This window comes from Sorghum bicolor, chromosome 9, assembly GCF_000003195.3.
Source record: "Sorghum bicolor cultivar BTx623 chromosome 9, Sorghum_bicolor_NCBIv3, whole genome shotgun sequence".
NCBI classification, from domain to species: domain Eukaryota; kingdom Viridiplantae; phylum Streptophyta; class Magnoliopsida; order Poales; family Poaceae; genus Sorghum; species Sorghum bicolor.
The window spans coordinates 49,273,558-49,344,055 of NC_012878.2; the positions used below are offsets into that span (position 1 = coordinate 49,273,558).

At 48.5% G+C, this 70,498-nt stretch overlaps 4 protein-coding genes and 1 long non-coding RNA gene across 11 annotated transcripts in view; 3 read left to right on the top strand and 2 right to left on the bottom strand.

The window, feature by feature from the left end:
* LOC8076954 (protein NRT1/ PTR FAMILY 3.1) lies at positions 6,131-11,655 on the top strand. The gene is made up of 3 exons (XM_002439755.2): positions 6,131-6,661; positions 6,872-7,706; positions 10,432-11,655. The coding sequence occupies exons 1-3, from the start codon at positions 6,565-6,567 to the stop codon at positions 11,339-11,341; spliced, it is 1,842 nt and encodes a 613-aa protein (XP_002439800.1). The 5' UTR covers positions 6,131-6,564; the 3' UTR covers positions 11,342-11,655.
* On the bottom strand, positions 14,351-14,953 carry LOC110430468. The gene has a single exon (XM_021448166.1). The coding sequence runs from the start codon at positions 14,951-14,953 to the stop codon at positions 14,351-14,353; it is 603 nt and encodes a 200-aa protein (XP_021303841.1).
* LOC8085131 (protein NRT1/ PTR FAMILY 3.1) lies at positions 20,697-23,844 on the bottom strand. Its single transcript, XM_002441048.2, has 3 exons — positions 23,619-23,844; positions 22,339-23,143; positions 20,697-21,877 (listed from the first exon to the last, which is right to left on the bottom strand). The coding sequence occupies exons 1-3, from the start codon at positions 23,713-23,715 to the stop codon at positions 20,956-20,958; spliced, it is 1,824 nt and encodes a 607-aa protein (XP_002441093.1). The 5' UTR covers positions 23,716-23,844; the 3' UTR covers positions 20,697-20,955.
* Positions 34,800-40,034, top strand: LOC110430607. Of its 7 annotated transcripts, XR_002447977.1 has the most exons (12): positions 34,801-34,884; positions 35,351-35,505; positions 35,890-35,952; positions 36,431-36,539; positions 37,046-37,127; positions 37,523-37,578; positions 38,265-38,321; positions 38,409-38,715; positions 38,945-39,020; positions 39,110-39,175; positions 39,734-39,779; positions 39,890-40,034. It is a non-coding gene; the product is annotated as an uncharacterized LOC110430607 (long non-coding RNA). The 7 variants fall into 7 exon arrangements; XR_002447978.1 differs by lacking the exon at positions 37,523-37,578 and having other exon boundaries at positions 39,645-39,779; XR_002447979.1 differs by lacking the exon at positions 37,523-37,578 and having other exon boundaries at positions 39,645-39,779; positions 39,894-40,034.
* LOC8085132 (protein NRT1/ PTR FAMILY 3.1) overlaps positions 68,268-70,498 on the top strand; it is a 2,480-nt gene continuing 249 nt past the window's right edge. Inside the window, exons 1-3 of the mRNA XM_002439756.2 lie at positions 68,268-68,440; positions 68,609-69,416; positions 69,566-70,498. The exon at positions 69,566-70,498 is cut by the window's right edge and continues 249 nt beyond it. Coding sequence (XP_002439801.1) covers positions 68,356-68,440; positions 68,609-69,416; positions 69,566-70,478 — 1,806 coding nt within the window. The 5' untranslated portion in view covers positions 68,268-68,355 and the 3' untranslated portion in view covers positions 70,479-70,498. The remainder of the gene's footprint in view (positions 68,441-68,608; positions 69,417-69,565) is intronic.

Here is a 70,498-nt window from a genome sequence, read left to right on the forward strand (position 1 = left end):
GGAAATATGTCAACAAAAAGTTTGTGATGTGTTACACAAAATTGTGGTGTGCACTGGATTGCTATCATCATCGCCCAAGATAGTGGCAGAAGGTGATATATCTCGACTCCAATAGAGGCAGGAAGTCTGATTTGACTCCTATCAAATCTTTAATAGATGTGTGTGTATTGTCTGGGCTACTATTGATCCATGTATTTCTTTCTTAATTATATTAGTGAAATTCAAAAAAAATATAACTCATGTATGTGTAGGGCTTTTGCCAAATGCCAACTCAAGCCGAAGAAAGGATAGAGAAAATTGAAGTTGACCCATGCATTCAAAGTTCCAGTAAGTAGTGTTTCACTTTGAGTTGTGAAGTTGTTTTTTCAATTCAATTATTAACCATGCATTTCTATGTTTGTTGTACGAGCAGCAAGGTCTGGACCATAGATGTGGGTTCTTCGCAGGCCACCATTTGATGCTAGCGATGGCACAGACCAATCTCTGACTGATTCTAAGGTACAACTGTATATATATATATATGTATGTATTAGTGTTCAACTGTTATGATCTATTTAGAATTCCTTGATCCCCTCTTGTTGTGATATATACTACTACTGTAATGGAATTGAGTGCTTGAGCTAGGTCATGGAATGACAATGGCACTTGTTGGAGCTTTACCTAGCTGCTATACATACTAGCTTAGTGTCATCAATTTAACAAGTGATGTGGTGCACTGATGATTCTTTTTTTCACTGATGATGCTTTTTGCCTATACACACTATCAGTAGTCTCCCATGCACCTCAGGCATTGATCTTTATCCATACACAATTTTTATGTTTACTGGCAATTACATGATTTTGAAGTACAGTTCACTCCAATCAACTTTGCAGACATTAGAGAGAAGCTCGCCTCCTTTATTATGTCATAAATAATCAAAGAAAAGGCGAGTTTCATGCCGATACACAACCATGATCAAGTGTCAGGTATATATGTTCATTCAATCTGTCGTATAGCTAGTTGCTGGTGCGCCCAATTTGTGAACTGTGTTTGGAGTTCATAAACAATTAGAGCTGTTAAATGCATGTGAATAACCTGATGATGAACTATGTGTGAGATATAATAAGAGATGAGATACAATATGTGAACTATGTGTGATGAACAATATGTGTACTGTGTGATGAACAAATTCAGTTTTGAGATGAATAGTTGTGATCTTGTATATATGTCATTTCTGTGAGATCAGCGTATATATATTTGTGATTTGAGTATATCTGTGCAGTGTGGGCTGCTCTATGGGCTATAGACGTGTTTAGGCTATAGACGTGTCTCTAGTATTTTTCTTCACACAAACACGTTTGTAGCCTAGACCTGTCTATGGTAAGAAAAATACTACAAACACGTATAGAGTATACGAGTCTGTATTATGCAACTTACTAGAGACGTGTTTTACAAACAATGTTTGTATTAGTATAATTATTATAGACATGCTTATAAATGACGTCTATAGTAGTATCCTTACTACATACACTTGTACCGTACACGTGTCTGACCTATGGTCTTCACATAGATGCACCTTAATCTTATCACGTACGCGTGTTCGTAACAGACGCGTGTAGATACTCACCGGTCTTTATTAAGGACTTATCATATACGTAGTATTATTAACATACATCTATAGTGTCCGCTTATTACAGACACATTTTTTAAGCGTCTGTAATAAACCTTATTACAGACGTGTTACAACAAACGCGTTATAATCTACATGAACGCCTGCGTATGACATGTTTTTTAACATAGTGCCTCTTTGCTAATTCATTTTACGCTGAGAGAGAAAACAAAACTTCATGGTAACTATTGCTATAGAGACACAGACATAGTGACGCTCAAACATGTCACACCCATATTTTAAGAACAAAATAGGATGCATGAAAGACTCATATGTGTCCCAGAAACAGACGCACACATAAATAGACAAATCTCAAATGTACCATTGCAATGTTTATTACATAGCGGAACGATAATAAATCACATAGTCTTATACAATAATGATAATAAGATTAAACAACGCTCTCGACGGAAGCACCACACAGGGACACTGTTGACTGGTTGACTCCAAGCCTAGCACTCATAACGGTAGTCCTCATTCCAAACATCATCACTTGCATAACCTGGGGTGTTGGAAAATTACAAGAGTGAGCACATATCGTACCCAACAAGTATAACTAGGGGTTCATGAGACTCAATAAGCTGACACTGGTTTGACTGCATTTAGCTTTTAATAGTGGATAGCAGGTTCATAATTAGATAGCAAATATCAAGGTAGCATAAATAATCTAATAATCACATGATCAGATGTAAGCATAATTAACTCATAGCATAAACGATAATCAAATGAACATAATAACATAACAAGATCATCATCTTCATGTAGATGTCCCCAAGGCCGCTCCTGACCGTGAGCTCGGCTAGTATACTGGTTTTAACACTCTGCAGAGGTTGTACATCTTTACCCATGAGTCATGATTTGCCCTTTCGCCCGAGGCCCGTCGACCTCTTAACCCACTACCAAGGAAGGTCGGCAGGGATCATTATGAAGCTTTTTAAAAGTTCGTCTAACATGTTAGGGCCGTAAGGTTTCCCGGTCGCGCAGATATAGATGCCCCCCTTCCAAATGGCACAATGACGCGCAGCATATACACATAAGGACAGAGGCTCGCACTATACCCAAAACGGTTAGGCCCCTCTAGCGCCCTTTCGGGTGACCTCTAACACGCTAGAAAAGGTCTTCATACTGAGCTAAAGCCAGAGCCATTATAGCCCTTATGGTTGCACTGTTATCCCAGGTGATCACGTACAGACAAGATCTCATATAGTTATTTGTCATTGTTTTATGTTCATTGCACAACTACTAATTATCTTACGAGATCATGGATTATATCAAGCACTAGCACAACTATACCAAATGTATATCAAGTAGGTAGCAAGGAATACAGGTAACAATCATCTATGATTTTGCTAAGGTCGACAAGGTGGAAGCATGCATATGATATATATGTGTATTTATAAGTGAATAGGTAACAAGGATGATCTCAAGTTATACTTGCCTTGATCAAAGCTCTCCTGATCCAGCTGCTGGTCTTCAAATGATTGACCTTGATCACCAACGTGTCGCTCACCGTCTATACCCGATCATCAATCAACAACACGCATTCCAATGGACAATCATACACAAAGCAAACAAGCTATAATTAGAATAATACACAAAACAGTGGTAAAATAAATATAAAAGTTTATCAAAATATTCTATGCAGCGCTACGATCACACAAACGTAAAGTTCACGAAATTCAGAATTAAAACGTAGAAGTTATGAATTTTCAAAGATTTCTTATAGATAAGTAATTAATTAAATAGTATCACGAAATTAAAAAGTTTCAAAACATTGAATTAATACTTCTAACATGTAGAGTTCGCAAATACGAATCTAACGAAATTTGAATGGACAAAAACAGAGTTAAAACGAATATTTTATGAGCAAAACAGTTTCAGTGGCAACCTTGTAAATCTTGAAAACGTATTTTTGAAACAACCCGACGTGAAATACGCTTTCAAAACAAGGATACGGATTCTGCCGAAACCGCCAAGGACCGCGAGGCAAATTGCGAAAACTTCCAAGGACTCTTTAAGAAGAATTCCAGGCAAAGAGGTATCTTTGTTTCTCGGCCCTTGATCTCAAATCCGACGGTCCAAATCCAGCAGGGGGGCGCAGGCGGCCGGCCGGCCGGCTCACCGCTCCGGCGCGGTGATGCGCCATGGCCCATGGGCGCCGCCGCGAGGCTCGCCGGCCTCCTCGGTTCTCTCGCTCCCGTGCACCAAAACTCAAGCCGAGCGCATGGGGGGATGGAAAAGCGTACGACGAACTCACCTGGGGGCTCCGTTCGGCCAGGGAAGGAGCAGGGAGCTCGCACCGAGATGGGGAACGGAACCGGCCTCGTGAAGATCTCATTTATGGCGGCTAGGGCACGTTTTCGTGATTTAGATGCAAAAACACGATGCGGGGCATCACGGGGTGCTTTATAGGGGTTTGTTTCGCGCAAAAGGCAAGAAATCGCGCTGTTCCCGGGATTGAATCGGTATCGTTGAGTTTGGTTCGACCACGACGGAGGTAGGAGATGGGCGTTGTTCCACGGCCCCACGCGTCATAGGAAGAAGGCCGAGACCCGGCTGTCAGCGAGCCCAACAGAGGAAGGGAGGGACGCGCCAGCTAGCCGGCTGCTAGGCCGTTCTGCGCGTCGGGTTGGGCCGCGCCTCGAGCCGGAGTGAGGAGGAGGAGGGGGTGTTGACTGGGCCGCGCAAACTGAGCCGCAGGGGGGGAAGCGTTGGGCGTGGGGAAGAGGGCTGAGGAAAGGCCAGTGGAGCTGGGCCTCGGCCGAAAGCCACGAGGTAAGCCTTCCCCTTTTTTCCTTTTCTGTTTTCTTTTCAAAAAAAACTTTTTCTAAATAAAATTTTGTGTGCAAATAAATTCTAACCAAGAGCAACAAGCATAACATAAGATATGCTCCAGCATGAATGCACAATTAAGTTCCTATTCCTATATTGAATTTTAATATCCACTGAAATTTATTTATTCACTAAATTAAATACTCACAAAAATACTTAATTAAATCAAATTAATTCCTATTAATTGAAATCAAATTTTTGGGTGTTACAAAACAACAACTTCCTTTGTTTAGCGGTTCAAAAAACGTTCAGACATATGTGGAAATATAAGCGCTACTCAAGTGCTTACTGCTTTTTTGATATATACGAGCAACTAAACTTATCGTTCTTTCCTTATTTCTTTGAAGAATTTATCTAGTAACTATTTGGCACAACCGCGTCATGATTGACAGGATCATTTACAGAGAAGACAAGCGGAAACTATAATTGAGCAACAGAGTGAGACGAGATCGGTTTAATTTACGTTCAAAGATCCTTTCATAGTAATGTTTAATTTCCAGCATGGCTTGCGAATAGGATTGTCACAGCCGAAAGCATCTTGTTATTTTACATAAGACCGAAGAGTCAGAACGATATTTTTAATTTAATATGTACAATTGTTTACGGTGGCTAGATAACCCTGGGTCAAGACGAACATCTTTTCATGCAAATAAAAAAAACCAAACCTTACCTCCCACCCTTACACAACAGCACTGTAGAAACACACAACCCCCTCCCCAGGTCGTTGTGGCCAGTGAGTTCCGAACTCTGACCACCCGAAGGAGGTACTCCCTCCATCCCAAATTGTAAGTCATTCCAAGAATATTGGAGAGTCAAACTTTTCAAAGTTTGACCAAATTTATATGATAAAATAATTATTATTATGATACCAACTAAATATCATTAGATTCTTCCTTAATTATATTTTCATAGTATACTCACTTTACGTTACAAATCTTAGTATTTTACTCTATAATTTTGGTCAAACGTGAAAATACTTTGACTCTCCAAGATTCTTGGAATGACTTACAATTTGGGATGGAGGGAGTACTAAGTCTGCACTAAACCACCGGTCGTTCTCTTGTTTTATAAACTAGCAATATTTTTTTCTCCTAAAAAAATTAGCGAACAATACTTTTAGTTATGCCTTTTACAAACGATATATATATATATATATATATATATATATATATATGAAATTAACAAGTACTTATTAGTGCCCTCAAGGCTCTCAAGCTCTGTCGTGTGATATTTCAATGATGTAAGTTGAAGGCTTTGGTGCGACCCGTGCATAACCAATCATCTATGATTGAAGTTACTGTTCCGGAGCTTTCCTGCTCGTCCTTCCTGGTTTGATTGTTGGCTGTCTGGCGTTATTTGCAGTCGACATAACCACAGTCAGTGCGCAGAGATGGTACCACCAGGACCAGAGAGTGGATTTTCCGCTCACCCTTGTAGTTGCAAGCTGACTTATCTTAGCCGCGTTAGCTGTTGTGTGCTTTTTTCCGGTTCACGCAGGACACAGCCTAGCACAAGTTCCAAGCAGCAGAGCTAGCACCAATGGAGTCCAGCTCCAGCACCGCCACTCCATCAGCCTTGAGCCTTCCTCCCCGTGAGTCCGTGATACGGCCCCCCACTCCCGCCGCACATGAAGACGACAAACGTACCTGCCGCGCGTCCCCATCCGTCCTAGAACAATTCACTCAATTTTCTCGTCAATGTTCATGTCGCGCGCGGGTACATTAGGGTTCGGCGCCGGTGCGTCGTCAGCCTCTGTACCCTCTTCCGGCATTCACTGCAACGACGGATTCTGAATTCTTAGGGAGCTGCGCTATCGGGTGGGGTTTTGCTCGGTGTCACGGCTGTAAACACCTAACGCTCATAATTTTGTGTGTGTGTGTGTGTGGAGGTTGCATGATGCATTATTACTACACACATCTCTGTCAGGTACTCAGGTCCTCGTGCGTATATATATGAATGTGTGGTTCCATACTTGCATCCTCGCCATAGCTGAGTCTCACTGTCGCATGCCCTGCTCTGCTTTGAGCACCACACGCATCAATCACTGGCCACAACAAGGAGCGTGAGCTCCCTGCATCCAGCCATGGCAACCACGACGACGACGGTAGGTAGTAAGAATGGAGAAGGAGAGCAGAAGAGGAGGGAGAAGGGAGGCTTCAAGACCATGCCATTCATACTTGGTGAGTAGCTAGTAGCTTCGGCCAACGACACAATACATGCGCCAGCATATTTGCGGCCAAGAGAGGATTTTGAACAAGCACTGAGCGAGAAATCTACTAGACGATGCATGCATGCAACGAGAGTGATGCCGGCCGGCGAAGTCCTTGCCTTGTTTGGCAGTTTGATGTCCGTCCGTCTAATGGCTAATTCCTTCTCCGATTCCGATGCAGGAAACGACATCTGCGACAAGTTCGCCTCGACCGGCTTCGGCGCCAACTTTATCACCTACCTGACGGACCAGCTGCACATGCCGATGGTGGAGGCGTCCATCCTCCTGACCAACTTCGGCGGCACGTCCAGCCTCACGCCCATCCTTGGCGCGCTCGCCGCCGACTCCTTCGCGGGCCGCTTCTGGACCATCATCGTCGGCTCCGTCTTCTACCAGCTCGGCATGCTCGGCCTCCTCGTGTCCGCGCTCCTCCCTTCGCTGCGCCCCTCGCCGTGCTCCGCTCCTCCCAGCGGCGCCGGATGCCAGCGCGCCTCCGGGTTGCAGCTCACCGTGCTCTACCTCTCCCTTCTGTGCAAGTCCGTCGGCACCGGCGGGCTCCGGCCCTGCGTCGTGATGTTCGGCACCGACCAGTTCGACCATGAGCCCGGCCCCGGGGCGGAGCAGCAGCAGCAGGTGGTCACCGCCGAGGCAGCCGAGGCGGTGGCGGAGCGGAAGCGTCGCTACTTCAACCTCTACTTCTTCGCCATGGGAGTAGCGTCGCTGCTGGCGCTGACGGTGGTGGTGTACATCCAGGACAACGTGGGGTGGGGGTGGGGGTTCGGGATCCCGGCCATCGCCATGTTCGTCTCCATCGTGGTGTTCCTGATCGGGTACCCGCTGTACGTCCGGCTCAAGCCCGGGGGCAGCCCGTTCACGCGGCTCGCGCAGGTGGCCGCCGCCGCGTTCAAGAAGCGCAACGCCGTCGTACCGGAGGACACCGGCATGCTGTACCAGGACAAGGAGCTCGACGTCCTCATCTCCACCAATGGCAGGCTGCTGCACACCAACCAGCTCACGTAAGTCCGTCTAGCTCGGTGTAGCTAATTTTTTGTCGTGCTCTGTATAATTTTGACGTGTTCGATCTGTACGCGCACCTACAACCCGTCCGTAAGATCGATAGCGTCCACCATTCCGTCCTTCCCCAGCCCCAAATCCACTTATACGGTCGTTCAGCACATTCATTCCGAGCGAACGATCTAACAACAAACGATAAGGCTTAACCCCCTCCCGTGCGTTGAAGTCATTGATGATGTCAGGTTGAAAAAAGCAAAACATTTATTTCAAAATGTTATAACTTCTGAATAGTATATCTATTTTTATTTTCGTCTTCATCACTGTGTTCTATGTGACGAGACGAACAAAACTAGACCCCACTTACATATGTTTCGAAAAATTTTATTTTATTAGTAATTTATCTATATCATAGAATAATATATAATTTATAGGCTATAACTTATAAGAATAACTTATAACATATAACTTAGCATATTTCTACTAATTTGTATATTTAAGTTTTGAATATAACTTATACACCTAACTTTACATCTAAACCATTCATTAAGTTATATAACTTATAAGTTTTAAATATAACTTATATGTCTAACTTTACATAAGTTGTGTTTTATAATTTTTGTATTTCTAAATTTTGGTTTATTCATTTGTCTGTTAATGACTTTTGTGTTTGTAGTTTTGGCACAAGTTAGTTAATTCGTTTCTTTGTGTTTAATAACTTTTATACATAAAAGGTGTTTTATAGCTCTTAAGATTTTAAGTTTTTCGCATAAGTTATAATTTATAACTTTCATGGCATAAGTTATATGATGTAAGTTAATATACATAAATTGGTAGCAGGAAAAATAAATCTTTGAAACATGTGCAAGTGGGATCTAGTTTTGTTCGTCTCGTCGCATAGAACACATCAGTGCAGACGAAATTAAAAAAAGATACACCGTTCAGAAGTTATAGTATTTTGAAATAAATATTTCTCTTTTTTAATGACGTCGAATATAGAGGCGCTGTGGGGAAGAAGCGTTGTGCATGCACAGTGAGCTTTGCTGACCGGTTACCAAAAAGAGAAATGAGTGAGATTTTTTTTCTAAATAAGGTATGTCTGAAATTAACCGTTTGTTTTGTTATGAGTGAACGTTCGTAATTTAGTGGGTCCGTTCCCCAGCTAATCTCTCCGTTGATATCCCCAGATACTGATATCGTTGGCTAACTCTGACTCTAGCTTTCTCCGCAAATAATTGTAGCATCGCAGTTTGGCACTACGGCGCGGGGTCATTTCTGATGCAGAAGGAAAATTAACTGAGGGTGAGACGAAGACGAGCCAATTTGGCTCTTTTGGGCCAGCGAGGAAAAGCTCGCTTGTGCAGGGACAAAGGTAGCAGTGTTTCTCATTCGGCAATGTGAAGTAAGGTTCCGTAGAAAACCAAACGCACCCAGAAGCAGTGGCGGATATAAGTCTAGGGCCAATATGGCCATGGCTCTAGGCGTGGGGAAAATACTAGAGTATTTTCTTTGTTTTTTCCAGTTAAATATATATACTAGTATTACTTTAATCCATTAGCATATGATCCAATGTTGATGCTTAATGATATTGGCTCTAGTCGTGAAAGTTCTCCAGCTCCGTCACTGCCCAGAAGTTATAGCCAAAGCTACAACCAAACAAATAGACCCAAAGAGAAGCCAAAGGACTGTTTGGTGGTAGCCCTCTTTCCACTACGTTCCACGTGAGATGCTGAAGAGTGCTACTAGACACGTCCGCTCCAGCTAGGGTAGGGAGTCCAAAAACTCATTCCCCCATGTCGTGCTCCTGGTTCGGAACTTCGGATTTCTCCATCCCTTCTCCGCCACAATTCCAAACCACCTTCACGCTCTTCTTCGTTGCTCCTTCTGCCCCTCTCCGTCACCTTGTTTGGTGGCTCCCTGCTGCCCTTACAGATCTTGGAGCTTTCTTAGAACGCAGTTTTTTTCTCTTAAAGGCATATGCTTCCACTCTCATCTTTCTTCTGCACGGTGGATGTTGGCCGCACTAGCTCTTCTCCTTGTCTAACTCATGAACTTCATAGAAATTTTGGTGTTTTTTCAATCAATCAGTTTAATTTTACAGGAGAAATGTAGGATTCAGAAAAAAAATCCCTCATTCACAAATAGAAAATTAAGCTGATTCATTCATAAAATTTTTATATGATTCTTTTGAGGTAAGGTGATGTTATTTGTGTTCATATATAATTTAGCCGCTATATCCTGCTACAGTCTAATTTAACTCCGCTATTTAGACATAAATTGCTAAACACCTTAGCATGTTATTTAAAACATTTGTTTGAGCAGCCGTGAAAATCCACAATCCTGGCGTTGTTTTCACAGCCTACAGTTAAACATTCTAAAGCAAACGTATGCACTAATTTAGCATTTAACTATGGTTCACGAGTCTTTATGCTCTACTAGGGGTCCCTCGCTGTTGCTCACTGCTCTTTTTTTTCAATCTGCCACACTCCAAAATTCCACTTTCCACTACCATGGTAACATTGAGATGAGACAGCGCGTTGATTTCAGATAAGGATGGGCGGATACTCGTGTTTTTTTTCTAGTGTAATTAAATGAACTATATAAAAAAAATGAGAAAAGAAACTATCTATTTTAGTTTATTAAATTACACTAGAAAAGAACTATGGATATTTATTTGGAGGACCATCTCCATCCTTAATTTCAGATTTGTCTTTTCCTCTGTGAATTAAGGTTCTTGGACCGGGCAGCGATAGTGACGCCGGGCGACATCTCCGCTTCCGGGCAGCTGGACCTGTGGCGTCTGTCGACGGTGCACCGCGTGGAGGAGCTCAAGTGCATCGTCCGCTTGCTGCCCATCTGGTCAGCCGGGATCATGCTGGCCACCGTTGAAGCGCACGGTCCCTTCACCATCCTGCAGGCGCGCACCATGGACCGGCACATCACCCAGCACTTCGAGATACCAGCGGCGACCATGTCGATCTTCGGGACTATGGCCTTCCTCGTCAGCTTGGCGCTCTACGACCGCGCGTTCGTGCCCCTGGCGCGCCGCGTCACGGGCCTGCAGTCCGGGATCACCTACTTCCAGCGCATGGGCATCGGGCTCGCCATCCACATCCTCGGCGTCGCCACGGCCGCGCTCGTAGAGACCAGGCGCCGCCACGCCGCGGCCGACCACGGGCTCCTGGACAAGCCTACCGCCGTCGTCCCGCTCAGCGTGTTCTGGCTGGTGCCGCAGTTCGCCGTAAACGGCGTCGCCGGCGCCTTCTCGTCGGTGGCGCAACTGGAGTTCCTGTACGACCAGGCGCCCGAGAGCATGCGCAGTACTGCCGCCGCGCTCTTCTGGCTCTCCAGCTCCATCGGGCACTACCTGAGCACGGTGCTCGTCACGGTGGTGCAGCGCACCACGCGCGCCCACGGCAACGACTGGCTCCAGGACAACATCAACCGTGGCAGGATCGACAACTACTACTGGCTCGTCACCTGCCTCATGGTGCTCAACCTTGGCTACTACCTCATCTGCTTCCAATTCTACACCACCATGAAGCCATTGGAAATGGCAGACGAAAAGGACGACCATGACGCAGAGTGTGAGCTCTGCGCACTCCAGAAAAATGGAACCGGTGCAGGAGGTGCGGTGTAAGGTTGATTTGCGGGTAATTAATTAGGGTGGGCGTTAGTCGTTATTTGTTAATATATTGATTAGATACTGCACTACAAGGTTAACGCCACTCTCTGCATTGCAACAACACAAAATTGGTTGCGACAGGGGATAATATACCACAAATATTTTAGCACGGAGATTACTACACATTTCCTTGCAATAGTTAGGGTTATTGTCAACATTTTTAATTTTGACTGCAACAGGGGACAATGTGGCCACAAATATTTTAGTACGGCGATTACCATACATTTCGTTGGAAGTTATCGCCACCATTTTATAAACTGGTTGCAAGTACATGATAATATCCTCACCATTTCGTTGTTCACTTAGAACCAATTATGTCCAGCTCACTGGTAGGCCTGTCTGTCTTAAAGGGGAGGGCAGCTGGTGCAATGACCAGGGGCCCATGCCGCGGAGGGGGCCATGAGTATATGTATGTATATAATATTTATTATATATACTAGATATCTGAATAGAAACTTAAATAACAATACACTTAGCACAAGTCTAAAAATAAGGAATAATTAGCTTGTCATCGCTTCCTATTCTAATATTTGGCTATTCCCGGTTGATCATTTTGCCTCCCAATTACTCAACCTAATTTTCAAACACGGTGACGCCGCTTCGTGAGGCAAGACATTTGTGAAGCTATGGCACGCCGACGCCACTCGTTCGCACGTGATGAGGGATGGGCCCAACCTGCCCACCACCATATTGCAAATTAACTCTTATTATTGGTACTATATACTTTAGTCGTTTTTTTTTCGCGAGCGGGTTGAACCCGTATTTCATTAAGAGGTGAAGAAATAAGGTACAAGGACCCAAAGTAGGCGGCGAGGGGCTACCAAACTAAGGTCGACGAACCCCTAAACTATTGTCAAAACCTGAAAAGACGATTACATGGAGCCCAAATGGCGCGACCAAAGTTCATTGAGCTCAGCGAACAGCCGAAACCCCCCCAGCGCCCAGTCCTCGCTCTCCCTCAACAAGCTCTTGACAACACCATCGACGTTTGCCGACGCCCTGCCAAACACGCGCGCGTTCCTCTCTTTCCAGAGACACCAGGCAATCAAGAGCAGCAATGAATCGAAAAACTTCCTTTCTCTGTTGTCAATGCGCATTCTCTGTTGAACCCACCACGAAGCAACATCATCTCCATCGCTGATTGCCGGTATGAGCGTATCAAGCTGCAGCGGATGCAGCAGCGCATACCAGACCTGCCGCGCGAAGTAGCAACCTAGGAGGAGCTGAGGCATCGTTTCAGCCTCCTGAGCACAGAATGCGCATTCGTCGCCATCCTGAAGTCCATGGCGCTTGCGCCTATCAGCTGTCCATAAACGTTCCTGCAATGCCAACCAAAAAAAGAATTTGACACGAGGGGGCACACGGATCGACCAGAGCTCCTTGGCACCTAGCATCGATGTCGAGCCGTGGAAGAATGCCCTGTATGTAGAGGATACAGAGTACCTCCTATCAGCTGACCACTTCCAGAAGAATCTGTCGGACTGAAGTGGCTGCAGCTGTACAACGGCGAGCAAGTCCCAAACACGGAAATATTCACAGAGGACCTGTGTGGTGGGCGCACCAGTGATGTCCGCGGCCCAACGATGATCCTGCAGCGCTTCCCGCACTTTGCGCTTACGGCCAGCCATCGAAGTCGCTGCGAAGAGCGTCGGTGCAAAGTGATGTAGAGGCCCAACAGGCAGCCAATTGTCTGTCCAAAGCATTGCGTCTGCCCCATCACCAATGACAACAGAAAGACTTGCGACATGCATATCCCGCACAACGCGTTCCGCACGCGACGGCAGCGTTACCCAGCAACGTTGCGGCTCTGCTCTGGACAACCACTCCCAACGAAGTCTTAGGGCGTACCCAAACAACCTGAGGTCCAGAATGCCTAGACCACCCAGAGCCGGTGGCCTGCAGACTTTCGGCCAAGCCACCTTGCACTTACCACCGGACACTAAATCTGCCCCCGCCCAGAGGAACGCCCTGCGACGTTTGTCAATCTGACTGATGGCCCATTGGGACAGGCAGCACGCTAAGCTGATGTGCACCGGGATAGCTGAGAGGGTATCCAGGTGAGTAGAACTCTCCCAGCGCTTGTGAGTAAGCCAGCCTTCCAAGTTGGTATGCACGCCGCGACGGCATCGATCAGTGGTTGTTCCATGGCGCGACTAATCTTTCTGAGAGACAGTGGGATTCCCAGGTACATACAAGGGAACGGTTGCACAGTGCACTGGAACACCTCGAGGACGGCGGCCATGTCGTGATCACTGCATCTGATAGGTGTGACGACACATTTTTCGTAGTTGGTAAGAAGTCCTGAGGCCCCAGCGAAGAGGTTTAAGGTCTCGCTGAGGCAACGAAAGTCATCAGCGACTGGGGCGACGAGAACAACAAGGTCGTCAGCATATAAAGATGATCTGTGTGTGAACACTGTCCCCGGCAGCGGTGTTAACGCCGCGCATCTGTCAGCTTCGCGTAACAATGAATTGAGCACTTCCATGACAATAACAAACAACATAGGCGACAGAGGGTCACCCTGTCTGATACCACGGGCATGAACAATTCGTCGACCCGGCCGTCCATTCATCAGTATCTTGGTGCTCGCCGTTGACAGAAGGATCGAAACCCAGTTCGTCCATCTCCTGGGGAAGCCGATGTGGCTGAGTACCTCGAGTAGAAATGGCCAAGCAACAGAATCGAACGCCTTTGCAATGTCAATTTTGACAAGCACCGACGGGTGACGCTTCGAATGGAGCCAACGACAGGCCAGTTGCACAGAGCGAAAATTGTCGTGGATGGACCGGCCTCTGATGAATGCACTTTGGTTCTGCTGAATCATTTCATGGAGTCTAGGCGCCAGCCTTCGTGCTAAACACTTAGCGAACAGCTTGCTGACACTGTGTATTAAACTGATTGGGCGATAATCCTTTGGCCGCGAAGGTGCAGGTGTCTTGCGCAATAAAACCATCAGAGCGTCATTCAGGTGGTGGAAGCTCCGCGCATCCAAGGACCAGAGGGCGTTGAATGCAGCGACAAGGTTGTGCCTGATGATTCCCCAAGCCACTCGGTAGAACCTTCCATGAATCCGTCCGGACCTGGAGCGCGGTCAGGCGGCATGTCATTCACCGCTGCCCATACCTCAGCTTCAGTGAAGCACGCGTCAATACCCTCAAGATCAAGCTGAGGCAGCAAGCCATCAAGCTCAATCGCATGCTGGCGTTGAAACGGCATTCCAAAAATGCCATTGTAGTAGTCATAGAATAGGTTGGCCTTTTCATCATTCGCCGAGAAACAGACGCCATCATGCTGCAGCGTGGGGATGAGGTTTTTTCTGTTCCTGTGACACGCCTGAAGGTGGAAGAATCTTGTATTGGCATCCCCTTCTTCCAGGTAACGAATTCTTGATCGTTGCCGAGCAATTGTGCGCGCCAAGGACGCTAAGCCTAGAGAACGCAACTTGAGTTCTTTCCTGAACATAGATTCTTCGTCTGAAAGTTGTCTGTGCTCCTGTGCTGCGTCAAGCTGGGAGATGAGCTCTCTGGCCATGAAAAGTTGCGACCGCACACTGCCCACGTTCCTCATGCTCTAGCTCTGAAGCGCCCTGGCCGTCCTACGCAGCTTGATGTCGATGATCCTGCACGCATCAACAGCTGGCACAGCGCCATCCCAAGCTTTCTTCACAGTTTCTTCGAACCCATCCAGCCGCGTCCAGAAATCCTCGAAACGGAAACGCGGCTTGGCCCACTGTGCGCAGCGAAGTTGCAACAACAGCGGCGCATGGTCTGAGCAATCCGTCGACAGACAGCGTAAGTGGTGGCTTGGGAACCTGTCAAGCCATTCGACAGACACGAATGCTCGGTCAATACGTTCCAGGGTCGGTCGACGTCGTTCATTGCTCCAGGTGTAAAGCCTACCGTTGAGGTACAGCTCCTGGAGCTGGGTGTCATCGAGAGCACGACGGAAGCGACGCATGGAACTGCGATTTAGGCGATCATTACTTTTGTCCGCCGCCTGGTAGATGAGATTAAAATCTCCACAGACAAGCAGCGGTCCCTGGTATGAACTCTTTACCGCGCGCAATTCATTCATGAAGGCATCCTGCAGGTGGTGATCGACTGGGCCATAGACAGCCGTAAGCAGCCACGGCGCATCCTGGCCGTCGGCCAGCGCGATAGAAACACCAAGTGTCCCTGCACCAGCCAAGAATTATCCCCCAAGATGCCCCAGAGGCCGGCAAACACACATAATCAAACATGGTTCCCATTAGTTCAGCAGCCATAGAGGCTGAGAGTACATTGATCTTGGTCTCAACAAGACACAAGAGAGACACGCGCTCTTGCAGCAAGAACTCGCGAACGACAGCACGTCTGGCTCGCATGTTGAGCCCACGCACATTCCAAACAAGGATGTTATGACCTAACATGACCACAATGTTGCGACGAGGTAGATGGGAAGCCTAGACAGCCTCCACGACACGTAGCGCCCGCTGCTTCCTCCCGGGGAAGAGGATATCCATGGCCTCACGCCTGGACGGCGTCAGCGGCTCGGCGAAGGCAGACTGGAATTCCTGGAAGGAGGCTTCATCAGTGTGGACCGTGTCAACAACTAAGCCGAGGCGGCGCATCATGACCTTCCTGGCTTGTGCATCAGGTTTGTTCTCTCTGAATTTGCTCTTCGCCGCAAGGCGAGCGCTCCTCTTTGGGATCCAATCGTCCCCATCAGTAGAGGTGGCCTGCTTTGTGGAACGCAGACACGGCGTGGAGAGGATGGCCTGCTCAAGCGGCTTATTGTACTTGGCGATGAAGGAGTTGACAGAGGTGCGAGCCTTGGGGCTGTCAGTATTGATAACGGCCGGCTCGACTACATCGTCTGCGGCACCCTCCCATGTGGGCTGCACATCATCCACCTGTGGCAGCAAATGGCACGTAGGCGTCTCACGGCCACCCGCCATAAGGCAGTCGTCGATGCATTGCGAGAAGGCCGACGGCCCAGCGCAGCTGGCGGTCAGGATACTGGGCATGAATAGGAACGACGGCCCATTAAGCGGATCGATGGCCCAGCACTCAGGCTGGCCTGCGACCATATTGAAGTCCTCATCGAGTGCTCTCTTGACCATACCCCAGCAGCGGCTTCCAGGGGCGTGATCTTTCACCGGGATCTTGTCGAATGTCCTGGCCTGCTCAGAGCAGGTGATGTCAGCCCCTTTCGGCGGAGGGCTCAGAGCGGCCTCGACAAGCATCGGGTCAGCCCCCAACGAAGCGACAAGAGAGCGGGGGCGCCCTAGCCAAGGCTCATGGTCAACTACAACAGCCATCCCAGCAACACCACGTGTCACAACCTCCGCGGAAATCCTGGCGCCAGAGATCTATTAAAAAAATTAGATTACTTTACTGTCTTGCTGGCTGGCTGGCTGGTGGAGGACGCAACCCTCGCGCAGCCACCAGCTGTTCCCAGCCTCACATCGCCACGCCACAAAGTGTGGCCGCCACGGATATGCATGCAGGTGTTTGGTTTATGACAAAGCGTTGGTAGCCACACGTTTCACAGTTCATTTTCTCGCCAAAAGTTAGGCGGTCGTTTTGCTCGCCGCAGCTTAGGCAGAGCCGCCACAGCGGTGTGGCAAAGTGTGGACGCCAACCAAACATCCCCTACTAAGCCTCCAACAAGGAAACCACGGCCGCCAAGCTGATGGTGATCACGAGCAGGCCGGCACCGATGACCACACCTCAGAAGCCCCCCATATCCGTAGACTGGGAAGTCCTATGCGAATGCAAATGAAGTGAAAATGTAAAAAAGTGGCGATGAGCACATATGCATCTGCAGTAGAGGGCTCTCCCCCCTGTTGCTACGGTTGCCACCACCACTGCCACCCGGCCCTTCGCCGGTCCTTCAGGCCTGGCAGCTTGAGCTCCCTTCCTCGCTGTTTCCAGGTCTGTTCCGATGAGTCCATGGCTCCTCACAGTATAAAGTTTGGTTCATTGTCATTCAACGTGAGGAGCAGCAACATGGTTAAAGGTGACATGCATGCAAAACATGGAGTGTAAAAAGTAACTAAAAATAGGAAAGATGCTTTTGGATTGATTGGTTCTCTTATACCTTGATTAATTGTACCATCATCCAAAAATTTATGATTGAATTACGAGTGATGCAACGTAGTTATTCCATCACATATGATGGTTTTGTTTCCTCTTGACAGCGACCTTCTCTCTTTCTGCATATGGTTAGTACAGGGGCGAAGCTACATATTAAATAGGATGTACAAATTTCATTATATATATGAACTCTCCACGGAAGATGTCTATGCACCCACAAGCTAAGTACACCCTCTCTAATTTACTTTAGCTTCGCCACTGGGTTAGTATGTATATACCTTTCTATGAAATTGTAGAGTGGACGTGTTGGTTGTTCATGAATGATCGGGCACCCTGCGTTCATGATGATTTTTTTCTTGTGAAAATGTGCCAAAAGGTCAAACGGCTGGTGTTGCCCTATTTATTACACATTTAACATGAAAAGGGTAATCCCATAAAAGCTAGTAGTAAACTAGGTTAGCAGATATCAAGACCAATGTCAAAATTCTTACGTCAATTGTGTCCCCGACAACGGTGTGCTAACACAAACAGATTAATCCGCAAACTCATGAATATTATTATAGCTTTCACCCAGGAGTATTCTAGGATATCGTATTTATCCTTAGGTAAGCAATAGTTAAAGAATTTGATAGTTGTCCATCATGTATCCACTAACTAGTATACCAACTAGGCTAAAATAGAGGTAAGTGATAAAATAGATATTTTATATAAATGACACACACAAAGGAGAACTCCATAGTAAGATAAAAGAGCAGACATGCTAAGCTGGCAGGACAACGAAAGAGTTCCAGGTTCCTAAATATTTCTCCATTACAGTGGTTCTATTCTAGAGCAGACCAAAGGGATTAACTAAGCAAATGTTAGACATAGTGATCACACCTTAACACTTCAAAACAACAGTACCTTTCCGATCCTCGAAAAAGACTCATTGCCTCATCATACACAGGTGCACTCTCATGCACTATACTACAACGAATCTATACCATCTCTAAAATGGTTGCTATAAGCCGTTATAGCGACAGATCATCGGTCGCTATAACGTTATAGCAACTAATTTATAAGTCGTTGTAAGTGGCGTCGTAATAAGTATAGCGACTGATGGTTTGTTGTAAAGGGCTAAATAAATGTAGCGACTGATGTTCCGTGGATACGAGTAAAAATAGCGACCGATCATCTGTTACAAATTTATAGCAACCAATTGTTGGACGATATTATTACGTTTTAGCGACCATTCTCTGACGCTACAGATTGGTTGTGGTGCAGTGATCACTCATCTCAGTCACCTTTTGCAAGAGTTTTTTGAAAGTGCTCAACATACTTTTCCTCTCAGTACCAACCATCACATGATTCAGTGCCATCCCACTAAAATTACAACACCAAATCAAAAACCTAAATCAAAATCATCACAAAAAATATATGGCTACAAAACATGAGAAAACATATTTTGCATTGTGATCCGGACAGATGTACAAGATGTGCCCTTGGTTGGGACTCTTCTTCCTCACCCTGTACTCAAACACAGTCTTCTCTCCACACTTGCCACACGCAATGAGAGGGAGGTCCAGCCTCAGTAGATTACAGAGCCATGCAAGGCTGAGGACCCAAAAGTAGTCGCCATCTGCGACTCTCTACACTCATTTTTCTCAACTACTATAAATTTCTCATTTTGTGAACCATGAAATTGAATGAGCTATGTACTAAAGAAACCTTAAATATCTCTATTTCTAAACCATGAAATGAGGCAATGAAAGATGCATACTATTAGTTTTGATGAGCTACTATAAGATTCCTTCATCTACATATGCAAACTATCAACTGATTTTGAGCTCAAATGGCATATAAATAAAAAATATCCACCATTATTCTCAATCTAGAAAACCACAAATTTCTTTATTTCTAGGCCATTAAGTGAAGCAATGAAAGGTGCATACTAGTTTTGATAAACTATTATAAGCTTCCTTCATCCTCATATTCAAATTATCAAGTGATTTTGAGCTCAAATAGTATATAAATAAAAAAATTCACCATCATTTCCAATCTAAAAAACCACAAATTTCTCTATTTCTAGACAATGAAATGAGCCAAGCTAGTGATAAAACATGAGAAGATGAAGTTGCTAACCTTTAGAACTGAAGAATGGATGGAAGAATGAAGTTTTCACCAATCTCACAAGCATGAACTCCTTCCACGAGCAAGAATAGAGAACAAGCAGAGAGCATAAAATGGCTCAAGTTGGGAGAGAAAGAAGGAGAAAGTATATAGCCCGAGACATGTAATTATGGTTTGTGGTGTAACCCCTGACTGAAGGTGGAATTTTAGTGCCGATTGGAGCCACCAGCCGGGATTAAAGGTTTAGTCATGCCTAGTAGCTCCAACCAAAACTAGAGGGTGACCTTTAGTCTTGGTTAGGTCCCCTCCTGCAAAAGTTATGGTTGTATCCATTGGGCAGAGGACTTAAGTCCTGATTGGTGGCTCCAACCGGGACTAATCCTTGGGACCCAAAAATGACCAGAACTAAACCTCAAACCGAAAGTTTGTTCTCTACTAGTGTATCTTGCTTTCGATTGATCGTCTTCACCATTGACTAGTGTTATTTAGACTTCAAAACCTTCAGCAACAGGTCTGCAGATCACGCTCATCATAAGGGCACACTTTTTCTCTCTTCGCTTGAGCTTACCAACCAAAATCAGCCGACATGAAATGCAACAAATCAGCATCGGCATCAGTAAAAAAACAGCGAGCCGAACAATATCTTATTTATCAGAATTATATCTCACTTTAGATCTAATAATTCGGATACACATCAACTCATGTTTTTTATCAGAACTATATCTCGCTTTAGATCTAATAATTCAATCTTGCGTATGCAATTACGTGAATCATCCTGCTAATATATAATCTCATATACCCTCAAAAAAAAAATCTCATAAAACATATTGTAGCACACCGGACAAGTTGGGCTGTCGTCTATGCAAGTTCACATTATCGTGGATCGTGGTTCCATGTGATTTGTCGGTTTATCCCTACTACTAAATATGTACAATTCATACTATGGAACAACGCTCTTTCTCGTCGTTTTTTTTTTTTGGAAAATAAAAGGATATTCTAGGCGACCCATTGGTTGAGCTGGCTGTAACGTGTAGATCTTGTGCTGTCTTGTGAAAGGTCACTGGGTCAGCGCAGACTCCACTAAAAAAAAGTGAATCTGTCATACAGGTATGGACACAATAAAATATACTAAGCTATACTATCATGCATGAGATGCATAGTGCTTTTAATTAGCTTGCTTGATCACGATCATGATCGTACGTTCGTATATCTTCCTCTGACAGTATGCATGCTCGCTCAAGTTCATAATTCTAGCCTCGATATATATACAGTATAATCCCTATAGTAAATTGTAATCCTTGTGCATGTGCAGCAGCTGATTACATATCTTAACAAGACCATTCTTTCTAGCCTTTTAGTTAATTACCCTCAAACAAATCAACCTTACACCATCCCACCGCCGGTGCCGCCACCGCCATTTTTCCGGAGAGACGACGACGAGAGCTCACACTCCTTGTCATGGTCACCACCATTGTCATCACCCGCCACCTCCAGCGGCTTCATGGTGTAGAAGTAGAAGCAGACGAGAAAGTATCCGAAGTTGAGCACCATGATACACGTGACGAGCCAGTAGTAGTAGTCGAGCCTCCCCTTGTTGATGTTGTCCTGGAGCCACGCCCCTCTGGTGGCGCTCTGCACCGCCGTGACGAGCACCGTGCCCATGTAGCTCCCGATGGAGCCGGCGAGCCAGAAGAGCGCGACGGCGCTGCTGCGCATGCTCTCGGGCGCCTGGTCGTAGAGGAACTCCATGTGCGCCACCGACGAGAAGGCGTCGCCGATCCCGTGGACGGCGAACTGGGGCACGAGCCAGAACACGCTGATGGGCACGACGGCGGCGGGGCTGTCCAGGAGCCCGTGCCGCGCCGCGGCGTCGCGGCGCTTGGTCTCCACGAGCGCGGCCGACGCGACGCTGAGCACGGAGATGGCGAGCCCGATGCCCATGCGCTGGAAGTAGGTGATCCCCGACGGCAGGCCCGTGACGCGGCGCGCCAGCGGCACGAAGACGCGGTCGTAGAAGGCCAGGGTGACGAGCATGGCGGCCGTCGAGAAGATGGTCAGCGTCGCCGGCGGGAGCTGGAAGTGGCCGGGCCCCAGGTGCCGGTCCATGGTCCGCGCCTGCATGATGGTGAAGGTGTAGTTGTGGGAGCCGGCGGTGGCCAGCATGATGCCGGCCGACCAGATGGGCAGCAAGCGGAGGATGGACTTGAGCTCCTCCACGCGGTGCACCGTCGACAGACGCCACAGGTCGGGTTGCCCGGACGGGGTGATGTCGCCCGGCGTCACTATTGCTGCCCGGTCGAAGAACCTTAATTAATCAACACAGGAACAGCTCAGAATCAATCAATACGAAAAAGGAGGGTAATTTATTTTAAGCAGTGCACGATCTTGCTTTAAGCTAGCGGGGTTGCAATTACCCTTTCTGTGCACTGATAATGTAACCACCATAAAAAGTTGCCCACAGGTCTATCACCGTCCCGGCACGCAGGCGCCATTGTAGACACATCAGGTACGTGCACGCTATCTTACGGTTAGGTTACGTGTCTTTTACTGGCAAGACTTGTCGAGGAAACTCAAGGATCTTTTTTTACTGTACAACTACAAGCTACAAGAGAGTCGATTTTTTTACTGACTCAAGGAGTCAATTAAGGATCTTTTTCCGTGCACGCTATCTTACGGTTAGGTTACGGAGTGTATGTCCAGGGCCGGCTAATATTGGACAAATACTTTCGTTTTTTACAAGAGACCGGAAAAGAAATGGAGACTTACGTGAGCTGGTTGGTGTGCAGGAGCCTGCCGTTGGTAGAGATGAGCGCGTCGAGCTCCTTGTCCTGGTACAGCAAGCCGGGGTCCTCCGGCACGGCGGCGTTGCGCTTCTTGAACGCGGCAGCGACAACCTGCGCGAGCCGCGTGAACGGGCTGCCGCCGGGCCTGAGCAGCACGTAGAGCGGGTAGCCGGCGAGGAACACGACGATGGAGATGAACATGCCGATGGCCGGGATGCCGAAGCCCCAGCCCCACCCGACGTTCTCCTGGATGTACACCACCACCGTGAGCGCCAGCAGCACGGCGAAGCCCATGGTGAAGAAGTAGAGGTTGAAGTAGCGCCGCTTCCGCTCCGCCTCCGCCTTGGCCGCCGCCTCGGCGGCGCCGCTGCTGTCCTGCTCGAACTGGTCGGCGCCGAACGCCACGACGCAGGGCCGGATCCCGCCGGACCCCAGCGACGTGAGCAGCAGCGAGAGGTAGAGCAGGGCGAGCTGCCACCCGGAGGCGCGCTGGCACGGGGTGGCCGGTGGTTTGCACGGGGGCGGGCGGAGCGAAGGGAGGAGCGCGGACACGACGACGCCGATCATGCCGAACTGGTAGACCACGGAGCCGGCGATGATGGTCCAGAAGCGGCCGGCGAAGGAGTCGGCGGCGAACGCGCCGAGGATGGGCGTGAAGGCGGAGGTGCCGCCGAAGTTTGTCAGCGTGTTGGAGGCCTCCACCATCGGGAGGTGCAGCTGCTGCGTCAGGTACGTGATCAGGTTGGCGCTGAAGCCGGCCGTGGCAAACCGGTCGCACACTTCGCTTGCTGCAATGCAATGGACAAAGCCATGAGACTGTCGTCAGAAGTCAGAACATCTATCACCAAGCTAAGAACTGCACTTACAATCCAATTGTTCGTTGCATCGTCATCATCGGTCTTAGCTTTCTTGGTTAATTCACCAACTAATAATTGTTTTCTTGGTTAATTCACCAACTAATTGTTCGTTGCATTCGTTATCATCAGAACATCTAGATTTCCAAGAACAGCAAGGCGTACGTTTTCTTGCAACGGAATCATATTAAATTGTTAAAACCCAACTAAGTAGAGGCGCAGAGCTCGAAATCTTCGATAGGTGTGTACTACTGTACATCTTTCGTCTGAATCACCGACAAAAATGTAAACAATAAACAACCGTGTTTATCTTGTTAATTGCTTAACTTGCGCAGACTCCACAAATTGCTGTATATAAACAACTGTAAAATAAGCCGATGCAGGCAAATACGGTACTCGATTTCCTCACCTAGTATGAGCGGCATGGTCCTGAAGCCTCCCTTCTTCCTCCTACCCAGCCCTCCATCTGCATTATTCCTGTCCATTGTTGCCGTTGTGGTTCCCATAGCAAGCTGCAGAGAACTCGCTGGTTCCTGTGGTGAGCGAGTGAGCGAGGCGTTACTGATGCTCAATCAGAGCAAGGCCCTGGGGACGACTGCGACCTTCACATGCCGCTGCATTTGATGCAAGAATGGAACCACATATATATAGACACGCCGAGCCAGCAGGAGACAAACACCTCAGCGGCGCCCGAGGGGCAAGCCAGACCTGCTAAGCTAGTTCAGACCACAAGTGTGACGGCAACTTTTTCTTTTTCTTTTTTGAGGAACTTAGTGCATGATGATTGGTTATACTTATATATATAGTAGCTTTATATTTGCAACTTTGTGGCCAGTTAATGTTAGCACACCTACGTTTTTTCTTTTCTTTTTTCATTATATATAATGGGAGGATAGATCCATTAACCACTAACGCCCTCCATTGATCAGTATTAGTCACCCTATTTTACAGTTATTCCAATCAGTCATAAATTATTGTCGTTTTAAGCTATATAATATGCAAAACTTTAAACTTTGAACATCAATATCTATTTAAATATTCAAATCAGTTTTCGAAAATCAAAGTCTAAAATAGGCGGCTAGGCAAACCCTAGCCGCTGCCCCCGCTCCCTCCCATCTCCAGCCATGCTGCTGCCGGAGCAGGTCACCCTCATGGCCGTGGGGCTTGCAGGGATGGTAGCGGCGAGGCTTTCTCGCACAGGCGGCGTCGGTGGCGTGGATAGCAATTGACCGGCAGGGCACGCCTCTATGTGAGCCAAGTAGGGCTCCATGTGGCTGTCTGCAGTGGCGGCGAAACTTCTCTCCTTTGTTTCCCTACTTCCTCTACACCCCTGTCAACGATGGCAGCGCCGATCGGGGCCACTTCAGGGCCCTGGCGGTCGGATCCAAAGGCTCTGGTGGCTAGATCTGGCGCCTCTAGGTTGGGGACAGGTTGGGGACGACACTCTGGCAATGGCGCTGGCACAACGGACAAGTCATGGCCAATGTTGTGCACAGGGTTGAGGTGCCATGGCAAAAGCTTTGTCCCTCTTGGACTGATGACGGGGTGACGTCTCCCGACGTCGTTTTCTTCCTTAGAAGCGTCAATATCGACTGCTCCTCTTCTCTTTGTGTGGCTTGTCTTCCCTAGGTGAAAACCAAGACCTTCTGGTTAGGCGACGACGACGCTAGTGGCGTCGCGTTCCTCCTTGGTGGCATCATTTTGGAAGCTTGTGCTTGGTCAGTCTACTATGGCGGTGCGTCATGTTGAGGAAGGTGGAGGCCTAGTTGAGAATTCAAGGTTGCGGTGTCAATAACAGAGGAAGGCAATCACGAGGAGGGTGTTGGAATGGTGGTTCGAGGGCCTCGCATCTGCTGGTAGTGGAGGGCGATGGTTTGGTGGGACCATACGCCAGTTGCGACCACGAAGTTGGCGAGGAGGCCGGTCTGGGAGGCACCCATGAAGCTGGCAAGGAGGCCAACATGAGAGGTGGTAGACAACATATTTGAGTTGTCAAGATGACCTGCGTGGTATGGCTGCGGACGGTCTCGCATTGTGGTGGTTGTTTTCGGCGCGAGGATGTGTTCTGACTAGCTGGAGGGTGTGTGTGGCACTTTTATTTTTGATGAGGCAACTAGGTCTTTTTTTGACAATGAGGCAACTAGGTCTGGAAGCTACCGTGTGCATGTGTTGTGTTTGTGTTTATGTGGTTTTGAAGTGCTTGTGGTGTAATAAATATTAGCTATATGCATTGGTGTAGAAGCTAGGATATATTTCCTTTTCTAAATAAAGATTCTAAGTTTTATAATTCTATATGTATTTGCATAAGTTGCATACTGCTCTATCCATTCTAAATTATAAGATATTTTAGCTATACATTATCTTATCTTATACTTCTATAAAGCTAAACCCCACTACCTATTTCTCTCAACATACAAGTTGTCCAACTAAGCAACCCACTATCACATATAATTAAAAATCTACTAGCTCATGCAATTGTAGTGTCCACGTCAGCAAATCACTATAATTCTCTCAACATGCAAATTGTCTAAGTAAGCAATGCACTATCACACACAACTAAAATCCACTAGCCATACAATTGTAGTATCCACGCCAGCGAGACACATAACTATATTGTTTGTCCATATCATCATGTCACGCAATCCATTAATCTGTATTCCCACAGCAACACGCGAGATAGTTTTTACTAGGGAAAATTGGCTACCGGACATGCAAAGTGGTGACCATTGCTGGAAGACACTTTTTCATGTAACACTCACCACCAAAGCAATTGCCATTTGTAAACCATAAGGCCAACGGCTATGAAATTTTAACAGCAACAAGATACGATAGTTATCTACAAATCATCTAATACTCACTTCCATAGAAAATCTCGTTAAGGACACGAAATCATGTCCACCAGCAAATCATGGCTGTTAAGGTTGCTGGTGGACATGATTTTATGTCCTTAACGAGATTTTCTATGGAAGTGAGTATTAGATGATTTGTAGATAACTATCATATCTTGTTGCTGATAAAATTTCATAGCCATTGGCCTTATGGTTTACAAATGGCAACTGTTTTGGTGGTGAGTGTTACATGAAAAAGTGTCTTCCAGCAAATGCGCGCCACTTTGCATGTCCGGTAGCCAAATGCCCCTTTTTACTATGTACAAAAGCTAGTATCCAGAAAATTTGAAAGTAGTAAGCAATGGTCAAACCAATGTCTTGGTGACTGTCTAAAATGATAGTCATTTTGACTAGAGTACTATCAAGAGACTCATGTTAGAGAATTAACGCTAGTTCTCATAAAAAATGCTAAGAAACTAGAGAAGTTTCAAAATTAAACAATTTACTATCAATGTGATGGACTATAATTATCCTCAAAATTAAATTGTTATTGTGAATTGGATATTCCTTTTATACAAAAAGAAATCATATACTGGTGTCATGAGAAATCACATTATTGCTATATTTCGGTCTAAAACATGGTGCATTCTAATAATAACTTTCACTAAATATTATTGTTATCTTTTATCTATTTCTAAACAATCCACATTTAGAGTTATCGAAATAACATAAAGTGTCCTTAATAAATGCTTCTGGATTAACTACGGCCATGTTTAGATGCAGCCAAAGAGCCAAAAATTTTGGAGAAAAAAGCACTTTTTGGAAGAATAGATCTAAACAGGGGACTGTAAAACTTTGGCTGTAAAGATTTAGAATTTGGGATCTTAGAGCCCCCAAAATTGTGTAAACTTGATTAGAGGCCCGTGCCTTGTGTGTTGCAGACCAAAAGATTTGGAAAGCATCTAAATACCTATTTGTAATATAAAGTTTACAGCCAAAAATTTTAGAATGTAAAGATTCGGTATCTAAACAGGCCCTACATCTGCCACATTAACATGTGGTACATCATTGCCTACTTTTAAATTACTATCTTTGCTATATTAACTATTAAACCAAACAACACTAAATACTTCTAAATTACTCGCACTAACCATTAAGAAATAAAATTACCAAAAACATAAAGTGTTGCTTCTAAATTGTCCATACTCCACATGTACAAATATATCAAAGTTAATTCAAGCAAGATGCCACATTCTTGCATTGTTCTATGTGCTTATCACAGAACCTTAATTTACCTTTCTCATTCAATTATGTTGTAGTATGATGGACAACAAACTAAATAGAAAATGTCATGGATGGCAATATATATATAATGGATATCCTGAATGTGAAGATAAACCAAATACCTTTATTAAGAAAGACTAACCAACAGTATGATAAATAAATAGCATGGTCCAGCACCAAAAAACAAACTTGACTGGGTTAACAAGGCCTTGAATAGCAAAAACGAGTAGAATAGGTATATGTTACGCACATGCATGTGCAGTAGGGCGACTTCTGCAACCAAGTGGACTGCTGGATGTGTCATTTGCAGCAAAGACGATTTATTGGAGTGGCGTCTTAAAATACAAGTAACATATCGGTGGTTTCACATCTTTTTCTAAGCGGTTTTTGGCTCTGGTGTTACAATCTTATCTTGGCCGAGTCCTTTCGGCGTATGCTATCTTTGCATGCAATCAGAAACAGAGCTTCCAGAATGCTCTCGATATGCCAGTGCAAGTGCCTTTCTTAAAGGTTTGCCTTTTTCAAATCATCTCCAAAGTAGCCCAATATACTACTAGAGTGCACAGAAAAGCAAGCATGGTTTCTTTGTGGTATGCTAGATCAGGTTAGACCAAGGATTTACCACTTGTCCCTACTACCCTCTAATCGTGGTCAATTTTATTGTTTACCTGTACATTGTAAAGTAAAAGTAGGTGAGACAACCAGAATGGAGCCAGGAGCCCAGCACAAGCCAATCGAGCCGTGAAGCTGCATGGAGCCACTGGCCCGATCAGGATTCCATGTGGTCGATCAGGATTCAGGACAGCGGCGGCCGAAGGATGCTTCCCCAGTACTAGCCTAGGTTTTTCGACATCTACTGATAAATAAATAAAAATAGAAAATTTTGGACTAAAATTAAATAAATTCAAATTGATTTTTTTAAAAATTTGACGTCATTTTACTAGAAGAACTTTCTAATCTATGAGTAATCACAAATTTACATAATATTAATGAAATAACATAATATATCATTGCGGTAGTACAACTGGCTGACGGTGGGCGAGCTGCATATGCTAGTGTCATGGAATATGTGAGTGAGAAAATTAAATAACTTTAAAAGAGTTTAAGGCTTTGATAAGACTAGGAGATATGGTGGATCATTTTATTATGGTTTGGAGTAATTCGAAGCGATACATGAATTTAACCAAAAAAGTTTGACCGTTCTAAAAAAATTGGACCACAACGAAAAATGAGAAATTTCAAAAATTTCGGCAAAATTTCACTGAAAAAGAAAACCTTGTACGTTTGACCTATTAGCTTAAGGTTAGCTGTTAAATTTACTAGTTATTTAGCAATATTTTTTTATAATAAATTAGTGAATAATACTTTATACCTTATTAACCAAGCTAACCAACTCACATCGCTGTCATCGGCTCCGTCTCCACGTCTGCGGGACGGCCGATGGCGCCAGCAGGTACACCGCCCAAAAGCGCCTCCCGGCCATCCCGTCCTGAGGCTCGCGGAGGCGAAGGCAAGAAGCGCGTACAGAGACTACAGAGACAGGCACCAAACCGGAACATGCCCATCGGTTGCGGGCGCTAGGAAAACAAAGCAAATTGGACGTTTGCAGTCTGCGTGGAGGCCGTGCCACGGCGGAGGGTGGTGGTGCCGGTGTGTGTGGGTGCGTTACAATAATACAATATAGCATGTACATGCTCGGCAACTGTGAACAGGACTGCAGGCAGCGGACACACAACACAACTGCAATAATACAATATAGCATGTACATGCTCAGCAACTGTGAACCGGACTGTAGGCAGCGGACACACAACACAACAGTCAACAGCTCATAGCTATGGTTACCATCACTGTGCTGTGCAGAGCAGCACATGAGTGATGGAATCTTGGTCTGATTCAAGAGGATAAAGAACTGCAGACTGGCACTGTCCCTTTCACGGCAATACGACAATGCCCACTTGTACACTTTTTATTTATTAAACATATACGTGTTGCAGTGGTGCATTGTTCAACTGTTGTGTCGTGCCTACTTTGTTGAGATATTTGGGATTAGGGCCTGTTTAGATGGGGAACCAAAATTTTTTGGGTGTCACATCGGATGTGTCGGAAGGATGTCGGGAGGGGTTTTTAGAAACTAATAAAAAAACAAATTGCATAGCTCGTCAGGAAACTACAAGATAAATTTATTAAGCATAACTAATCTGTCATTAGCATATGTAGGTTACTGTAGCACTTAAGGTTAATTATGGAGTAACTAGGCTTAAAAGATTCGTCTCGCGGTTCTCAACTAAACTGTGTAATTAGTTTATTTTTTATCTACATTTAAGTTCCATGAATGTGTCCAAAGATTCGATGGGATGGATGAAAAAATTTTGGATGGGGAACTAAACAAGGCCTTACATCTGAAACCAAGAACTTCCATATGATGGCTCGGCAATTGTTTCCAGTCTACAGAAATGTCTTGTGGGAGCGAAACACTGATTTGCATTCAGTAACTTAAATGGTAGATGGTTCTGCACTTGGAAGTTGGCACGTCATAAAAACTATTGGCTGAAATCCCAACTTGGGAACCAAAAAGTCGTTCTCAATTTGAAGGAAAAAAACAACACATCATCGTCAGAATTGAGTCTGATGCTAAATCACGCTTTCGTTAGCCACCTTACACGAAATAAATTTACTCCTTTGTGGGTGACTGCTGCATTTGCGTTAGTCAACTGCTCCGACCACGCCTACGCTGACGAAGAAGACGGCGACGGCTAGGGTTCCGGTGGCCCGTACCCCACTCTTATTCCTCAACTCCGGCGGGCTTAGAAAGGGGTTCAGGGGAAGGCAGGGAGGGCGACTTAGGGTCTTGGCGATGGAGGAGGCTGCCAAGTCAGAGCGGGACGGAGGCGTTCATGGCCAGAGCTCGCCGCAGAAGGAGGGTGCAAGGGAATAAGGCGGCCGTCGTGGCTGCGCTAGGGTTTCACCAGAGCTCTGCGGTCGAGGCCTCGGAGCTTAAGCGAGAAACCCTAGTGTGTGATGGCGGGATGGTGGGCAGCGGCAGGGGCATGGACAAGGAGGAGGGTGTAACCGCCATCGAGGCAGGTAGGGGTGGGACGCGAAGAGGAAGAAAACACCAGGAGAAAATAAGGCATGGAAAAAAAGGCGCGAGGATGAGGCTAGCGGAGGTGACTGATGGTTAAGCGAACCTTTCAATCACCAGCCACAGAGACAAACTGTAAGTGCATTCGCCCCCGGTGTGGGTTTTGATAATTAATGATAATCAAATTAGGAACTAACATGTCTATCAAGTGTAATCTACAGGTGTTAGTTCATTGATGGAATCAAACAAACACATTTGGTGAATCACAGCACCCCCAAAATTTCTTCATATAAGCGACGTTTCAACTCAAGAAGCTACCTAGTTTTATTTCTTGGTTGAGTTATAGGAAACGCCGCACTATCAAGAGGGATGCAAATTGAGTCGGTAAGATGAGGATAAAGGTGCTCAGGTCAACTTAGGTCTTGCGCTTGAGAGACACACTTGCACTCACGAACTTCTGGAAAGTTCCTTCTCTGCCAGGGTGCGCCGGTAGTACCGGCCCTCAGGGCCGGTGGTACCGGCAGTGCCAGCTCTACTCCTGAGTTTTGCGAGAAATTGAACTACTGGTAGTACCGGGCTTTGACCGGTGGTACCGGTGAAACGCCGGTAGTACCGGCAGGCAAAAATCCCGCAGAACTCATGTTTTGCGAGATTTTGCACTGCCGGTGGTACCGGCCTTCCACCGGTAGTACCGGCGCCGGCCGGTGGTACCGGCCCAAGGCCGGTAGTACCGGTAGGCCTTTTTCTCGCATCTTTCTCAGCTTTCTCACGCTTAGATCTGGGGGCGCCGGTGGTACCGGTGTTTGCACCGGTAGTACCGGCCAGTGTTCTGTACTCTAGTATAAATAGCTCTCTCCTCTTTTCTAACCATTGGCTTGCTCATTCTAGCTACTCCACATCTGAGAAAACAGTCTCCAAGCTTTGGCTCACCCACTCTCTCTCCCTCTTGCTCCTAGACTTCATTTCTTGAGAGATTCGAGCTAGAGAAGTGAGATTAGATAGTTGGGAGCATCGATCTGCGACTTGAGCACTCCGTTCCTCGTCTTGCCGGTTTGGTTTGTGTTTGTTACTCTTGGGTTCTTGGAACCCTAGCCGGCTAGGCGTTCTTCGTGGTTGCCCATGTTGACTCATTTGTGAGGGCACCCCGAAGTGTTTGTATTACCCATTGATTCTTAGTGGAAACATCAAGCTAACCTTTGTGGTTACTTGAGGAGGAGACCTAAGTGGTCAGACCTTCGTGGTCACCTCAACAACGGGGACGTAGGTACTCCTAAGTGGAGATTGCCGAACCTCGGGAAAAATACTTTGTCTTGCTGTGGAGGTAGCTTCGACTACCCTTGCTTGTGTTCTTTGTGTTCCTCTCTCTCTCTCTCTTCCTTCTTTCAACAGGTAAACAAAGGTCGATCTACGTTGTGGTGAAGGATTGAGCTAAGGGAACACCAATATCATCCTCCTCTATGCTTAGGAAAGTGGGGTAAAACTCAGATCTGAAATCTAAGCACTTTATACTCAGATTTCGTAGCTGTCTTAGGGAGTCGGTAGTACCAGCAGTTTGCGTCGGTAGTACTGGCTGTGTGACACCAGTAGTACCGGCCCAAACTGTCGGTGGTACCGACAGGCATTTGACTTCCACAACTTGAGTTTTTGAGTTTCAGGTTTTTAAGATATGCCTATTCACCCCCCCTCTAGGCCAATTAGATCCTTTCAATTGGTATCAGAGCAAGGTTCCTCGTACAAACGCTTCACCGCGTGAGGAATAACATTGGCCAAGATGGATCCAACAACTCAACAACAAATCGTTGAGCAAATCACAGCACAGATCACAGCATCCTTGCAGCTGCAGCAGAAAGAGCAGATGAAGAAAATGCAAGAAGAGCTAGACAAGATGAAAGAACTCCTAGGTAAAAGGAGTCTTGAGTCGGATGGCGAAGGTGGAAATGAAGATGCTAGCAAAGGGTCAAAGACCTACAACAACACTGGGTTTGATTACAGTAGCTCAAGCAAGAATCCGACATTGCCGATGATCAATCCTGGAAAGCCACCTCCATTTGATGGTATAAGGTATACCGATTGGGCTCATAGAATGAAGTTGCATCTCATTGCCGCAAGATGCTGGGAAGTAGTGGACATTGGAGTGAATCCACCACAAAATCCAAGTGAGTGGACTTCCGAAGATGAGAGAGACTTTCACCTCAATGCAACAGCTGCCACCCTGATTCTGCAATGCCTCACTCCGGAAGACAACAACAAAGTAAATGGTATGGTAAATGCTAAGCAGATTTGGGACACCTTGAAAGTGTCATTTGAGGGAGACAAAAGTGTAAGAGTAGGAAACATTGAGCTCCTGCAAAGCAAGATTGAGAACTTTTGCATACTTGAGGGAGAAACAACAAAAGCCATGTTTGATAGGTTTATGTCATTGATCAATCAAATTAGAGCACTTGGAGCAACAACATGGGATGACAACTCTGCAGCAAGAAAGATTTGTAGAGTGTATAGACAAAGAAACAACATGCTTGCATCCGTCATCATGGAGAAAGATAACTATCATACTATGACACCTCAAGAAATGCTAGCAAAGTTGATGCATCATGAAGTCTTGGATGATGAAGCAAAAGAAGCCCTAAATCAAAGAAAGAACATAGCACTCACAGCTTCACATTCAAGTGAATCAAGTCATTGCAACAAAGGATGTTGTGAGCATAAGCACAAAGAGGATGATGATCTTGATGAAGAACAAGCTATGCTAGTGGGAAACTACAAGAACTATTTAAGAATGAAGAAAGATAAGATGAGGAGATATGGAGGAAACAAGCCATATAGAAAGAGGTTTTGCTATGAGTGTGGAGACACCGGCCATCTTGCAGCAGATTGTCCCAATAAAGGAAAGAAGTCAAGATACACCAAACAAAATGACAAGAAGTACAAGGACAAGAAGAAAGGGGAAGCTCACCTCGGGCAAGAATGGCAATCGGACAGTGACAGTGATGATGATGACAATGAGAAGAAGAGCGTAGCTGCCATCGCCGTTCAAGAGAGATCCTCCCCAAATAAGATCTTCACCAACATTGTCTCATCCACAGCACTTATCTCCGACACCCACTCATCGCCTAGGCTGTTCGCCAATCTCTCCGATGACGATGATGACACTCCTACATGCCTTATGGCAAAAGGAGATAAGGTACAAGCTGACTCCTCTCCTCAAACCACTAGTGACTATAATAGTGATAATGAAGATGATGAAAACTATGCCAACAATCTCATTAAGAAATATGGTAAAGCTGCTGCAACTAAAATTCTAAAACTAATATATGCTAATGACAAGCTTGAGTCATGCATCGAGTCGCAAGGGGAATTGCTCCTAGAGGAAAGGGAGAAGAACCAAGGGCTCGAAGTATGTCTCTCCAAGGAAAAGGAGAGAGTTGAGAAATTGGGTGTGGAATTGTCTTTAGTCAAGGACTCCAATGAGCGATTGACTAAGGAACATTCTTCACTCAATGGATCTTTGGCTAGCCTAAAGACTAATCATAGTTTGGCTCAAGAAAGCCTCACAAGCTTGACAACAAAATGTCATGAGCTTGAACTAAACTATGAAAAGCTTTGGACTAGCACCTCTACCATTTCCAAGGATTCAAAAGCCTCTACAAGTAAAAGCTGTGAAAGATGCATAAATTAACCTTAACAAACCGGAGGCACGCCCTGCGCAGGGAGACCGTCCACGTCGCCCCAAATTCTCTGATTGGTCCAGCTCGGCGCCATGTCATCTTCGGCTTCTGTCATTGGTCCACCTCAGCAACGCCAACCCCAAATATAAGCAGCTCCCTCCCCCTCGAGTCAAAAAAAAAAGAAACGGAAGCCCCCTCGAGTCCGCAAAAAAAACGCAGACGAGAAGGTTCTCTCGGTCTCTCCGACGCCGCCACCAGGCCGATCGTGCCGCGACGGCCCTGACTGGCGTGCCGCTGCTGTCGTCGTCCTCCGCCACCGCCTCCTCCTCCTTCCCCTTCCCCTTCCATCCGGCGGCGGCGGCGAGGGCACCAGGCGACGGCGCGGCTTGCAGGCGGTGCGGCGGTGCAGGTGAGGCCCGACGACCTCCTCCGTCTCCTCCATCCTCCGTGTGGCCTCCTCAGTGCCTCCTCCTCCCGGGACGCTTGCGCTCCGCCTGTGGCCGAAACCCTAGCTAGGGCCCGGCCTTCCTCTTCCCCTTCCATCCGGCGGCGGCGGCGAGGGCACTAGGCGACGGCGCGGCATGCAGGCGGCGCGGCGGTGCAGGTGAGGCCCGACGACCTCCTCCGTCTCCTCCATCCTCCGTGCGGCCTCCTCAGTGCCTCCTCCTCCGCAATTTCTCCTCGATGCTGCCATCGCCAGGGACCGTGCACTCTTCAGCTCAACGAAACCCTAGGTAATATGCCGGGCCTCGATCTGTGCTTGTCGGCCTTTCATGGAATCCATACAGGGCCTCGACGACCAAATCCTGCCTACATGTAAGTTTCATTTTGTTTTGCAGAATTTTTTATGAATTACGTTACATTATATGTACATGTAGTACTGCACACACTTTGAATTTTTACCTAAAATATCATCTTCCAAACAAGGCTACTGAACTATGCATTACCAATGCAAGCCTGCAAAGGCAGTTTTGCACACTCACTGGAACAAGTAGTGCTCCTAATCTGTTTACCATAGTAGTTGAGCAGCCAGAAGCAAAGCAAAAGCGTGCACCAACAGTTGTGTAGGATTTCATAGCGCTGGGCCTGTTGCAATATCAATGTGTTTTCATTTCGGTGCTTTCTTTGGCCCCTTTCATAAATTTCTCTTCTTCCTTTCATCCCCTTTTATTTAACTTACCAAGATTGGATGGTTTGAGTGGTGTTTTCCTTGCAACAATTTCATGTTTATGGAGTGTTTCATACATCTATTGTTCTTTAGTGGTGTTAAATTTATTCTCAGGTGCTCCTGTATACATCTAGTGCTATGCTATTCGGTTTCTGCAGCTTCTAAAAATATGTGCTTCTGTGCTGTTGTATTCTATTATATTGGGACACATCTAGAAAGACTCAGTATCAAACTGGCTGCTCGATTTATGGATATAGGCTGCTCCGATGGTAAGATATTGACTCCATGTAGTTTGAAAGCCATGTATACAATTCCAGTATTAATCTTTTGTGCCACTAACGAGGCAGCTTATGTATTCACTACATTTCATATCCTATTGAGTTTGCACTGTTACACAACTGGATTCTAATAATTTCATTTCTTACTGTTGGTTTTCATAGCATGTGTGTCAACCTTTTTAGTTTTGAATTTCATCGATTTACAGGTTTTACTCGGTATCGATTATCTTTTGCCTATCCAGTTCCCTTTCTTTATGCTTTTTTGTTTTCCCAAACATGTGACCATGTATTGCTAGCCTATGCAGCCTTAGATTCATTCATAGTATTTGGCAGGGACACTTTGTCACTTTACTCTTTATATTTATATTACTGCAGCCAAAACATGTGAATTATTGAGTTGTTGGTGCTACCAGGAAACAAGTCAACCTTCCAAGCTATGTGAGTGCCTACCTTTCCATCTCTACAGAATAAATGTGTTTGCCGTATTGTTAGTACTGATGGTTGTGGTTACAAATATTTATTTTAGTCTACACATGGATGCACCATATATTAGTCCTTTCTTCTACAGAATAAAATTGTATCATATCATCTATGGATTTCTTCTTTACTTTTAGAGGTGTTATGTTTAAACCTTGTGTTCTCCCTCCTCACGCAGGTGGTGCGATGGTAATTTAGGTGTTCATAAGGAACTAAAGAAATATAATATACACATCGCCCCTAAATATCAGTATTTATGAGGTGGACCAGTTATCATTATTTTTGGTATTTTCACCCTTGGACCATTGAAGGATAAGATGTTTGTCATCTTTAAGTTGCATCAAAATATACATGGGCCTTAAATTCCCAAGACATTTGTGTAGGTACTTTTTTGTTTTCTAATTTTGTTATCTCTAATTGAATTTTGTTATTGTCACAGTTCCTCTATGTGCCTTACAGATTTGTATTAATACATAATGGCTAATGCTAGCTTCTACTTATTCTGCATCAAAAGGGTTGCAGCATGGAGGGTGATGGAAATTTCAAATGTTCGTGTACGCTTCCCCTTTCACATTTATCAGTTCTCTACAATCTCATATAACAATTCATTATTTACATGTCAGTTTGGTCGTTTTGTTTTTGTCATTTGGTTTGGCTTACTTGGTTTTCTGTGTTACTATTAGGCTACGTAGACAGGGCCCTCATCCATAGTAATGAGGCTCAGAATGATTAAATTAGGTTAAGCATGCGCTTTATTTTTGGTGTGGGATATCATCTGCACAACAAAAATGCAACCCTAAAAAACTGTAGGTACTCTATATTTGAATTTTGCTTCTGCCTGCTCATTCCCTTTAGAGTTTCAATTAGAGAACTATGAGTTTGTATCATTGATTTTTCAAATCAGATGTCCACCCTTACATACATTGTTTTGGATTTCAGGGACCTGCTCATGCGGCAAGACACCTTTTAGAGTTTCAATTAGAGAACTATGAGTTTGTCTCATTGATTTTTCAAACCAGATGTTCACCCTCACATACCTTGTTTTGGATTTCAGGGACCTGCTCATGCGGCGAGACATGGATGGGCTCTTTATGGCACACCAACATGTATTTGCTCATGGTCTAATGTTTTCTTCGGTACTAATTGCTCCTCCTAATACACGCCATTGTTGAGTGTTCTTTTGTTTGTCAAATTGAGTGATACCACTCTGTTACTCAAAGCGTTGGACCTAACAGTGCTGTTGTGTTATACTTTTGGTTATATTGCATCCATTTTATATAGATGGATACGAAGCCTTAAGGCCTAACAAACATTGAAGTGTATTTAATCATTGTCCAGGTAGCGTAAACGAATCATCATCCAAAATAGCCTTCACTGCTTGGTATAGTATGTATAGTTAGCAACAAATTTAGAGAACAATAATTTATATATATATATATTGAATGCTTTGCAATAAAAAGTTTACCTGTTGATTTGTCTCGCCTTTAATTTGTAGCTATTTATCTTCACCTCTTGTCTTTAAAAATTACAGATGTAAGAAGGTTTTTTAATGAATGAGCACTTGCTAAATCACTCATTTTTTCAGAGGTTTGTTTTCCTGCTTTTATTTCTGAATTCTAATGCAACTTAGTTGCTGGTTGACATATACAACTGGTTGTTTCATTTCATAGCCTAAAGCCTCAATCGCCTTCAATTTTTTTTTTAAAAAAAATGTACCCTTTATTTTCACTCCCCAAACTACTGGCCATAGAAGGATGACAACATGAAGCAACCTCCCATTTCTCAAGGAGATGTACGCAGAAGCACACTCCCACACCCAGTTGGATACTGCAGACTAGAATTGCTTCATTGCATTTTATGATGCCAGTTTAACATAGTGCAAAAGAATAAAACTGGAGTTACTTAGTTTAGGCTTTGTTTTTTTTGTTTATAGTGCAGATTATTCTCCTATTTCGTGAGCAAATTATAGAGAACAAACTCAGTTCCACATATATTTGGTTATCTGTTATGAATAGAATGGTGTCCTCAAGAATAATTTTGCTCTATTGCCTCCAACATACTTACCATTATATGGTTGTATGTCTCACTCTACCTATGGTCCTTTTTAATGTACCGATACATATCTAACATATCTGGTTATTCTTTCTTGGAAGTTCTGAAGTTATATTTTCTTTCACAAAATATCTCTACACCTTCTAGCCTTAGCGATGAGTATTGTTGTTAGTAATTTTCTAATATACCTCTTATCATCTATTCATCTTCACATTTTTCAGGTTCTATACTCTGATGCAGCCAGCACATAGAATGTATGTGTTACTACCAAGATTCAGGTGCGCTTTGTAGACATTCATATGACCTATCGTCACAACAGAGTTCCTACCCAACACAAACCTTATAGATTAAGTTTATATTAACAGATTAAACAACCAACAACATGCTACTCTTGAGGAATTCAGAACTTCGGGACCAAGGACCATCAAGATCAGCCACCAGCAGCAACCTTATAATCGCCATGTAAAATAGCTGAACCAGCCACTATATGTACAAACTATCCTATGTATGTAAATTAAAGCACTCCTAAACCATAGGCTCCATGACATGGCATGTATGATTAGAACTATAAACCTAGCTTGTCAACTTGATATCCATGTGAATCACCTCCCAAACTGTTTTCACTCCATAAACATACCACACCCATGAAACACCCCGACGTGCAGCTTTCTGGTATGTTTCCTCTTCGTCGTGTGGTGTCAGTGAAGTTCCTTTTTACTACGAATCAATTGGATTGCGTCTAGATTTTAGGTTCGTTCTTTTTATTTGTGCTGCTTGTAGTACATAGGGATTTTAGCCCCACCAAAAAAAAACAGTAGATCTGTTCGATAGGTGTTCTTTGCATATTTGTGCCACAATTGTCTCAGCTTTTTTTTGTGTGCTGACTGTCTTAGATTGGCAGGTTTCTTTCAGTCTTGTGCTTCCGTATTGGACAGTGTAGTGCTAAAAGCAGTTTCAATTGACTGCAGGTGGCAACGGTAATGTTTGTTGCTACATGTTCCTCGACAATTAAAATGGTGTTGCAGTAATGTTTGTGATGTTTATTTTTTTCCTGAACACCCTGCAGTTGTGAGTCCTATCAGTCAATCGGATTTGGTTGGGCCACCGAGACATTAGTGTCTGTTTCATATTGGTATGCTAAGATTCTCAGTTTATATTTCTTTTCGGGTTTACTCTTTTTTTGGTGCCATTGGGTCTGTTTCATGTTTATTCTCTGATATGTTTAGAGTTCTATTAGTTTCCACCTTTGAACTGATGATAATATGATCTTCTTTTTATTTTTTTTCTTAAAAAAACCAAAGGCGAGAGTGGGAGGCAGTGCCATCTCACTGCGGTTTGAGGGGCAGGATCTTCTCACTGAATTTAACCTTCATAGTTCCATTTGTCTTTTATTTCTTATCTACTGACATCATTGCTTGAACTTAAAGAATCCTTTCATTTTGTGCTTAATATTTGCATTCAATTATCAAACCATCTAGAGCTTATTGAGTTCATAATTATGGTTTGATTGTGTCATCCTATCTTTGGTTCAGAAATACTTTGCCATTACAGTTCCTTTCAACTAATTTATCCATCTTGCTGCTTTCGGTATTATTTTGTAGTCAAAGTTCCTCTCAAACAGGCTATTCAACTCGCTGTCTGTTGTTGTTTCCTATCGAATCAGCAACTGACATTCCTTCCTGCCATACAGGTAACAAGGAACCACTAGCTTCGACACCAAGGAACCAGCCATACAGGTAACAAACATTTTTCCCTTCCTGCACAAGAAAAAAAACAAACTTACAGAGTATCTGTGTCTTTTCAAAAGTAGCAAGACTGAAACTGACACTGTTTTTCTGTTCACTAGCCAGGTCACGGTAATGAAACTACTTCGGAACTCAGAGGTACATGCTCTGTCATAAATTCAGCACACATTTACCATTATCAATACACCGACACTTATCCTGTGTATATGTTTCTATAGAATCATCAAACCACATTTCAGATTATGATGGTACATGCATACTACTTCTAATAAACAAATTGTTTTTCCATACTTTCCTACATCCATCAACATCCAACACTGTTATGATCCAACTCATACAACATGTTTATAACTATACAAACACTTTTACAGTTACACCACAGCGAAATTCTGATGACTACGAACCAGGTTGGGAATCAGACCGCAGTTACTGGAAAGCAGACTAAGCAATCTTACGTTGGACACCACATGAACGAAAAAAAGGAATAAATCCAATCTTATGACGACCTTTTGTAACAGCAATATCACGCAGTGAACTAGCCTATCCCTGACAGAAGTACTCTATGTCATGTATATACTTATGTGATCTCCCCACTTATATCTTGTTGTGATGTATCAAACTCTGAATTATCTCTTATAATTATATATCCCCGTCTACTATCCAACACATATATTTTTAAAGTCCATTCTTCTTAATTTTAACCTATATTTAGACCGCACTGGCGCGCAAGGGCGCGCCACTCCTACTAGTGTTGATATAAATGCATGTCTCACTAACCTTGATGAGTTAGCCAAGAAGGACAAAGAAATTCAGAGACTGAACACCATTGTCAAGATTGGCTGCAAGTGCAAGGACAAGCAGCCGGTGAATGTATTCAAGGCATCAAGGCACCCCATAATCAAGGATGGCCTCGGTTACAATAGGTACAATGGTAAGGCCAATGGAAGAAACATGATAAATGGGGTGGCTTGTGTGAAGTTCAACAAGAGTGTGCCTCTTGTTGACCTTATTGACAAAGTGAACAATGTTGTCACTCCTACAATTCCACTTGCAAGCAACAAGGACATCAAAAAGAAGCAAAGGGAAATGCCCAAGCAACAAGAGCCTATCTCACGCAATCATATCTGTGATTACATGTGTTGTTGGGATAAGGATGGCAAGATTGTTGTGAAGTATGTGGGCGCCCTCAAGAAGAGACAAATCTTGAGGAGTGTTTGGGTGCCCAAATCTTATGTGTCTAACCCCCTAGGTTCCAACTCGGGACCTAAAACAAAGGCTTAATCTTATCTTGTAGGTTTATTCCTCCGGTGGGCCAAGTTGGGTGCTCGATAGTGGATGCACAAATCACATGACCAGAGAGAAGAGCATGTTCACCTCCTTTCAACCAAATCAAACCACAAGTGAAAGGATTGTGTTTGGTGACAATAGTAAAGGAGATATCCTTGGTTTAGGTAAAATTGCAATTTCAAATGATAATTCCATTTCTAATGTTTTGCTTGTGGATTCGTTGGGATACAATTTGTTGTCCGTCTCACAACTTTGTGAGAAGGGTTACAATTGTCTCTTTACGGATAAGGGTGTGGAAGTCTCTAGAAGGTCGGATTCCTCTATTGCTTTTACGGGTCAACTAAAGGGCAAGCTCTATCTAGTTGATTTTTCAGCTAGTAGAGTGGGGTCCGAGACTTGTTTAGTGGCAAAATCTAGCATGGGCTGGCTGTGGCATCGCCGTCTAGCCCATGTTGGGATGAGGAACTTGGCCGATCTTCAAAGAGGTGAACACATCATAGGACTAACGAATGTTTCTTTTGAGAAAGATAGAATTTGCAGTGCATGTCAAGCGGGAAAACAAGTTGGAGCCAAGCATCCTGCAAAGAACATCGTGACTACATCAAGACCGCTTGAGCTTCTTCACATGGATTTATTTGGACCCAATGCTTACATAAGCATTGGAGGTAACAAATATGGTTTTGTAATTGTCGATGACTTTTCTCGCTTCACGTGGGTATTCTTTTTGAAGGACAAGAGCGAGACTCAAGGGATCTTCAAGAAGTTTGCAAGAAGGGCTCAAAATGAGTTTGAAGTAAAGATCAAGAAAGTGAGAAGCGACAACGGGACTGAATTTAGAAACACCAACATTGAAGCATACCTTGATGAAGAAGGCATCAAGCATGAGTTCTCGGTTGCATATACTCCACAACAAAATGGTGTGGTGGAAAGAAAGAACTGAACACTCATTGAAGCCGCAAGAGCAATGTTGGATGAATACAAGATCTCCGAAAAGGATTATTGGGCGGAAGCCGTTAACACGGCATGTCACGCAATCAAGCGCCTATACCTTCACAAGCTGAGGAAGAAAACTGCCTACGAACTTCTAACCGGTAAAAAGCCTAAGGTGGATTACTTTAGAGTTTTTGGATGCAAGTGTTTCATACTTAATAAAAGATCCAAAAGCTCTAAGTTCGCACCAAAGGTTGATGAAGGGTTCTTACTTGGTTATGCTACTAATCAACATGGCTATCGTGTTTTCAATGAGACCACCGGTCAAATTGAAATAGCGGTAGACGTGACTTTTGATGAAAGCGACGACTCTCAAAAGGAGCAAGTCAATGCTGAAATTTTAGGTAAAGAAGAGCCATCTCACCAAGTAATCAAAAAGCTTGCTACCAGTGAAGTGAAACCCGTTGAAGAAGAAGAAGATGATGCACACATGCAAATTTCTCGTGACCCAAACCTGCATCATGAGTCAACCAATACTCATGATGATGCTTCCACATCAAGAAGAGGTCATAACTCAAGAGAACAAGCTAAACAAGATCCACCTCAAGCACAAGAACCAAACCAAGATGGAGATCAAAACATTCAAAATCTAGACTCTCCCATCAACCAAGACCATGAAGATGAAGATGATGGTCCCATTCAAACAAGAACAGCAGTGCCTCACCCAAGAGTTCATCACTCTATCCAACGGGATCATCCCATTGATAGCATTTTGGGAGACATACAGCGAGGGGTAACAACACGCTCTCGTTTAGTTGGTTTTTGTGAACATTACTCTTTTGTCTCCTCCTTGTTGCCAAATAGGGTGGAGGATGCCTTGGCGGATCCGGATTGGGTGATGGCTATGCAAGAAGAGTTGAACAACTTCACTAGGAATGAAGTCTGGTCCTTGGTGGAAAGACCCAAACAAAATGTGATAGGTACCAAGTGGGTTTTCCGCAACAAAGAAGATGAGTATGGTGTGGTCACTAGAAACAAGGCTCGGTTGGTAGCCAAAGGTTTCACTCAAATCGAAGGTTTGGATTTTGGGGAGACCTATGCACCTGTAGCTAGGCTTGAATCTATTCGTATATTGCTTGCCTTTGCTGCTCACCATGATTTCAAGTTGTTTCAAATGGACGTGAAAAGTGCATTCCTAAATGGCCCCCTCTCCGAAACCGTGTACGTGGAGCAACCACCGGGTTTTGAAGATCCACATCATCCTGATCATGTATATAAGCTGGACAAGGCACTCTATGGGCTTAAGCAAGCCCCTAGAGCCTGGTATGATTGTCTCAAGGATTTCCTACTCAAACAAGGGTTTGAGATTGGGAAAGCCGATCCCACTTTATTTACTCGCAAAGTCAATAATGATATTTTTATATGCCAAATATATGTCGATGACATTATATTTGGTAGTACTAATGCGGACTTCAGTGAGGAATTTAGTAGGATCATGACCAAGAGGTTCGAGATGTCCATGATGGGGGAGTTGACGTACTTCCTTGGATTTCAAATCAAGCAACTCAAGGATGGCACATTCATAAGTCAAACCAAGTACACCACTGACATGCTAAAGAAGTTTGACATGGACAAGGCCAAACCCATAAAGACACCAATGCCAACAACCGGACATCTTGACCTTGATGGAGACGGCAAGGCCATTGATCAAAAGGTATATCGCTCCATGATTGGATCTTTGCTTTACCTTTATGCATCTAGGCCTGATATTATGCTTAGTGTGTGCATGTGTGCAAGGTTTCAAGCTAATCCGAAAGAATGTCATCTTGTGGCTGTTAAGAGAATCTTTCGATATCTTGTGTTCACTCCTAATCTTGGCTTATGGTACCCAAAGGGCTCCACTTTCACTCTACTTGGCTACTCCGACTCGGACTATGCCGGTTGCAGGGTAGAGCGAAAGAGTACATCAGGGACTTGCCAGTTCCTTGGTAGGTCTTTGGTGTCCTGGAGTTCTAAGAAACAAAACTCCATTGCCCTTTCCACCTCTGAAGCCGAGTATGTGGCGGCCGGCGCTTGCTGTGCCCAACTACTTTGGATGAAGCAAACCTTGAGAGACTTTGGTTGTGAGCAAAGCAAGATTCCCCTCTTATGTGACAATGAGGGGGCAATCAAGCTAGCTAACAACCCTGTGAACCACTCTAGAACAAAGCACATAGACATTCGACATCACTTCCTGAGAGACCATCAATCTAAAGGAGATATCGCTGTGCAACATGTGAGAACCGAATACCAGTTAGCCGATATCTTCACTAAACCTCTAGATGAGTCAAGATTTTGTGCTTTGAGGCGTGAACTAAATATCGTTGATTCTCGTAACATGGGTTGATATCTTGCACATACTTGTTTGATTAGAAAGGACAAACTTTTGTGAAAACTCTAGTGTCTTTCAAAATCTATTTTTCACATCTCAAGCATGGCCATTGTTTTGTAATGATTTGATGAAATCTGGCCATGACTGATTTGTTTTTTAAGTTTGCCACACTAGTTCACCTTTAAGCTCTGTTTTCATGCCCTGCCGGTGGTACCGGCGCCTAGCACCGGTGGTACCGGCTCCAGCCGGTGGTACCGGCCAAAACCCGGTAGCACCGGTAGGCCAAAATCCCGCAGAATTCCTCTCGCAGGTCTCTGGCCCGCCGGTGGTACCGGCCCCTGAAGTCGGTAGTACCGGCAGTGCTTTTTACTGCGGTATATAAGCCCCCCGCAGTTATTTCTCTTTCCCTTATCCCTTCCCCACCCGCCCGTCATTTTCTCTCTCTCCTTCTCACGGCGGCGGCGGCTCTTCTCTTGCCCCGATCTCTTTGCTCCTCCATCTTCGTCGCCCGATCTTTGAGGAGGACCTTGCCCCGGCCGTGAGGGACGCGTGGAGGTCCTTGGTTGACCCCAAGACCCGTGGGTTTGCTTGGATTCGGCCCCCTTTCTTCGTGACGCAAGGTACATATTGGTGTTGCCCGATCTCCCAATGTACCTATTTTTAGGCTGATTCCTCGCAATCCTTTCCTTATCTTAGTATGTTCTTGCCTCTAGAATGTTTTATGCGCCTTTCCCATGGTCGATTTGGTCGATTGGAGGTGATTCCCTTGCTCCACGGTGCCGCCGGTAGTACCGGCCCTAGGGCCGGTGGTACCGGCCCCTGTGAGCAAGGCAGTTCCTCCCATCGCCTTGATCGATTTCTTGTTACATTCTAGTATGGCCTTGTAACGTTCTTTTGTTGCCCCTCTTTGTGGGGTTGTAGCATGGATTCCGGCAAGCGCAAGAACCCTCCTCGTGGTGCTCGTCCTCGCTCCAGTGATGCCGGTGGTCGGTCTGCGGACCGGGCGGTGCGTGGTCGTGGAACCCCTTCTCGCAGTTCGGGTGCGGCTGGTGCTTCCATTGGTGATGAGGGCATTCCTGCCCCTCTTCACACCCACATCGTCCCGTGTCCGCCTCCTTCTCATCAAGCTAGAGTTCGAAGCCAAGCTGTGCGTGATCCTGTGCAAGAGGAGGGCAGATCCATGGACCCCAATGTCCTTCGTCGCTCCCCTCTGCATCTCAATGAGGTTGGTGCTCGCCGAACTCTCCAATGGCATCCTCAGTTCAATGCTCATGTCCGGAGGCCATCTATTCCCTCTGGTACGCTGCCCCGATTTGGTATTGATTACAAGAAGCGTCTTACGGACTTAAGAACTCAGCGCAGCGAGAACCCGTACAAGTTCATCAAGTTTGAGGGAGTTGAGGAGAGGTTTTGGTCTCAGTTTCACAATGACTTTTATGAGTCCGTCCTCTACAAGGGCAGCAAAGCCACCAAGAATGGACCCCTTTTTCAGCACAAGTATGTGGTCCTCAAGTCCTTACAAGATTTCAATCATCCGGAGGTCACTGCTTTGATTAACAGGCTTGAAGAATGGCGCATTCTTCCTCTTATGACCCTTGAGAAGAATTGGAATGAGGAGATCATCTTTCAGTTTTGGGCAACTTTGTGGGTCGATCAAGCTTCTAGGGTGCTGCATTGGATGACTCAAGGTGTTCACTATCGCCTTGATTTTATCACTTTCTCTCGTTTGCTTGGTTTTGATCACTTGGATCGAGATGCACCCCGGCTGTCTACCATTTTTGCTGAGGGATTTCTGAGGCTGACCTTGATGCTGCTGAAATGTACAAGCCAGGAGCTCATCCGGATCTCAAGACCACTCACCTGAAGCCTTACTTCTATGTGCTGAACAACCTGATCCGCTACACCATTGACCCCAAGTTTGGAGATTCCATTCACCTTCGTCAAGATGCTCCTAAGATTTTGGCTCGCTTTGGTGCTAATGGTGGCCGCTTTGGTGTCTCGGATTTCATGTGGAACAAGATTGCTGATGCGTCCGTGGATCCCAACAAGTACCTGCCCTATGCTCCATATCTGATGCATATTATTGAGCAAGTGACTGGCATGCAGTTCTCGCACCCTTGCATTCATGCTCCGGTTCGTGCCAAGCATTTGGGTGCTCCTCATGCTCCTCCTCTCAGTCCTGCTGGTGCTGCTACTCCTGATGCTGCTACCCCCGGTTTTGCCACTCCTGCTGGTGCTGCTGATGCTCAAGGGGAAGCCATCCCTCCTCAGGACCGCGGTCATGGGCGCCGTAGTCCTACCCGTCATGCGCTGCAGCGGTTCTTCTCCTATTTTTGCTATTGCCAAAAGAAGACCGATCAGCGTCTCCGTCGTCTTGAGGAGAAGGCAGATCTTCCTCTGTCCTCTCCCCTTCGTGAGTTCCAGGACCCCTATTGTCGGTGTTTTATCCCCCGGGGGGTCACACCAACGAGTAAATTTGTATGCGTGCTCCCCTTTTCCGGATGGTGATGCAAGAAAACGCAGAGAATTATCCTGGTTCAGGCAAGAGAAGGCCCTACGTCCAGTGGGGGGGGAAGAGTTTGTATTATCTTGCACCTAAGTGCTTGTACGGGGGCGAATACAAGCGTGGAATGAAATGTGTCGCTCTACTACGCGTGTGAGTGTGTCCTTGTGTTGTTCTCCCCTTCTATTCCTGAATCTCTCCTTTTATAGCTCCAAGGAGAGACACAGAGTACATGCGTAGACGTTTAGAGTAGGGGTCGTTAGCCGCATGGAGCGCCGACCTATTCGAGGTTCCTGTGCAGCATGGCCTCGAGCCGTCCCATCCTGATAGCCCGGTGATGATTACGCGTGCTCCTGCGTTCTGCCCTGGGTGCCGCCTTGCACTGTTTCTGGGATCGCATGTCTGTACGATACGGCGGCGAATTCGGCAGGGTAGCTGTAGTGTCGTCAGTCGACGTCCAACTTATCTCTGGGAAGGGACCCTGTTTGGTCGAGGGTCGGACGCCACGTACTGGAGCGCCGACCTCGGGTGTCTCGAGGGTGTCTCGGTTAGGCGCTCCATCCTGGTTTCCTGTGTCCCGACACACCCCGGGTCGTCCGGTAGGAAAGCTGCAAAAAGGTTGATGGGACGGAAGCCTGTTCCCTATCACGCCTCCCGTGACCTGTGCGTTAGGTGGGGAAGCATCGGGCATACTTAATGCTCCGGCCCGCGTGCGTGTGTCAGGCGGCGGGTGGCGTCCTCGCGCTCGACGCCCTCCGGTTCGCATGAGGCTGTTCCGTATTCGACGGTAACTAACGCTTGACGCCTGATCGATTCGCTCGACGCTATTTCCGTCTTCGAGGTTGCGGCCGTCGATAGCGGCGCATACGCGAGATTAGAGCGTCGAATTGGGGGTCTCGACCCGCGTACGGACAATCTCGTAATGCGTATCGCTGAGGGTACCCCTTACCGATACCCTCGACAGTAGCCCCCGAGCCTTCATTCGAGCGCTAGCGCTCGAATGGAGGTTTTGATTTACGGTCGAATTTTCGTGGGGGCGCGCGAGCGACCCCGCGGGGTAGCCCCCGAGACCTCGGAGGAGTTTTTGACTCCTTCGAGGTTTATGTTGTCTAATTCGCAGAAACGCTTTCGACACCAGTGGTGGAAGATTCTGACTGGCTCGTTTCTGCCCGTGGGTTTCGACGTACTCTCGATAGAGCGAGCGTCTTTCATCCCAAATTGAGTTCCTAGCGGGTAGTCCAAGTGAGAACCTGTGCCCCTTTCGAGGGGGTCAGCTGTAGCCCGGAGGCGTCCTCATAAAGCAGGGTGGACGTGGTCGGGGGATTCTGGTCTCATTCGATAGAGTCCAGCGGCTCGATGCCTCCCTTCGGGGGGATCCCTCTCGACTGTCTCGACCCTACCTTGAACATCACCAGCGAGCCCTCGAGGCGGGCCTCGATCTTCGACCGCTCGCTGGGGATCCCTGACTCTAGCGCCCGAGATCGGCTGTCGAACCCTTTCGGCGGGCCAGCCATCGACCTCTCGAGACTTTTGCGGTTACGTCCCTTGGCTTACGAAGGAAGGGAACGGTCGTGGCGGTTCGCATTTCTGCCCGTTGGGCGCGTCTTTTTAGGCGGATGACGTTACGACACCGTATCGGCGAGGAATTCGGAGAGTCCGGCCTGTGAGGAGGGTGAGAGAGAGAACTGTCAGGCGGCGCATTTATGGGGGGGGGGGTTACCTTACTTCTCGGATCTGTCCGTTGGAGGACAGCTGCCTATAAGTATGTCGTCGCGTCACCGCCGTTCCTCTTTCTTCCGCCTTCTCGCTCTTGTTCCTTTGCTGCCTTTGCTTTCTCGCCATCTCACGCGCACACGCCCCCTCGAGCCGTAGCGAATCCATCGTCCCGTTAGCCAAAATGCCTGTAAGACTCGTCGCCGCCGATGACTGGCGCCCGTCGTCGATGACGGAGCGCCGGCTGTTAGAGCTTGAGAAGGAGGGGCTACTGCGCCGCCGCACCTCGCTGTCGTCGCCAGAGTGGATCGCGCCGCCAGCGAGCCACAGGGCGCCTCAGCCACCCGAAGGCTACGTGGTGTCGTTCGCCAAGTTCCACCGCCACGGTCTGGGCGCGCCTCCAAGCCGCTTCATGCGGGCCCTCTGTTCCCATTACGGGGTGGAGCTGCAGCACTTCTCCCCGAACGCCATCACCGTGGCGGCGGTCTTCGCCGCCGTGTGTGAGGGCTTCCTAGGGATGATGCCGCACTGGGATCTGTGGCTCCACCTCTACAGGGGCGAGCTATTCCACGCCTCCACCGGAACCACGGGCGTGAGGAAACCCGTGCGAGCGGGTTGCCTCAATCTGGTGCAGAAGACGGGGAAGACGGACCGGCCGCGGGAGTACATCCCGGTAGGGTTGTCGACCAACCATGCCGGTTGGGACTCTCAATGGTTCTACCTGCGGAACGACGACAACCTCCTACCCCCCTACTCGGGCCGTCTGATCTTGGAGCGCCCAGCGGACTGGACGTACGGCGTCGTCCAAGCCCATCAGCCTCGGCTCGACCCTCTCCTCGACGCCCTGAAGAAGCTTCGCCAGGAAGGTTTGACCGCCGCCCTCGTCCTCTCGGCGGTCCATCATCGGAGAGTTCTTCCTCTGATGTCGCGACCGCTGAGGATGGACGAGATGGGTCCTGGCGTCTCGTCTCGGGACCTCGAGGCATGTCGGATGTCCAGCGAGCCTCCGACGGATGATGAAGTCGCGGCCCGAGTCAGGGCCGCAATCGCCGGTGATTTTAAGCCGGAGCACGTCAACGGCTTCCCCATGCGACCCGACGCAGGCTCGATCGATCTGGTACGCTTTCTTCTTGCGCGCATCCTCGATTCTAGGTTTCCCCTCTCCCCTCTCTTTTTTTTTCTAAGCCTACCTTAGTTTTGGCAGGGTCGGATTGATGTCCGGTCCTCGAGGCCTCCAGTAAAGGAGGACGAGGCCGATCGCGACAAACGGCGCCAATCCGCCGAGAAGTCGAAGTCTGCCAAGGACTCCGCAAAAAAGGGGGAGAAGAAGAAGAATCTCGACCGCCAAGCATTAGAGGCGCGTCGAGCCAAATCCAGGCAGAGGGGGGAGCCTGAGGAAGAATCCCCTAACGACGACGATGATGACGACGACGAGAGTAGCGACGACTCCGAGGGGATGGCGTCGCGTCTTGATCGGCTCCTCGAGGGCCCCCCTCGGGATGACGTCGGTGCCCCCCAGACGGAAGCGCCGGGGGAGGGTCCGAGCGGGTCTCGTCGTCCCCGGCCCGACGCTCCTTCCGTGCTCAAGGCGGGCCAGGACGCACCACGCCCTCCCCTGGCGCCCAGGGAGAGTGGTCCGGCAAGATCCCAGGCGTCGAGGCCGCTGACCCGCGGTCGCGCTGCGGCCTTTGAGAAAGGAGACGCCGGCCGTAGGAGCGCGAGTCCCGGCACCCGCCAAGCGGGACCCGACGTACCTAGGCCAGTCTCTGCCCTCGAGAGGCCTAGCGCCCCGACGCGGGGTGGCTCGAGGCCCGCTGGTCGGGGTGGCGGAAGGCGAGCCGTTCTGCCCGTGGGGTAAGCCTTTTTGTTGTTGCGGTCTTTGTCCCCTCATTCTCTCACCTTTCCTCACATGCTTACTTTTTCTCAGGCTGAAACGGACCCTCGAGCAGGCCCAACCATCGATGGCCAAGAGGCTCAGAACGGGTGCCGCCTCCACGGAACAAGGTTCGTAGTTAATTCCTGTGTGTCGCGATATTACTACGTCGGTTATCATGACGTCTGACCCCTGCCCTTTGTTTTGCAGGCCCGTCTAGCACCCAACCTTCAGCCGGCGTCGAGGCGGTGTCGCCTCGTCCCGCGCCCACTCCGCCGCCACCAACTCATGATGCGACCCCTCAGACGCCTGTGTCAGAGGGAGCCCCCGAGCCCCCTCGATTGGGGGTCGAGGGGGAACCCATCACCATCAGCGACACGTCTGATGGTAACGAAGCGTCTGGGGGCGTCCGACCCATGGAAGAGGAGGCGTCGACTCTCAACGTCGCAGGACGGACTCCCTGGCCCGCAGGCCTTCGAGCCCTCGAGACGCAAAGGGAGATGGTGGAGGAGGAGGCGCGGGAGCGCGAGGCGACGCAGCCGTCACTAGAGCTGCAGCGGCAGCAACCCCAGCCGGAAGAGCAACTGCTGCATCAGCAGGACGAGCAGCAGCAGCAGCTGGGGGGCCAAGAGAACGAGCCGCTCGAGTCCCCACCTCGAATTTTGGCCGGATCGGTGCCGCAAGCGTCGCAAGAGCCCGGCGATCAAGAAGGAGATTTGCCGGTGTACGGGCCTCCCACCCCAGCGTGGCTTCTCCCGGGGGCGCCCGCCGCGATCCGGGCAGAGTCGGGTCGAGCGGATGGAGTGGTGGCGCTCGCCTGCATGATGCGCACCCCCACCGACCCCGAGTCCGAGATCAAGAGGACACTCTACGGCATGGACGGGATCGCCCCAGGGTTCCTCCGGGAGCGGCGAGCGTGGGAGGACCGTTTTCCCTCTGAGGAAGACGAGATCGGATCGTCTGGGAGCAAGGACGGTACGTGGAAAACGGTGGATGACGACGGGCGGTTCCCTTGCCTCGCCGACCTGTTCTTGCGCCACGGGGGTTCTCTCGAGACCGTCGAGAACTTTCTCCGCGGTGTCAAGGTGCGGGCCGATCGGGAGATGGAGAACTGGTGTCCCGACCGGATTCGTATCCGAGCTTCCAGTGACCCGTCCGAGCCCAATATCTTCCTCGACGACAAGAAGGAGGTCGAGAAGTGGGAGCACGTCGAGGAGCTCCGCCTTTGGATGAAACATGTGGTGGGGCTCCTATCGGACGTCATCAATAACGGGCTTGGCCCAGCCTATTTTGTAAGCGTTTCTCGAGCTCCAATCTTGGTGGTGCTTTTTGGTTTCTATGTTCTAATCCCCCTGACTCCTGATTCGCAGGATATGAAAGAGACCTCTCGCATCAAATCTAGCTTCATTCACGCCACGAGGGGCGGATGGGAGCAGCTTCCCCTCCTCAAGGATCAACTCCTCGAGTCGCAGGAAAAGCTGCTTAAAGCTTACAAAGATCTTATAGCACTCGAGGAGGAGAAGAAAGTGAGGGAGGCTGCTTTGGCCGAGGCCCGAGAGGTCTCGAAGAAGGCGGAGGAGGAGGCGGTGCGGCTACGAGAGCGGACTCTTACAGTCGAGGAGGCCGCGTCCAGAGCCCGGGAGGAGGTCCTGTCCCACAAGAGCGTCATCGCGGATCTGGACAAGGAAAAGGGCCTTCTCCAAACCGACTTGGACTCCCTCCGCGATACCTTCCAGAAGATGAAGGTGGCTTGCGTGGAAAATGAGGTTGCCAGAGGTGCCGCCGAGGACGCGAAGAAGAAAGCCCTCGAAGACCTCGAGATAGAGCGAGCTCGATCCCGCAGTCTCTCCGACGACGTCGAGCGTCTGAAGGGAGAACTGCTGGAGAAGAGTGGAGCCGTCGCCCAGGCCGGCAGGGTGATCGAGGATCTCCGCGTCGCCAATACTGAGCTGGCACGCTCCAACAGAGAGATCGAGCGTACCAATACCAGATTGGTTGGCGAGAACACGGCTCTAGAGGAGAGCATCAAAGGTATGTTCCCTATGTCGAATTTCCTTTTCGAGGTGTGCTTGAGTTTTTTCTAAAGCTCCTTTGTATCGGTATTTGTAGGGCTCAAGGACGAACTCCTGGCCGCCCAAGCCGAGGCTCGCAATTCCAAGGCTCAACTCGAGGCTGAGGTTGCTTTGAACCGTCGGGTGCGGACGGCGATAAGCGATCTCTCGACCTCTTGGGAGGTCGAGCCTATGGATGAGCCGAGGGAGGACTCTCGAGGTGACGCACTGGTCGATCAGCTGTGCTACTTAGGTGCGACGCTGCGAGATCGGGTGCGGGATGCCCTCCACATCGGGGTGAAGCGGGCGATGGCGGTTGTCTGCTCAGGCTTCTCCTACGACATGGAGGTAGTATCCCACGGCTTCGTCACCGACATCTCTAAGACCGACGCGGAGAACGAAGAAAGGCTTCACACTTTGATCGACGACGCGGAGGCTCCTGGAGAAAGGTTGGCCAAGCTCTTCGAGCCTGAGGTGCTCCCTCCTGAGGCTAGCTCGGGCGGAGGTGAGGGTGGCGAGGATCGTACCATGGACTGAGGCCTGCGAGCCTGCTCGGGGTGCCTGGGGCCCCTTGTATGAAATTTAGTTAATCCTGTTTCTAAGCGATACAGTATTTTTGTGGTTGTTTAAAGATTTTGTTTGTCTTTCCACTCGATGTTCTTTTATTTCTTTTGCGCCTACAAATGTGTTCCTTGTTCGATTTTTCGTAAAAGACAGCTTCAATTGCCTCGAGGGTGAGGGAACGAGTAGAGTTTGCATAGCCCGGGGGCGTAGGTGTTCTCAGGCTCGCTATCCTTCGGTCCTCGAGGGGCTCGAGGCGCCTCGACTACTTGATTGTTCGAGGTTTATTAAGCAGGAAAGAGAGAAACTTTTTGGCTTTTTCGACGCTTGGGGAGGGGTCGTCCCTCTGGTAGCCCCCGAGGGGGTGCGGACCATGATGGGTCATGGTCGGCATCCCCTTTTTACGTCGAGACTATAGCTCGTAACTATTTTCGGTACAGAAAGAAACTGCTCGAGGGAAAGACTTTATTTATTCATGCGTTCATTTACAAAGTCTTCGTACAAAAAGTAGGATCGTAAGTCTAGGACTTCTAGGGGTAGAATCGACGTAGCTGTTCGATGTTCCATGCGTTGGTGAAGACTGCCCCCTTTTCGTCCGCCAATTTGTACGTTCCCGGCTTAAGGACCTCGGCCACCACATACGGACCTTCCCAAGGTGGGGTTAGCTTGTGGCGTCCTTGGTTGCTTTGCCGACGTCGTAGGACAAGGTCGCCTATGTTGAGGTCCCTCTTGCGCACGTGCTTGTCGTGGTAGCGTCGGAGTTTCTGCTGATATCTAGCAGAGTTGAGGAGGGCCATGTCTCGAGCCTCCTCGAGTTGGTCGACCGCGTTTTCTTGAGCTTCTTTGTTTGATTGCTCATTGTAAGCCTTGAGTCGAGGTGACCCATACTCGAGGTCTGTGGGGAGGATAGCCTCAGAGCCGTAGACCATGAAGAACGGGGTGTATTTGGTGGCCCTGCTTGGCGTTGTCCTTAGGCTCCATAGGACTGAGGAAAGCTCCTCGACCCATCTCTTGCCGAACTTTTTCAATCGATTGTAGATCCTCGGCTTGAGTCCTTGCAAAATCATGCCGTTGGCACGCTCAACCTGGCCGTTAGTTCGGGGGTGGGCTACTGCGGACCAGTTCACACGGATGTGATGCTGATCGCAGAAATCCAGGAACTTTCTGCCCGTGAACTGGGTGCCGTTGTCGGTGATGATGACATTGGGGATCCCAAACCGATGGATGATGTCGGAGAAGAAAAGGACGGCCTGCTCGGAGCGGATGTTAGTGATGGGCCGAGCCTCGATCCATTTGGAGAACTTGTCGATAGCCACCAGCAAATGAGTATACCCTCCTTTCGCCTTTTGTAAGGGTCCTACTAAATCGAGTCCCCACACCGCAAACGGCCAGGTGATGGGGATCATCTGAAGAGCGTGGGCGGGCAGGTGCGTCTGTTTGGCGTAGAATTGGCACCCATGACACGAGCGTACTAGCTCGATGGCGTCCGCCACGGCCGTTGGCCAGTAAAAACCTTGCCGGAAAGCGTTTCCTACAAGGGTTCGTGGGGCGGCGTGGTGGCCACAAGCTCCCGAGTGTAGGTCGTCGAGGAGTTTTCGGCCTTCCTCTATGGTGATGCAGCGCTGCAAGATCCCCGTCGGGCTCCGTCGATATAGCTCGTTGTCTTCACCGTAGATCACATATGACTTGGCCCGTCGAGCGATACGACGAGCTTCTGTCCTGTCTTCTGGCAACTCACCGCGGATAAGGCAGTCGAGGAACGGTGTGCGCCAATCGAATGGTCGTCCCGGTCGTCGTTCTATTTCCATCACCTCTTCCTCCATCAAGAGCGCCTCGACAGCATTGGTTGGTTGGGCGATGGTGACGTCGACGCCAGCCCCCGAGCCTAGGTCGACGGATGGCTCGTGTAGATCCTTTGAGAACGCATCAGGCGGCACTGTGCCTCTGGTAGATGCAATCTTGGCGAGTTCATCGGCTGCCTCGTTGTAGCGTCGAGCGACATGGACGAGCTCGAGGCCGTGGAATTTGTCTTCGAGCCGACGCACCTCCTTGCAGTATGCTTCCATTTTTGGGTCATGGCAGCTCGAGGCTTTCATTACTTGGTCGATGACGAGTTGGGAGTCGCCTCGGACGTCGAGGCGTCGGACTCCTAACTCGATAGCGATCTTGAGACCGTTGACGAGGGCCTCATACTCTGCGACATTGTTAGATGCGGCGAAGTGAATCCTGATTATGTACCTCACGTGGACGCCCAAGGGTGAGATGAATAATAGGCCGGCCCCTGCCCCAGTTTTCATGAGCGACCCGTCGAAGTACATTGTCCACAGCTCCGCTTGGACCTGAGTTGGGGGAAGCTGGGAGTCCGTCCATTCCGCGACGAAGTCTACCAGGGTTTGCGATTTGATGGCCCTTCGAGGCGCGTAAGTGAGAGTCTCGCTCATGAGCTCGACCGACCACTTTGCTATCCTTCCCGTGGCCTCCTTGCTCTGGATTATCTCACCCAAAGGGAAAGAAGAGACCACCGTGATAGGATGACCAAGGAAGTAATGCTGTAATTTGCGGCGGGCAAGGATTACGGCGTAGATCAGCTTCTGGATTTGGGGGTAACGCGCCTTGGTCTCCGAGAGCACCTCGCTGACGAAATAGACTGGCCTTTGGACCGGCAGCGCGTGACCCTCCTCTTGTCTTTCGACCACCACCGCCGCGCTGACGACCTGGGCCGTCGACGCAACGTAGAGGAGTAGAGGCTCCGCGGGTTGAGGTGGAACTAGGACTGGTGCCGAGGTCAGCGTCTTCTTCAGTTTCTCGAGTGCTTCCTCGGCCTCGGGGGTCCAAGAAAAGCGGTCGACTTTCTTCAGGAGTCGGTACAATGGTAATGCCTTTTCTCCTAGTCTCGAGATGAAACGGCTCAGAGCCGCCAGGCACCCCGTGACTCTCTGGACACCCTTGATGTCTCGGATTGGCCCCATTTTCGTGATAGCCGAGACTTTCTCGGGATTGGCCTCGATACCGCGCTGTGAAACAATGTACCCTAAGAGCATGCCTCGAGGCACGCCGAAAACGCACTTCTCGGGATTAAGCTTGATCCGGCTGGTGCGTAAGCAGCTGAAGGCAACCTCGAGGTCCTGGATCAGGTCTCCTCGTTGCTTTGACTTGACGACAATGTCGTCGACGTAGGCCTCGACCGTCGAGCCTATGTGTTTGCCGAAAACGTGGAGCATGCAACGTTGATACGTGGCTCCGGCGTTTCGAAGCCCGAATGGCATGGTCACGTAGCAATACATCCCAAAAGGCGTGATGAAAGAGGTCGCGAGCTGGTCGGACTCCTTCATTTTTATTTGATGGTAACCGGAATAAGCATCAAGGAAAGAAAGGGTTTCACATCCCGCGGTAGAATCGACAATCTGATCAATGCGTGGTAATGGAAAAGGAACTTTCGGACATGCTTTATTCAAACTAGTATAATCAACACACATCCTCATTTTCCCATTCTTTTTCTTAACTAATACAGGGTTCGCTAACCAGTCAGGATGATGAACCTCCTTGATGAATCCGGCCGTCAAAAGCTTGTGGACTTCCTCGCCAATGATCTTGCGCTTTTCCTCGTCGAATCGGCGCAACCGCTGCTTCACTGGCTTGGAACCGGCTCGAATCTCCAAGGAGTGCTCGGCGACTTCCCTTGGTATGCCCGGCATATCCGAGGGACTCCATGCAAACATATCAGCATTCGCACGGAGAAAGTCGACGAGCACGGCTTCCTATTTGGGGTCGAGGTCGGTGCTGATCGTCAGCACCTTGCCGTCGGAGTTGTTGGGGTCGAGCGGGATCTTCTTAGTTCCTTCCGCCGCCTCGAAGCTGCCCGCATGACGTTTAGGTTCTGGAGCCTCAGCGGCCATGGCTTCGAGCTTCGCAACGAGCTCGGTGGAGCTCTCGACCGCCTCCCCGTACTCGACGCACTCGACGTCGCACTCGTACGCGTGCTCGAAGGAGGAACTGACGGTGATGACGCCTTTGGGACCAGGCATCTTGAGCTTCAAGTATGTGTAGTTGGGTATAGCCATGAACGTGGCGTAGCCCGGGCGCCCGATGATGGCGTGGTACGTGCCTCGGAACCCGACCACCTCAAAGGTGAGGGTTTCTTTCCTGAAGTTGGCCGCCGTGCCGAAGCAGACCGGTAGGTCGATTCGACCTACTGGCAGTGCCTTTTTCCCTGGTACGACGCCATGGAAACCGCCGGCGCTTGGCTGGAGACGTCCTCTGTCGATGCCGAGGAGGTCGAGGGTCTCGAGATAGATGATGTTGAGGCTGCTGCCGCCATCCATCAGCACTTTCGAGAGTCGGGTGTTGACGATGATGGGGTCGACGACGAGCGGGTAGGCGCCTGGGGCGACCACTTTGTCGGGGTGATCTTCTCGGTTGAAGGTGATGGGAGTGCTTGACCAGCTAAGATACTGGGGCACCGCCATCCTTGCTGCAAAGACTTCGCGACGCTCCCTCTTGCGTTGCCTCGTGGTCAACTGAGTCGAAGGCCCGCCATAGATCATGTAGCAGTCGTGGACGGCGGGGAAGCCGTCGTCATCTTTGTTGTCCTCCTTGCCGCCAGCCTTCTCCTTCTTGGAGTCATCACGCGCATCTTTTTTGAATCCCTGACCGTCGAAATGCTTTCTCAGCATGCGACAATCCCTGAGTTTGTGGTTAGCGCCTCCCTTATGGTAAGGGCACGGCTCCTCCAACATCTTGTCGAAGATGCCTCCCTCTGGAGGGCCTCGCGGCTTCTTTCGATCCATCGTGGCGACGAGGTCGTCGCCCGAATCTCCCTGGTGGAACTGCCGTACTTTCTGCTTCCTTTTATTTTTCTTGAGGCCTCGACTGGAAGTCCCATCTTCGTCGACGGGCTGCTTGCCTTTTCTTCCTTCTGAGCTGAAGAAGGCACCGACTGCCTCCTCCCCTGCCGCGTAGTTAGCTACTACGTCCATCAGCTCGTCGACGGTCTGAGGTCGATTGCGGCCTAATTCCCGCACCAAGTCTCGACTGGTGGTGCCTGAGACAAACGCCAAGATGACGTCGTGGTCGGGGATGTGTGGTAACTCAGTGCGCTGCTTCGAGAAGCGTCGAGCGTACTCCCGTAAAGTCTCCCCCGACTTCTGTTTGCATTTGCTGAGGTCCCACGAGTTCCCTGGCCGTATATAGGTCCCTTTGAAATTACCCTCGAAGACTCTGACCAGGTCGACCCAGTTGTGAATCTGATTGGCCGGGAGTTCCTCGAGCCATCGACGGGCGGTGTCGGAGAGGAAAAGGGGTAGCCGTCTGATGATGGCTCGATCATCTCCCCGAGCACCTCCTAGCTGACAAGCCAGCCTGAAATCGGCCAGCCATAGCTCTGGCTTGGTTTCTCCATTGTACTTCGCGATGCTGGTTGGGGGTCGGAATGGACTGGGCAGGGGCGTGCTGCGAATCGCCCTGCTGAACACCCGCGGGCCCGGAGGTTCGGGGGCCACCCGGTCCTCGTCGCTGTCGTACCTCCCGCCGCGATGCGCGCTATAACCACGTTCTTCCGCGTCTCCGTGCCGGCGGCGTCTATTTTCTTTGACGTCGTGTCGCGCGTCGTGTCGACGTTGATTGTCGGCGGGGAGGATGAGAGCGGTCTTTCTACCTCGAGGGGGAGGTTGTTGCTGGACAGACATTTCCTCTTCGATTAGAGGCTGTTCGTTGCGCTTCTCTGTGGCAGCTCCTCGTCGTCGAGATGCCGAACTTTCGGCTTGTTGAACTGCCGCCACCTGGAGCAACGTCTGAACTTCATCTCGAATTCGTCGGGCCTGGGAATTCGATGGTTCTGGCATGTTACGCAGCAACATCGTCGCTGCCACTACATTCTGGCCTGCTCGAGGGAAACGGCTGACAGGTTTCTCCGCCTCCGTGTCACCGACGATCTGTCGGTGTACCTCTCGAGCGCGTCTGCGGACACTTCCGCCTGGCGGGTAGGGCAGGTCTTGTTCGAGGATTTGCTCGAGCAGGACGAGGCGCTCGCGATCTTCGTCGAGCTTCATCTTGAGCTCCCGCAGCTGTGCGAGCTGCGCAGTTCTATCTTCCTGAGGAAGAGGGTCGAACCGTCCGTCGTTCCCAGGCGTCCTGGGGTCTTCTTGCGCCGCGGGGGCTCGTCCACCCGCAACAGCATCCTGTGTCTCGTCGGTGGTTTCTGCCGCTCCGTCGAGGTGATAGCATTCCCTCGTAGGGTCATAACTGTCCGTCTCGGAGTCGGAGTCCGGCTCGGCAGTGTGGAGACATTCACGTCCTTTCTCCAGCCATCGCTGCCTGAGGGAGGTGATCGAGTATCGTCCGGGGCCTAGACGGCGGAGGCCTCGTACTCGGGAAAGGCCTGGCAGTTCGGACGTCGGCCGCTGCTCTTTGGAACTACGTGGAATGACCATTGGTCTTTCCACGTATGTCTGAGCGTTTGGGCATATCGTCTTGGCGAGCGATGCCGCGGCGTTGTCCAATCCGAACGGCAGTGCCGTCCTTGGAGAGGACAACCCGCGTGGAGGTAGCCTAGCTGCGGTGGGGGAGGGTGCGCAAGACGAGTCTCCCCCCGTCGTCGCGTGGTGTTGAGTCGTCGCGCTTGTTGCTCGGTCAGACGGTGCTGCCGACCCGTGGCCCGCATCCTGCCTTGCACGAGTTGTTGGTCGTGCCGAAGCAAGGGGGCCGTGGTGGTGCTGCCCGCGCCTCTTCTTAGGCGGGGAGGCGTGGTGGTGAGGGCGTCTTGGAACCTTCAACCGTGCTGGCGTAACGCGGACTCCTCCTGGTCCTTTGATCGAGAGCAAGATCATGTCGTAGCCGAAGCCCGTAGACATGAACTCGAGACTCCCAAACCAAATCACCGTGGAGTGCGGAAGCGGCGAGGCAGGAGTAGCCATCCGGAAAGTGGTGGGAAATCGGTGAAAAACACGCAGGACCCCTACCTGGCGCGCCAACTGTCGGTGTTTTATCCCCCGGGGGGTCACACCAACGAGTAAATTTGTATGCGTGCTCCCCTTTTCCGGATGGTGATGCAAGAAAACGCAGAGAATTATCCTGGTTCAGGCAAGAGAAGGCCCTACGTCCAGTGGGGGGGGAAGAGTTTGTATTATCTTGCACCTAAGTGCTTGTACGGGGGCGAATACAAGCGTGGAATGAAATGTGTCGCTCTACTACGCGTGTGAGTGTGTCCTTGTGTTGTTCTCCCCTTCTATTCCTGAATCTCTCCTTTTATAGCTCCAAGGAGAGACACAGAGTACATGCGTAGACGTTTAGAGTAGGGGTCGTTAGCCGCATGGAGCGCCGACCTATTCGAGGTTCCTGCGCAGCATGGCCTCGAGCCGTCCCATCCTGATAGCCCGGTGATGATTACGCGTGCTCCTGCGTTCTGCCCTGGGTGCCGCCTTGCACTGTTTCTGGGATCGCATGTCTGTACGATACGGCGGCGAATTCGGCAGGGTAGCTGTAGTGTCGTCAGTCGACGTCCAACTTATCTCTGGGAAGGGACCCTGTTTGGTCGAGGGTCGGACGCCACGTACTGGAGCGCCGACCTCGGGTGTCTCGAGGGTGTCTCGGTTAGGCGCTCCATCCTGGTTTCCTGTGTCCCGACACACCCCGGGTCGTCCGGTAGGAAAGCTGCAAAAAGGTTGATGGGACGGAAGCCTGTTCCCTATCACGCCTCCCGTGACCTGTGCGTTAGGTGGGGAAGCATCGGGCATACTTAATGCTCCGGCCCGCGTGCGTGTGTCAGGCGGCGGGTGGCGTCCTCGCGCTCGACGCCCTCCGGTTCGCATGAGGCTGTTCCGTATTCGACGGTAACTAACGCTTGACGCCTGATCGATTCGCTCGACGCTATTTCCGTCTTCGAGGTTGCGGCCGTCGATAGCGGCGCATACGCGAGATTAGAGCGTCGAATTGGGGGTCTCGACCCGCGTACGGACAATCTCGTAATGCGTATCGCTGAGGGTACCCCTTACCGATACCCTCGACACCTATGCTGAATATGACAACATGCATCGGCCTTCTGTTGATGAAGATGAGGAGCAGCAGGATCCTCCCTCTGCTTTTGATCCATTCTATGGTGGTGGGATTCCTGCTGGTTTCTCCATGGAGGACACCGAGGCTGGCTTTGCTTATCAGGATATCTTTGGAGCTGCGGATGATGTTACCAGGGCCTCTGTTTCTGTTGCACCCCCTCATGAGCAGTCCACCTCAGCTGATCCTCATGGTAAGGGTCCGTTGCGTACCTTCATCGACTACAGCGACGACGACGATGACGACCTTGGTGGTGGTGACGAGTAGTCTTTCTAGCTCTCCCTCGCAGCCTACCCTTTTTGGCACTTGCTGCCAAAGGGGGAGTGTTAGGCTTATATTTGCTGTAATAAGTTAGTTGTTGGTGCCCGTCTCAAACTCTCTTAGTAATGAACTATGTGTGGTGAACAAGAACTACGTTGTGTGATGGATGATTGTAAGCTAAACACTTTTATTTCTCGTTATTTCCTGCTTGTGTTAGCTTCTTTAGACTTTTGTTGGTGCAATGTTGTTTTTGAATGGTTATTGTGAGTTCCTTGGTTCTTGCACAATCATTCAATTTCTTCGTTTACTCTTTGTGATATATCCTGTCATACACATCACGGTTTATTTCTTGTCTCACACACACTCTTTTAGGCACCCCACGGATTGCAAAATTTAGGGGGAGCTTGATCTTAATGTATGCCATCTTGATATTAATCAAGATTTGAAATTCCAAATTCAATGCATACATTAAGGGGGAGCCCAACCTAATTTTTGGAATTCAAAATCTCTACTTCTTTCAATCTTTTATAAGCCTAAGTTGGTTGTCATCAATTACCAAAAAGGATAAGTTTGTAAGTGCATTCGCCCCCGGTGTGGGTTTTGATAATTAATGACAATCAAATTAGGAACTAACATGTCTATCAAGTGTAATCTACAGGTGTTAGTTCATTGATGGAATCAAACAAACACATTTGGTGAATCACAGCACCCCCAAAATTTCTTCATATAAGCGACGTTTCAACTCAAGAAGCTACCTAGTTTTATTTCTTGGTTGAGTTATAGGAAACGCCGCACTATCAAGAGGGATGCAAATTGAGTCGGTAAGATGAGGATAAAGGTGCTCAGGTCAACTTAGGTCTTGCGCTTGAGAGACACACTTGCACTCATGAACTTCTGGAAAGTTCCTTCTCTGCCAGGGTGCGCCGGTAGTACCGGCCCTCAGGGCCGGTGGTACCGGCAGTGCCAGCTCTACTCCTGAGTTTTGCGAGAAATTGAACTACTGGTAGTACCGGGCTTTGACCGGTGGTACCGGCCACCGCCGGTGGTACCGGTGAAACGCCGGTAGTACCGGCAGGCAAAAATCCCGCAGAACTCATGTTTTGCGAGATTTTGCACTGCCGGTGGTACCGGCCTTCCACCGGTAGTACCGGCGCCGGCCGGTGGTACCGATAGGCCTTTTTCTCGCATCTTTCTCAGCTTTCTCACGCTTAGATCTGGGGGCGCCGGTGGTACCGGTGTTTGCACCGGTAGTACCGGCAAGTGTTCTGTACTCTAGTATAAATAGCTCTCTCCTCTTTTCTAACCGTTGGCTTGCTCATTCTAGCTACTCCACATCTGAGAAAACAGTCTCCAAGCTTTGGCTCACCCACTCTCTCTCCCTCTTGCTCCTAGACTTCATTTCTTGAGAGATTCGAGCTAGAGAAGTGAGATTAGAGAGTTGGGAGCATCGATCTGCGACTTGAGCACTCCGTTCCTCGTCTTGCCGGTTTGGTTTGTGTTTGTTACTCTTGGGTTCTTGGAACCCTAGCCGGCTAGGCGTTCTTCGTGGTTGCCCGTGTTGACTCATTTGTGAGGGCACCCCGAAGTGTTTGTATTACCCATTGATTCTTAGTGGAAACATCAAGCTAACCTTTGTGGTTACTTGAGGAGGAGACCTAAGTGGTCAGACCTTCGTGGTCACCTCAACAACGGGGACGTAGGTACTCCTAAGTGGAGATTGCCGAACCTCGGGAAAAATACTTTGTCTTGCTGTGGAGGTAGCTTCGACTACCCTTGCTTGTGTTCTTTGTGTTCCTCTCTCTCTCTCTCTTCCTTCTTTCAACAGGTAAACAAAGGTCGATCTACGTTGTGGTGAAGGATTGAGCTAAGGGAACACCAATATCATCCTCCTCTATGCTTAGGAAAGTGGGGTAAAACTCAGATCTGAAATCTAAGCACTTTATACTCAGATTTCGTAGCTGTCTTAGGGAGTCGGTAGTACCAGCAGTTTGCGTCGGTAGTACTGGTTGTGTGACACCAGTAGTACCGGCCCAAACTGTCGGTGGTACCGACAGGCATTTGACTTCCGCAACTTGAGTTTTTGAGTTTCAGATTTTTAAGATACGCCTATTCACTCCCCCTCTAGGCCAATTAGATCTTTTCACAAACCCTTCCGAAAACCATGCCATGGAAACACCTTAACTCCCAGCAATCGGTAAAAATATGGCCTTCCATTACTTAATTAGGATCTAATTTCCCGATTGTCTTCGTCCTGCTAATGTGTAAATAAATTAAGGCAAGAGACAAGGATCCCGGTTACGAGGTACCAACGGCAGGATATGGCCCCGTTCGCTTGAACTTTGTGTGACTAACAACAGTAAGCTGCAGATTGTTTATTGGCGCCCGAGGCATATGGCTACCACTGGTAAGCTCGTTTTTGGTCTTCAACGAAAAGATCAGAAAACAATGATAAGTTCATTCATTGGTCATTGCTCGTATCTATACTAAGCACACTAACTGAAAGACGAGTGCTTGGATTTGCCACATGTGCCAACATGACTAATGCTGCCAGAACGAACGAGCAGCGGTTAATCATCGCAGTATGACAAGATTGACCAGCTCAGTGTCACGAGAAAAAGATAAGGATCAATGGAGTCTAGAGGCTCTGAATCTGATAGTAACTCTGAATCTAATATCTCCACGATCATGCGACGTCTGAACCTCTAGTTCCGATTAAACTTCTATTTGCTTGATCAGTAGCTACTACTGGCAGTGGCGGCTCTAGCTAGGATGCCGGTTAAGGCACGCTGCGGCTATATCCGCCCCTGACTACTGGTTCATTTCGCCATCACTCCCATCATGTTATTCGATGGCTCCGTATCTACGATCACACGACGCTCGAGAAACCAGTCCTGGTTGCACAAACTGAACTGAACTGTCGCTTCTACGCTTCAGTCACACCAGCACCAAGTGAGAATAGAAGCTTTGAGACTGTAGCAGCGAATCAGAGATCTGTTGGTTTCGAGGCCGAAGCTGGCAGTATTCCTTTCTTGGAAGCGAGCAGCGCACGCCAGGAGGGATTCCGAAGACACTCACATCTTGTATGTCGATCTAGTTGCAAGTGCAGCGATCTTGTGGTGCGTCGATCGAGCTCAACAACTTGCCAACAGGCATCTGTATAAGGTTTGGCTTTGTTGCCCATGCCGCATTGATCGGCTTTGCTAGCCAAGCGGCCATTCTCAGGGCTAGGCAGGTCGCGGTCGGTCGAGCCACACGTACGGTCGTCAGATAATGAGATAGATAACCGGACCTTTGTCTGGTCCGACCGTCCGTCCAGGCAGGCATTCAGGACAAGATGATGGCCATGACTCATGGGGCGGCTATCTCATGATCCAGTCCAGATTTATTAATAGTGTTCCAAATCTTATCTCCCATGCTAATGAACTCAACATGGGATCTTGTTCTACTGGTGGCAAGTACTAGCATTATATATTGAGTGGCATGATTTGTGGTCTGCCCCTCTGACTGTCTGAGTAAGACTGACCAAGCAATCCAATCATTCAGCAATTGTATGCAGAGATAACCGAGGGACTATTGCCTGCCCAAATCAAATTTCCTGCCAAAGGTAGTATCAGTTGCTGGTACTAGCAGTCAATGTTCAGGTACGCCAGCGCGACAGCGACCAAGGCACCAAGCAGTACCGGCAGGAAGGCTGGTGCATGCGCCGCGGTCCAATATGTCCGTTTCCTGTCATCTCGATCCGCCGGTGCCGGCGGCGTCCCGTTCACCAGCTCTATATCACCAATCAATCATTAGAACCGAACGCGACGTGCGCCCACTTCGCCTTTACAAGTGTATAGAGGGCGAGCGTCGCGAGCCTGTGCGCCGGCGTTGTGGTGGTGCGCTTGGGTGGTCTCTGGTCTCTGGTGCGCCGGCGGTGCGGTGGTGGTGCGCTCGGGTGGTCCTGTCCGGTCCCATCCAGATCGGACACCGGGACCAACCCGCCGCTCGTCCGGATGCGGCACGAGTGCCCGGACGTGGCAGATTCGCCGCGCGCGGACGCGGTTGGCGTCTTCCACTGGTCCCGCGGTTCGCCCCTGTGGCTCCGGCGCCGGCGCCGGAAAGGGACGGATGGTTCGCGTACCCTCCTGTGCTGTGCTGTGCTGTGCCGTGCGCTCCGAGGCCGTTGGCACACAACATTGCCGGTGGGCCGGGGCCGGGGGCGGTGCACGCTCGAATCCCGTCGCGTCTTGGACCGCACCGACCGTGCGGACGCGACGAAACGTCGGTGTCGATGGGTGCGCGCTCGTGGGGCTCGTGTGCGAGGAGCGCGACGAAATTGGTGGCGTCCCGCGTGACGTCAGCGTCGCTTTCGTGGTCGCAGGCAGGCGGGACCCAACATCGGCGCCGCTTGCATTTTTTTTTGGCTGTGCGACCATTTTGTCACCGCGCGGATCTATTTTGTCACCAGCATTTAGCACGAACAATTTTTTTTTTGTGAAATGCACGGAACAATGTATTAGTGTGTGTGTGTGTGTTTTTATACGTTGACATTTAAGATAATACAAAATAAACAACTAAAATGGTGTATATACTGTGGTGATTTTTTAAAAATCATCGATCATATATGATAATATTAGAATAGAAAAAACATGATTCTGATGACAACCTGGTATAAGAAAATAAAGATTACTTGCATGACAACAATAATACTAGAATCTACTGGATACATACACTTCTAGTTTCTACATAGTGATCACAGTGATAGTTTCCTATCATGTTTTAAAAATGTCAAAGATAGAGAATTAACATGAGCCAAAAAATAAAATGAAATTTTCTGCAAAAGAGTAATACAAGCAAGAATAGCTCGAAACAAATATTTGTATTTCGGTTAATTGCAAAAAGAATATGCATCCAAGCATAAGTCCAAATATATAGTCTTCAATCTGAGAATGTGTCAGTTCAGAGTGAGCAGCTCTCCTCAAGTGGATCTATTTGTAAATTATTCCATCAGTCTTGCTTTTTTATTTATAATACTATAACGTGAAGACGTAAATCATGATCATTTTTATACATGGCGACCTGAGGTTGCCTTCTCTTGATCATTATTCCCTCCATATCAAAAAAAAAAGTCGTTTAGAACAATGATACGGTCTCTGGTATATGTATATTTTTATGGAAGTATTTTTCAAGACAAATCTATTCATATGGTTTTCACATTTTCAAACTCAACAACTTAAAAGTTATTTATGATTTATATTTCCAATATTTAACTTAAACTTTGTCTAAAATAATTTTCTTTATAAGTATGGAGGGAGTATTATCTAAACAAAACAGCACGAGCCAGAAACTCCACTAATAACAAGTCTTCACACTGCAGCCGAGCGAGGCAGCGAGCCCAGCAAGGAAGCCTTGCCAGAGTCCGCCTGGCCTGTGTCGTAATTTTTTTCCGGTCTTTCATGCGGAAGGCGGGAAGGGAGGAGATAGTCCCAATTCTCAAGGAATAAGTGGCTGACTAACCCTTTTTTTTCTTGAGTGGAAGTTGGCCCACTAACTAGCAGGCCATGCTGTGATAGGCACACAAAGTCCAGAGTCCTTGGAAGTTGGAACGTTTGAGCCCAAACATTTTTGCCATCGAATCTTCTGGCCCGCACCAAAACGATTAAGCCCGCCTCCAATCATGTTCTCCCAGTCCGTCGTCAGTCGTCACTGATTTCCTAAATCTCGCAATTTGTCAGCTTAATCCTTCGAAATTATTCATTTTTATATACGTGTGTCCATAGAGGTAAGTGTACATATATTATAAGTGTCTGTATTGTACTATATAATTCTAAAAGAAACATTCTAAACACATGTAAGGATGTTATAGTTTATTATGTAGTTAGTTTTATAAATAACTTATATTTAATACTTTTAATTAGCATATGAATATCTGTTTGTGATGGGGTGAAGGCCTTGTTTAGTTCGCAAAAAATTTGGGTTTGGATCCTGTAGCACTTTCATTTGTATTTGGTAATTATTGTCCAATTATAGACTAACTAGACTCATAAGATCAATCTCAATGGAGTTTCATGCACATTAAATATGCTAATGTGGTACTATATTAATGAAGAGAGAGCTGATAAGAATTTCATGAAAGTAGAGAGAGTTTCATCCCCATGAAAATCTTCAGCAAATGTTTTCAAAATATAGATGCATTGAAAACCAAGTTATGAAACTCCCACTGAGGATGACCTAAGATTCGTCTCGCAAATTACAGACAAATTGTACAATTAGTTATTTTTTGTCTATATTTAGGCCTTGTTTAGTTGCCAAAAGAATTTGCAAAAATTTTCAGATTCTCCGTCATATCTAATATTGTGATACATACATGGAGCATTAAATATAGATAAAAGAAATAACTAATTGCATAGTTTACCTGTAATTTGTGAGACGAATATTTTAAGCCTAATTAGTCCATGATTAGACAATATTTGTCAAATATAAACAAAAGTGCTACAATATCCATTTTGTAAATTTTTTAACTAAACAAGGCCTTAATGCTCCGTACACATGTGACAGGAACTCTAGGTCTTTAGCCCCCACATGATCCAAACAGGGCCTTTAATCCATGTGAGGGGTTACCGACGACGAATTTGCATGGGTTGCTAACCGCGAGTCTTACAAAACAAATACTATGTCTAGGTGCATACTCTGCAACGATCTGTCGGATCTGAACCTAAGCTCGTTGCTGCGCTCCGGTCTGCGGTGCACCGTTCGCTTGCTTGTCTATGGTGCAACGCCTCGCTGTTCGCACGCTGGGTTGGTTTACTGGCTACCGAATCTTGCGCCATTGCAGTTTAGATTACACTGTCCACTTGCCAATTTGCCATGAAATCGCTAGTTATTTAGCCCTCCGTCTGTGCTGCCCTGCTGCGCTACTACTTCCGTAGTATCTCAGTAGCCGTAGCTACTCCCCTACGAGCTGCGGCACTGACAATCTGAGATCAAGAATGGCGACTGCAGCTCTGGCCGATGAGGATGGATCGCCCAAGAAGACGAAGCAGGGCGGCTTCAAGACCATGCCATTCATACTAGGTGATTTGCTCTTGCTTCCACAGAATTTCCCTCTCATCAGATCGCAATTCAAGCAAACTTTCCATCGTTATTTTTGAGCAAATACTCCTACAAACTACTAAGAACGACTGATGCTAAGTTGCTAACTCGGGGCATGCATGTCCGTCCTGCACCTGCACTGCACTTCAGCAAACGAGATCTGCGACCGGTTCGCGACGGCCGGCTTCAACGCCAACATGATCACATACCTGACGCAGCAGCTGCACCTGCCGCTCGTGGAGGCCTCCAACCTGCTCACAAACTTCAACGGCACCGCCGCCTTCACGCCGGTCCTGGGGGCCATCATCGCCGACTCCTGCGCCGGCCGCTTCTGGACCATCGCGGGGGGAGGCGCGCTGTACCAGCTCGGCATGCTGGGCCTCGTCGTGTCCGCGCTCGTCCCCGCGCTCCGCCCCGCGTCCTGCAGTGCCGGTGCCGGTGCCGGTGCCACTGCCACGGCGTGCCAGCGCGCTGGCGCCGGGCAGCTCGCCATGCTGTACGTTTCTCTGCTGCTCACCGCGCTCGGCGGCGGCGGCATCCGGCCCTGCGTGGTGGCGTTCGGCGCCGACCAGTTCGCCCTCCGCGGCACGGGCAGGCGTCCTGGCGGCGACCAGAAGTGGAGCTACTTCAACCTCTACTTCTTCAGCATGGGCCTCGCCGTGCTGCTGGCGCTCACCGTGGTGGTGTACATCCAGGAGAACGTCGGGTGGGGCTGGGGCTTCGGCATCCCTGCCATCGCCATGTTCGTCTCCGTGCTGTCGTTCGTCGTCGGGTACCCACTCTACGTGAAGGTGAAGCCCGAAGGAAGCCCCTTCAAGAGGCTCCTGCAGGTCCTCGTCGCGGCGTTCAAGAAGAGGAAGGAGTCCGTGCCGGAGGACGTCGGCTTGCTGTACCAGAACAAGGAGCTCGACGCCGCAATCGCCGCCGACGGGAGGCTACTGCACACCGACCAGCTTAGGCAAGTGCCATTGACTTCTTGACGTTTGGTGGTTGGTCTCATGTGCATTACTATGTCGTTTTGCTAAAGGTGGTTAGTTGTTTATTATCCGAAGTCCGCGAGATCAGAGTTTACTAATGCTTTGCTCTGTCCGGCTGTCCCACGTGAAGGTTCTTGGACCGCGCGGCTGTACTGACGACGGGCGACGTCGTCTCGGACTCCGGCGAGCCGGACCTATGGCGCGTGTCGACGGTGCACCGCGTGGAGGAGCTCAAGTCCATCGTCCGGATGCTGCCGCTGTGGGCAGCCAGCATCACGCTCGTCGCGGCCGCGTCGCACAACTTCACCTTCGCCATCCAGCAGGCGCGCACCATGGACCGCCACCTCACGCCGCGCTTCCAGATCCCGCCGGCCACGATGATCATCTTCACCACGCTCACGATGCTCGTCAGCCTCGCGCTCTACGACCGCGTCTTCGTCCCCGTCGCGCGCCGCTACACGGGGCGGCGGTCGGGGGTCACCTACTTCCAGCGCATGGGTGCCGGCTTCGCGGTCTCCGTCCTGGGCGTCATGGCGGGCGCGCTCGTGGAGAGCAGGCGGCGCCGCGTGGCGCGCGAGCACGGCCTGGTCGACAGCCCCGGCGCCGTCGTGCCCATCAGCGTGTTCTGGCTGGTGCCGCAGTACGCGCTCCACGGCATGAGCGACGCGCTCTCCACGGTGGGGCACATGGAGTTCCTGTACGACCAGTCGCCGGAGAGCATGCGGAGCTCGGCGGCGGCGCTGTTCTGGGTCGCCGGATCCCTCGGGAACTACCTGGGCACGGTGCTCGTCACGGTGGTGCAGAGCGCCACCAGAGGGGTGTGGCTCCAGGACAACATCAACAAGGGGAGGCTCGACTACTACTACTGGCTCGTCACGTTCCTCTTGGTGCTCAATCTTTTCTATTACATCGTGTGCTTCCATTTTTACACCTTGAAGACGTTCGAGGTGGACGCCGGCCGCACTAATGGTGGTGAGGAGCAAGTTGGAGAACGGCAGGCGGAGGCCGCGGAGCCTTGCCATGTCCAGGTTGCAAGCTTCTAGTGACAGCGTGTGACGATGAG

Coding starts and splice junctions, on each gene's coding strand:
- LOC8076954 (XM_002439755.2), top strand. CDS start 6,565: ATGGCAACCACGACGACGACGGTAGGTAGTAAGAATGGAGAAGGAGAG. Junction 6,662..6,871: donor GACCATGCCATTCATACTTG/GTGAGTAGCTAG, acceptor ATTCCGATGCAG/GAAACGACATCTGCGACAAG. Junction 7,707..10,431: donor CTGCACACCAACCAGCTCAC/GTAAGTCCGTCT, acceptor CTGTGAATTAAG/GTTCTTGGACCGGGCAGCGA.
- LOC110430468 (XM_021448166.1), bottom strand. CDS start 14,953: ATGAGGAACGTGGGCAGTGTGCGGTCGCAACTTTTCATGGCCAGAGAG.
- LOC8085131 (XM_002441048.2), bottom strand. CDS start 23,715: ATGGGAACCACAACGGCAACAATGGACAGGAATAATGCAGATGGAGGG. Junction 23,144..23,618: donor GACCATGCCGCTCATACTAG/GTGAGGAAATCG, acceptor ATTGCATTGCAG/CAAGCGAAGTGTGCGACCGG. Junction 21,878..22,338: donor CTGCACACCAACCAGCTCAC/GTAAGTCTCCAT, acceptor TGATTAATTAAG/GTTCTTCGACCGGGCAGCAA.